Here is a 61,258-nt window from a genome sequence, read left to right as displayed (position 1 = left end):
CTCTTTAATAGAGCAAACCAGTTTGTAAATGTTTTTCACCTGAAACACATCGTGTTCACTTCACCGTTAACGGGGGTGTCTTCTGGGACATGGCTCAATTCTTTGTTGCAATCCGCTGTAATGATTCCTCAGCGCATGACAGAAGAAAAATAAATCATTGCGGCGGTTTCATATGGCTGATGTAGTCATGTTACCGTAAGACGATTCAGCTCATATTAGTTGTTTCGATATCATACACAAGGTTGACCCTTGAGACACTTTTAGTACTTCAAATCCTGGTTTGTGAAACACTTTCTGCAGGGGCACATCAAGAGTTGAGAAGCTTTAAATGTATGATCTCCATACTTACCGCCTACATATGGTGTGGCTTGGAGAACTTTGAAATGTTTTACCACAAAGAATGAAAAGATGAATAAAACATAACTAATACACCAACGAATCTGAAATCAGTAATTGATCATCAAACCAGTATAGCATAAGAAAAAATACCGTAAATCAATTTTCTCAGCATGCAAGATGGATACCAGCTTGTGAGGTGTGCATAACTGTTTGATTTTCTGTGCAAAGAGAGAGAGATGCATATGCATTTCACATCATCAATTTAACACTTAATTATATACATCCTCTTAAAATAATCTTCATATTGAAAGTGGTCGACACTGTTGGATGTTTCTTCTTGTTGGGTTCGGTGCCTGCAGGATGTTCCCCACTATGTATTGAAACCTGGAGGCAATCAACTTGAAAGTACAGTGGACTCCCGTTACAACGAACACAGTTATAACGAAATTTCGTTATAACGAAGTAAAACTTCTGGTCCCAAAATTATCGCCATTTAAGTCTATGGTACAAAATTTGCTTATAACAAACACGGTTATAACGAAGTCTTTTCCGAGCACCACTGACAAAGAAAAACAAAAGAAATGTGCTCCGTTATAACGAACTGAGGATTGCTTTCGAAAATACGTAGCGGAACAAGCATTTATAGCGTCTCTGCATGGGCGAACGCGTCACATCACTGTGTGTGTTCGCTTGGTGTGTCACACACTGTTTTCGAGGGGAACTTGCGTTATGGTAATATAATAATCTGAAATTGAATAACTAGTTTTATTTTCAGTGTATGACAAGTATGCAACAAACAGAATATCATATATGCTCGGCTTCCTTGTTTTCGTTATATATTGTATTTGTTCGGTTATAACGAAATTTCGTTATAACGAAAGAAAACTGCCGGTCCGGAGCATTTCGTTATAATCGGAGTGCACTGTATGATAATATCAATATGATTTCAGTGTCTCTTCTTTGGTTGCTTTGCTTTCCGGATCTCCCACAATTAATTAGATGTGAAAGGAAAAGATTGGGTATAATTCCTGAGGACTGGCAGTTTTCTTTCATTATATCGAAATTTTGTTCCAACCAAACAAATCAACAAAAAACATAAAGCTGATAATGTTGCAGCCTGCATTTTTACTCCGTTGTAACCAGAATTTTGTTTTAACCTTGTTCATCATGACGAGAGTGCACTGTATATCCTGATCTTCATTCGTGATACCATGATTATTGGCTGGTAAAGAAAATTGTTACTTGAAACTGTGTGCCATGTCTTGTTAAATTGGTTTCCAGAGACCTAACTTTCTCAGGACAATTGCACAGTGTAAGTGCAGCTGGCGAGTCATCATCAAAGTCCAAACATGCTTGAGAATTTAAGATGATTTAGTGTATTGTCAAGATGCAGAGGGGTAACTTACACTGACCTGATGAAGTGCCAACATTTTTCCTTTTCCACATTCTTGAAACATCAGCAGTTTGAACACGTATCATTCATTGATTGGAGGTCATTGTATTTAATCAATCAATATCTTTTTTTTTTCAGAGGAAAAGTGGTAAAAATAAATCACAGCTTTTTACTAGAGATAGTGATAAACAAATTAAATAGATACCTCATTCAGCAGTTGAATGTAATGTCATGTTTTTTTTTTTTTTAAAGTAAAAGTTGAATTGAAGTAATGTCAAAAGAAAGGACTGTCACAGTGGTTTATAGACTATCTGTATAGATTCTTTTCTGTAAAACTCAATCTTGCATTTAGTATTTCAACAATGAACCCAGGATACAATTGTGTGGAACAAGAAAAAAAAAAATACTGACACTGCAGATACATTGTATTGACAGTGGTCCAAACCTTTGATTTAAAGCAGTTAAAGGACAAGTTCACCTTCATAAACATAAGGATTGAGAGAATGCAACAATGTTAGTAGAACACATCAGTGAAAGTTTGAGGAAAATTGGACAATCGATGCAAAAGTTATGAATTTTTAAAATTTTTGTGTTTGAACCGCTGGATGAGGAGACTACTACAGCTTGTGAGTCATATGCGTACAACAGTATAAAGAAAATATAAAGAAAATTCAACATATTTTCACTTTTTTTCACATAATAAAAGAGCACTTGACTTGGCTCTTTCTAAAGGCAGGGGGAATAATATTACCCATAACATTTGTCGGTAACGAGTCGGGGGAATGTGAACTTTTTTTCATAAGATGAAATTTTGTGAAATTCTCTTTATATTTTCCTTATATTGTTGTACGCATGTGACATCTAAGTTATTCACACACTGCAGTAGTCTTCTCATCCAGCGGTTACTGCACAAAAACTTCAAAAATTCATAACTTTTGAACGGATTGTCCGATTTTCCTCAAACTTTCAATGATGTGTTCTACTAATATTGCTACATTCTCTCAATCCTTATGTTTATGAAGGTGAACTTGTCCTTTAAGGAGAAATTTCTGTATTGCCAGCAACCATGTCAAACTTGCTGAGAAATTAGCAGCTACAAGGAAAATGTCCAAATTTGCTGATGACCTTTGTCATGTTGTGTTTTGCTTTTAGTCTTATGATTAGTTGTTTTTTTATCAATGGTGCTGAAATCAAGGAGTTTCTTTCAAAGTTAAAAAAAAGAAAACAACAGCAGCTGCTAAATGTCAGACCATGTAGTACCTGAAGGAAAAGACTGGGAACTGGTGTTGTTTGCGTTGCAGTGTTGTCACTGCATGTGCTCAAGATTTAGTTTTCTCTGTTTTGACACGTTTTGGTAATGCTGGTGGAAATGTTAAAACAGGGGCCGAGATTGTCAGTGTCCATGCAATTGGCCAAAATTTTCATATGATCTTATCCCTTGCTGATGAATATTGCAAGAATATGTCAGATGCTTTTTGTTGTTGTTGTTCTGATGATGTCTTTTAATGATGCTACCAAGAGCAGCGTTTCTTGAAACTTGTCAGTCACTTGCAACTTTTTTTAAGCTACTGAAATCCTTGCATGTGATTGGCTGAGAGTAAATTTGTTGGTGAAAATCACTGACCAAACACTTCATGAAATGCCCCCCCCCCAAGTCTACCTGTTGCACAATTCATAAGACAGTGGATGGATACTTTCAAATATCACATTGACATACTCATATTTGCCAAATATAGTTATAGCCATATTTAATATGTGACTTACGTGTTGTTTGGTAATTAAAAAATACTGTTATGGATATATGAACACATTTCCACATTGCCCCCCTGAATTTGCCACTTAACTCATATGCATGGAGACTATGAGTTTCCCAGTTTTGGGTAAATTTTCACTCAGTTCAAATGTTTCTCATGTGGTGAACGTTTGAAAGAAGTCAAGTTCGTTGTTACTTCATAATCTGTCGGTCTCTCTAACCAGGAGTCCATAAATGTACAGTATACTATCGTGAAAAAAAGAGCAATTATGTATCCTTTTTTATACAAGGAAATGGAAATGGAAGAAAAGACAGACATGAAAAAGGGACTACAATTTCAGGAGTATGGTGCAAGTTGTGTCAACTATGCCTTGTTTGTTTTATGTTGTTTTTTTTTTTGTGAAATTCAGGATTATTTTTGCCACAGTGCATGGATGTAAAAGTGGCAATTAAGAGCATGCCAGGTACATTTATCAGTGCCCAAGGCACAGCAATGGCACTGCACAAATTATTGGACACAGCATATTGTACTGGTACACTGTATAGATTGACTGTGGAGTCAGTTGAACATGGATACTACATATTTTAGTCGAAGCCTAGTGTGTAAATGTGATCACTGGTTAATTTATACAACTACCATCACTTGTGACCCTTTTGGGTTTAACCGAGGTTTTGTACAATAAACTTGTTTCAGCAACATCTCTGGAAGAGGAAACAAAAGTTTTCTATCACAATTCGAGTGTGTCTTTGGATGTCTACTTTCATCTTGTGCTTGCTGGCTTTCCCAGTGGTATTTCTTGATTGCTCCATGCTTACGTCAGGAATGTGTGACAAGACGGAGTAGAATTGCTCTCCTCTGAAGTCCTGCGCAACACCGCTTAGAAGTTATGCGCTGAACGACAAGTGGTACCCACATGCTTTGACAAAAGAGTGCACGGTAAGTGCTCTCACAGTACACCTACCCTGCTGCAGTTCACTCCCTCTTTTGAAGGACAAGTCCACCTTCATATACATAGAGTGAGAGAATGCAGTAATATCAGTAGAACACATCAGTGAAAGTTTGAGGAAAATCAGACAATCCATTCAAAAGTTATGAATTTTTAAAGTTCTGCAGTCACTGCTGGATGAGAAGACTACTACAGTGTATGATGTCATATGTGTAGAAATATGTAAGAAACACTGTCATATTATTCCCCTTGTCTTCTGAAAGAGGCAAGTCAAGTGCTCTATCATTATGCAAGAAAAGTGAAAATATATTGAATTTCTTTATACAGTCCTTATACCGTTCTATGCACATGACATCACAAGCTGTAGTAGTCTTCTCTTCCAGCGATGGCGGCACTGAAACTTCAAAAATTTCAACTTTTGAACAGATTGTCCAATTTTCCTCAAACTTTCACTGATGTGCTCTACTGATATTGCTGCAGTCTCTCAATCCTTATGTATATGAAGGTGAACTTGTCCCTTAACGTACTCGCAACAATGAATATGTGTGTTTTGACTTGGAGCAGCAAATCAAGATGCATTGTATAGAACACACTTTAGCGGACAACTTTTATTTGAAAGATAAAAAATGCCAGATTAAGAAATGGGAGACTAACATGTGCAAATTTATGCATCTTGGAAAGTTTTTTAAGGGGAATTTAAAGCATTTCGATTTCAAATAAATGAACAGAAACAGAACTGAAATGCTGGTGTATAACTGAATTCTTTCCTAAACTCTTCTAGAATTGCATTCAAAATTTTACACAGAAATACTGCTTGTAATTTAGTGAAAATGGGAAACTTTCTCCTTGAAATTTTGTCTCAAACTAGATATATCGCTACGGCGACTGATATGCCTCCGCCATAATGCATGGTTCTCCTAATAGGTCTATAGTACAATGTCTTGACAATGTGTGATGACAGTTTCACACAATTGGCAAAATATTAAAATGACATGTTTGACACAAATGTGCTGAATGTTCACTTTCCTAGAACTAGGTTCAATTGGATGAATGATTAAAATGTCAGAGTGCAGGTATTTGGGGAACTGGTGATTTTTACTTGACTTTTGACCCTTTTATAAGTTTATGCATTGAGTAATTTTCAAGGTATTGAGAAAAAGTATAATTTCAGTATCAAATGGGAAAATAGCATTATCTAAACCTGGCCTTTGACCTTTGACCTCACAGTTCCAAAGAGAATCACTGTTAGGTTGAACATGCATAAATATGTAAGTTTCATGATGATACCTTGAACCATTTGCGAGATATGGAGAAAAACATGAGATATGGAGGAAAAAGTGCAATTCAGCACTTTCACTTGACCTTTGACCTTTTGGCAAGAAACTTCCCACAGAATATATATTGGGTAATACATGCATACATCAAGTTAAAAAAAAAACAAAAACTTCAGGCATTGCGTAAATATAAGGAAAGTAGTGATATTCTGAGAAGTTGACCTTGACCTTTGACCCCCCTGACCTTTGAACCATGACCCCCAACTTCCCTAGATAATCACTGCCCATTGGAACAAGCATATACAAGTTGTATACTAAAATCCATGAAGATCCCTTGAACCATTTGCGAGATATGGAGAAAAACATGAATTTTCAACCTTTTTTCACAAAATAACCTGTGACCTTTGACCTTTGACCCCGTGACCCTAAAATCCAAACACAGTATTATCCCCCCAGGATATACCCTCATACCAAGTTTGATGTAAAACCACCACACGGTTCTTGAGATATCAACAAAAACAAAACGGGACGGACGTATGGACGGACGGACAGACGTACGGACGGACGGACGGACGTTCGGACGGACGGACGACCCGAAAACATAATGCCTCCGGCCACTTCGTTGGCGGAGGCATAAAAATATAAAAATGATGAATATGAGGCACATGTCTAGATATTCTTTTGGTGGCAGAAGTGATAATCAGGGTATTACGAAACAATACAAGTCAATAATTATGCATTTGCATAGCATACTCATCCCTGTAATTCATGTGACGACATGTCATTACAGACAGCCATACGATGTCGTGTGACTTAACTGCTTGAGATTTGAATGTATTCAATGACAGAAAGATTAGACAGATAGATAGATGGGTACATGGATGGATGGATAAATGAAGAGAAGTGAGGAAAGGCATTACAGTGTAGTAAGGTTCACTAAGCACTCGTACAAAAATGTAAATACAAAACCGAGGAACTCGTCTGATTATTCCATTATCCTTTCACATTTATTCCAATATGGTTTTACATTACAAAAAGCAGAACTTCACACTGTGCTAAAAATATGACTCGAGTCAGATTCTGTAGCTGAACAAGTATTTTCAGTCACTTTCCATGGAACCCATTTGTTCCAATCATCCTGCCATCCAGTCATTTTTTTACCCTGAGATGTTAAAAAAAATCCCAAATTATAATTTTTCTCTATGAGAAGAAAGCAGTTACATATGACTTGACCAGGCCTGTCAAGCCCTACAGATAAAACAAATACCCCTTCCCCCCACCCCACCTGACAAAAAAAAAAAGGGGGGGTGGCAGGTACGGAACTGCAAAAAATAAAAATATATTTGTTGAGGTTTATTACAGTTGCAGTTTACAGTTTATTAAAGTACAGTTGTTGTTGGCCAGCTACATGATGTCCACAGTGACCTTGCTTAGAATAGTTATATAAAACTGGATCATACAGCATGATGCTACACACCGCGATCACTATCATAATATTAAGCAAATAATCAACGTTGGTGAAGGTGATGGGACAAACTATCACTTCCGAGACGATCTGGATGTAGCTATCTTTCCAAAGCGCAGCTGAGGAAAGATAGCGTACACATTCAGATCGCCGAGGAAGTGATAGTTTGTCTCATTGCCTGAAACTAAAAGTTGATTATTTGCTTTATATTCCACATCTAGGGTCCTAGAAATTCCCATTTTATTCCACATCTGAAACCGTTTTAGCTGTCTTTAGGTATCCCTAAGGCTTAGGCTACGTGTGCGCGTAGATGACAAAACAATGAATTTGCTGCGCGCACCGCGCGGCACCGAAGTGAAAGTGCGTTGCACTGCGTACTATCAAGTGACCTAGGTCACAAGATAGTCCACAGTGCAACGCACTTTTATTTCGCGCGTACTCATCTTGACTGTGTGGAGATCAGCAAAACAAAAGGGACTATCAACATAGAGTGTAACAAACTTTTCTTCTCAGGTGATGTGATGGGCAAAACTACGCTTCATCACGTGATCAGCTCTGGACCAATCCTACGGCAACATTCTTAGTATGTGCGATCATCATGTCATTGTTCATCATTTAACAAGATACCAGTACACTGTATATAAAGTACACAAGTAAATCATGCCATTGCCTTGCTCTTGGTGTAATACATACTGTCAGAATTGACTGTATCTGTAATGCATTCAAATTCAGTGCATGTTTTGTTAACAAAAGATTGCCTTCACAACCACACAGCTTGCCAGAGGCTTGCCCTTCCTAGCAGCAACTCATATATGCTAAGTGAATTCCTGCCATATACATGTATCACTTTCAAATTCCTTTTGAAATAGCATTGACAAACCAGATGAACCCTGATCACTGTATGAGAATGAAATTTATAAAGCAAGCATGGTCAAAGTACAATAATGCTCCTGTAATGTAATATAATTTGTGGATGTTTCTTTTCCTATGGCCCAGTAACAAACCATGTTACAATTTGTATTAACCTGCACCCTCCAATTACATTTCTTGGTATAACACTCCACTGCTGAAGAAGGTGCTTAGTGGAAAAGAAAATTTAGCAGCAGCAAGTATACTTCGTTGAACATGTCCACTGTGTACAGTTACTCTATGATACTACATTGTATTTAATTAAGAAACGAGAGCTCTTTTAGTGAGGCCCAAGAACATGCAGCTTTATTGATCCTGCCAATTTTGGTTTCTTAGATTCCTAGCACATTTACATATGGGTAACATTTGTGATCAGGCAATAAAAATAAGGCAACCATTCTGGATATTCTGGCCTATTAAAAATGACACATTAGAAATTACATAGAAAAGCCCAAACTTGTTCTGATATGCACAGTCAATAAATTTCTGTATTGATGTTTTACCTGTTCATCTTTTGTACCAAACTAAGAATTGAGTAAGTTCAATCCAAATCCAGAATGTATCCAGCAAAGCTCCAGAAAATGACAGAATTTGCACGTTATTTCCATATTTTGCTCAAATATGCAGATGTCATTTCAAATTTTCATTTTCAAGCCTTGCAAAACCACAGTTGAATCAGAATTTTAAACATCTTTTTTCTCATACAGTGCTTTTCTGTGGCCAAACTTGATTGGTTTGTTACAGCAAAGTACACTCAGAGAGAAATACTACACTTATTCCAAAGATACCATTTCGAAGTATTTTGAAGTACTAGATTGGTGCTGAAACCAACCAAGAAAGGAAACTCCTCGGAATGTTCTTTGAAAGCTTTAGATCATTAAATTCAAAGACAGCAAGATCTTTCATCACCTGTATTGCACTATCAGATATGATGTAACAATGATATGCCACACTGGTTTTCCTCACATACAACAGTGCAGTTTAACCTAGGCAAGGCCTCAGACTGTGCGTAATAATTCATGATTACTACCAATGCAGTCTTCAAGTAGTAGAAATCCTTGATGTCCATTTTGCACCCTTTGATCTTTTTTTTTTCTTTTTTTCTTTTTTTTTTTTTGGGGGGGGGGGGGGGGAGTATCCCACAAGATACTGAAAATGAATAATCATATACACAAAATGATGAATTAACCTAGTAACAATTCATAATCATGTGGTAAGACCATTGAGATTTACCCAGAACCAAAATGGAAAAATGAAATGAGTCATTCTTGTATACATATTAAAGAAGAACAACAACAAAGTTATGCAACCTGTTTTACAACTTGACCGCACTCCAGTAAGTCTCAGTGCTGCCAATATTCAACCGTCACATCAGGGAGATTCTAAGGAGTAATAAGGGAGATACTTGTGTGCAACATGCCTCTCAATGCACAAATATAATTTCAAAAAGAGGAAGATTAATGTAATTTCTGTATTTATTTTTTGGCAAGGAATACAGGCAACTCCCATTATAACAAAGTCCTCGGGGTTGGCAATTTTCTTTCATTATATTGAAACTTTGTTGTGGCCAAACAGTAAAGTATATAAAGATATATTAATAGATGATAATTTGGGGACCTGAATTTTGACTGTGTTGTATCCAGAATTTTGTTATAATGGGAGTGCACTGTACTAACAGTCTTATAACTTCCAAAGGCAGAGTAGCCTGGCTGGTCCAGGGTATTGAATATGCCATATTATTGCAGAGTTTTACTTCTGCAAATTTCATGAGTATACTGATAGTCCTTAATTCAGCATCTTGCAAAAATATTGCCTTCCATACCACAATTGCAATGCATGTCTTCTCTAAGGTGGAAAAATGCTCAGCTTTTTTCATGAAAAGGGATAACAGTCATTTCTCATTTTGTCACTGTGGTTCTCAATTTCAATTTCAACCACTGGTGAAAGTGATGTGAAAGTTCCTCTATTCGCAAAATGATGCTCTTACAAAAAATATTTGGCCTGTCCAGTACTTCATTGTTAAAGGTTCCTCTTATTTCAGGGATACACCATGAAGCAGCTGCAACTCTCCACTCGGGTCACTGAGGAGGCAGAGGAGAGAAGTTTTATGTATTGGCACTTTGACGATGCCCAAGCCTACCCATTGCCATGGTGATGACACGCCCACTAGGATGTTTCAAACGGTCTGGCTGCATCGGTGTGCCGATCATACTCCATGGAATCAAGACAAGGCTGCTCATGTTCCCAAACTCTTCACATCACCTCTCTGGTCCTGAAACACCCTGGTGTCAGGCCAGAATGGGAATTGTCCATGATGAATGCATCCTCAATGTTCAAATTAATACAGCTTCAAGTCTCCAGTGACCTCATCTATAAGTTCAGCTGGACCTGTAACACGAGATAAAGAGGCAAAACATTTAGTGTCGACAAGTAAATGAATTCAAGAGTGGATAAATAACACGATATTGCTTGTACTTCATATTCGAATGCATGCATACTGCATTTACAGTATCATCTTAAGTTCTTTTCTTCACATTTCATATTGAGATTAACCTGTCTCTTACACATTGATATGTGTTTGGAAAGTTTGTGAAGTCATGTTTGACCCTAAGTCTTGCGATCTACGAGATTTTTTACTGGACCACCAGACATGTCAGCTGACACAAAGTACAGTTTGATAAAGTTCTCAAAGGTTTATTAATGTATGATGATCATAAACACCAAATATGTAGCCAAAAAATTATTGCAATGCCCTTTGTCACTTACATTAGGCAAACACGAGCACAAACTTTCTTCTGGTATAAACTACGGATGGGTGCACAGAATGATTGTTTTCACCTTTAATCATCTTTTTTCCATCTTCCCAAGTCACAATTTAAAATTTTCATATTTAGTACATGTATGTTCTCAGCTTACAAAGGGGTATAGTTTTCCTATTTCAGGATTCCCATTAAAGTTCTACTTTAATATATCAGAACCAAATTATGTGCCCTTAAATTTAATTTATTTGGACCTGTGTCCCCTACTGATGTGGTATACAGATACCATGATTTGAATCACATTTGACGTGTTGACAATAAATAAACAGGAAAACATTTTCATATACATCATGGTAGATGCCATGATAGAGAAAAATATCTTGTCATATCAGTGGTACCAAATTAAGAGGCAGAAGGACACCTCGGGAATAACTTGACAGAATATCTTGATATGTCGAAGGTGTCTCATCAGCAGATGTTGTTGGACACTGGTCATCCAACAATGATCAGAAAAGGATTCCTACCTGGTCCGATCCCTATGACCGTCTTTGTGCCTGGAGCAATCTGCGTCCTCCCCGCATCCTGGATGACAGAGGTTGGGATGCCTTTCCGGGTGGCCTGACCTGAAAGCACTTGTCTGGATGGCAGAATGGAAGGGGGAAAAGAAAGAAAGGCAGCACAAGGAGATGAAGAAAGGAGAGAGAATAAAGACAAACATATGAAGACTTTGCTCTATGCTGCACTCGTGAAGTAAAATTTCCCTTTATGTCGATGGATTAAATGCGAGCAGAAGGATAATGCATGGATACTGAAACACCCTCTCCCCACAAGAGTATAGAGTGGCAAATCTTATATAAAAGATTCTGGCTGCCATTCCAAATCTTGCCCAGTGTTTACATCTGTGGACTATATCCCACACTTCAAAACTGGATATCTAGCAAGGAAGTGGTAGTGATAACAAGAAAGGCACTCAAACAGCGCAGTCCTTCGCCAAGTTCATTTCCACCCATATACACACTTTTTGCGTTATTTTGAAAACTGACAGACAGACAAACCAATGCCTTTAAAAACGGAACCTCCTTAGCGTAAGAAATAATGGCAGTGCCTTCTGGAAGACCAGTGTTAACAATGAAGGAGTTACCCATACTGTAAATGGCCATATACTGCCTCAATTCATTATCACTTTGTGATACTTACAATGATTGTTCATCCTGCACTTTGAGCACCACCTTAGGTTGACCATCCAGCTCCCAATTCTTCACCCAGTCCGGTTTGATACGCAGACCTTTCTTATAGCAGCCCAGGGTGGCATGGCTACACTGCAGGACAGATTGATAAACAGTGCATGTTGTAAAGCATTATGGTCTCTTCCTCTGGAATACAATGTGCATGCCAAATATTCTGTGAGTAGTATTTTGCAAAATGGGACTTGTATGATTTATGATATTTATGACTTTTGAAGTGTAACAAATTCATGTTCACAAATAATTAAGATTACCAAAAATTCAATCGTTTTGATATTCATTTTGTATTGTTCTCACCTGTGCAGCAACTTTTCCTTTGCCCATTTTGAGGTCATTTCTGACAACCAGCACCATCTTGTACTCTCCATTCTCAGACATCACACTGGATGAACCCTGAAAGAAAACAATGAATAACAACATTTGCTGACATGCCTTTGGGGTAAAATGCTTTCAAATACATTGTGATAGAATTTCTGAGTAATGTCTGTACATCAATTCATTCAAGGCAGACAGAGACAAATAACAAAGTAATTTGAAACAAACAACATATATCAAAGAAAATATGTACTGTTACAAGAATACAACATGCATGTATATTTTTGTTTGATTTTTCCTCTTTTGGTGGTGGGTGGGGGTGCGAAAGAGGCTTGGGGCAAATATCTCTTTGATTGGCTCCTGCAGGCTACTGTACAAGCATACGCAAAATATTCTGCGAGGTTATTAAATTCCGTAAATCGAGATGAGTGCAATTCGTGAATTTAAAAACACACAAAAAATATGAATTCTGCTCCTGACATGAATGTATCTAACATGCACGCATACATTTCTCTGTTTGGTACTGTGGTCCACAATCACGAACTTGTAGTTGTAACCACTCGCAAAACTATCAGGAAGTCCCAATTTGCAAAAAAAAATTAGACTTGCTATTTATCCTGTATACTGTTATACAGTACAGGGTGTCAGACAGTACATAGCATAGGCATGGCCCTACTACGACTTTGTACTAGGGATCTACTCTTAGTACTACTGAAGGTGGGAGAGGAGGAGGAGGAGGAGAAGAAGGAGGAGGAGGAGGAGGAGGAGGAGAAGAAGAAGGAGGAGGAGGAGGGGAGGAGAAGGAGAAGAAGAAAAAAAGAAGAAGAATTGACACTTTTCAACCAGTCAAAAACAAGATCTGATGTTAAAAATTTGAAGGAATGATGTGACAAGATCTGATGTGATAAATTTGAAGGAATGATGATGTGACAAGATCTGCATGATAAATTTGAAGGAATGATGTGACAAACGTTGGATAATATTGCATGCAATTTGAGCAAGCTTGGCCCACCAAGCTTGGTCAAGCACAAGCCCACTAGACCTGTTTTATCTAGCACTACCTGAATAGCAAAATTACAGAACTCCGAACGGGATAAGCACTGCAGACTGGATTAATCTTAATTTAGTGGATAATGACATGTAGTTTATTTGCTTGCAAACAATCTGTAAAGAGTGCATTAAATTAGCATTGAAAACAGCAAACGTAGACTACGTCAGATCTGCAAATATCTGAGACAGTGTACTGTCAATCTTGAAACAACTCTTTGTGGACTTCAAACTTTTGTGTGAATATCAACGCCGGATTTGAATTGAATGCTGACCACACTTCACTTGTAATGACATGTACTAGAATCTAGTAGCAGTGTGGAAGCTGCCTTCAATTGAACACATAAAAACTAGTACGTGGGACCACACATTAACTCACATCTGCAGCACCCGATGATCTTGCCGCCGCCTGAGCGCGCAAAATTTGTTGTCTTCCCACTTTTCCTTTAATGAACCAGCCTAGTAGCACTCCTGCCCCCATACTGAATAAAATGTTCACCGTCATTGGTGTGAAATATTCCGAAAATCGAGGCATTTTGCAAATGAAGACGCCGCTACCTCGTCTACGTAAAGAACTGCAGATGAATGGAGATGATCTGTTACACACACGTGTTTCGTGTAACGGTGTGTGCAGTACAGTGTACAAACGGTACACACAAAGTTAGGTACAGTTCGACAACCTGACGCAATTTTTGCGCTTGGAAGGCAAGAGCGCCCGTGCACCTTTTTCATTTTGGTGGATCATATGGAGGGTCAGCCATTCACTATAAAACTGATGAAAGAGTCCACAAACTAGCAAACAGCCATGTTTATGATACTCTGTCTAATTTTCTCCTTTTAGTACACAAGACCCGTTATAATATATCATTATACTAAGAAGCAGGAGTACAGTGTATATCATCATCTTATATATATTTTTTGGAACATATTATGCTGTAGCTTTTTGGTGTTTATATTGGATACGGCAGCAACAACTGGAGAAAAGAGCTAGATAGATTGACAAATTAAATGACTGTGTCTATCTGTAGGGAAAGAAGCTGAAGTAGCAAAAGAGAACAGTGATGAGAGAAACTTGAAGCACTAGTGGATGCATATGAGATGTGGTCATATAATTATCTCAGTATGATGAATCTCTTATACTACTTGCCTTGAACATAAACACATATCCCCCGGTTATACATCCACTGAAAGAGTGTTCACAGATATTTGGGACAGGTTAGGTTGTAAGGAATCAGTTTCCATGGTGATGAATGGCTATGACATCACACTTTGTTACTCTACTAATATATACGCATGTTGTCATTTTGTGCATGTCTTCTAGCACAAAGGAGGGAAAACACAAACCGCTGTTTGGCAATGAACTCAGTTTATTTACCTGTCCAATACTGTGTAAGTCACCATGCAACTCATCAGCTGGCAATGCGATGTAGATCCTACTTTCATACTGCACCTTCTCTCCGCCGGACAAGGCGTATCGAAGATCCCTGCTCATTGCGTTGCAGTTATGTTTGGTGTATTTGTCTATCTTCAATTGGAGAGCAAAACAAAACAAGAAAAGTAAACAGATGAACACCTATGAGAATAAAGAAAACATTCAAGTACGTTTATAAAATAAATGTGACTGAGGATGAATAAGGCTAGGCATTTAAGATCTGAGTGTGCAGCAGCTCTACAATCTGAGTCTAAGTTCTCTTGACAAACGCATGTATATATATGTATTTCCATGGGAATACCTCAATCACTACGAACACTGCATTCATGTATCTATTACAATATGCATGCATGCATACTCACATTCATGTATCATAACATGTATAGTGGAAACTCAGTATAACAAGATCCTTGGGACCAAGACAATTTGTTCTTTATATCAGATATTTTGTTATATCAGATCTCTTTATATCGAGTTCCACTTTATACTATGTATGTGTGCTATATATGTTAATATCTATGTGTGTGTGTGTGTGTGTGTATGTGTGTGCGCATTGCATGTTTGTATGCTTTGCAATAATATCAACAACAATAATAATGATGATGATGATAATAATAATAATAATAACAACAAGGAAAAGTAGAAATTACGCAGTGCGTAATATATGTCCCCGCCGGAAGTAGCATATAGTAGCAAAATGTACAATATAGGTAAAAAGATCAAGGTCAAATGTCAAAGAAGTCAAAGGTCAAAATTCTATGTAGAAGTTTTGAAGCCCTCACCTAGTGCCATCACATAAAGCAAACGGAATCGAAATCGGGTTAGAAATGGCGAAGGAGTAGCATTTTGTAGCAAAATGTACAATACAGGTCAAAAATCAAGGTCAAAGGTCAAAGAAGTCAAAGGTCAAAATTCTGTGTAGAAGTGTTGAAGCCCTCACCTAGTGCCATCACATAAAGCAAACGGAATCAAAATCGGGTTAGAAATGGCGAAGGAGTAGCATTTTGTAGCAAAATGTACAATATAGGTCAAAAAATCAAGGTCAAAGGTCAAAGAAGTCAAAGGTCAAAATTCTGTGTAGAAGTTTTGAAGCCCTCACCTAGTGCCATCACATAAAGCAAACGGAATCAAAATCGGGTTAGAAATGGCGAAGGAGTAGCATTTTGTAGCAAAATGTACAATATAGGTCAAACAATCAAGGTCAAAGGTCAAAGAAGTCAAAGGTCAAAATTCTGTGTAGAAGTTTTGAAGCCCTCACCTAGTGCCATCACATAAAGCAAACGGAATCGAAATCGGGTTAGAAATGGCGAAGGAGTAGCATTTTGTAGCAAAATGTACAATACAGGTCAAAAATCAAGGTCAAAGGTCAAAGAAGTCAAAGGTCAAAATTCTGTGTAGAAGTTTTGAAGCCCTCACCTAGTGCCATCACATAAAGCAAACGGAATCGAAATCGGGTTAGAAATGGCGAAGGAGTAGCATTTTGTAGCAAAATGTACAATATAGGTCAAAGGTCAAGGTCAAAGGTCACGACTGAAATTCTGTGTAGAAGTTTCAAAGCTCCCATGTAGTGCTATCATATAAAGCAAACAGAATCAAAATTGGCTCATAAATGACAGAGAAGTAGCAAATTGAAGATTTTGATCACACACGGACGCACACACGGACGGACACACGGACACACGGACGGACGGACACACACACGTACGGAGCCCGTTTCATAGTCCCCTGCTCGAACTCGTTCGGCGGGGACAATAATAATAATAATAATAATGATAGTAATTATTATGATAATAATAATAAATATTATCTATAAAATGCTAATTACTAAAGTTTCTAAGCGCTAAGAACTCTTCTATATGCAATCATCATTGAAAGCATATTACCTTAAACTCTGGAAACCTCAGGACCTCCTTCATTATCATACGGGCCCGACATCCCTTTTTCTTTGACTGCCGTACTTTCCTCCTTTTCTTGGTTGGTTGATCATCCTTTCAGGGAAGGTATTAAAGCAGAGGGAAACTTGTCATGCAGCACTTGACTTAAAAAGTTTGGGACAATATTTCAAAGAAGAATGAAAAAGAAGCATAGCTAAATGTGAATCAATGGGAAAGCTCTTTACTAAAACAAACTGATATACAATTCATAACCATTCACCAAAATGTAGGATATTCAGTACTGAGTAATTGACCTGCAGGTTTACAAGATAATGGAACATTTAGCAGATTCTTATGAGTCACTTAAATGTGAAACTTGAAATAAATGTTTGAATAATGGCAATGTGTGTAAGCATGGCAACAGAAATTTAAATCGAGGGTGGTCTCTTTACATTTCCTTGTGGTTTACTCTAGAGTTCTATATTACTACATACATGTACTGTTATGAACTATCCGTATTAAAACAAGATACAATATTTAATCACAGTACGAGAAAAACGCTTTCAATACGCTTAAAATCTTATAATACTTTTACCTCCACTTGTATGCCTTTCTCCACTGCTTTCCTCTTGGCTGCGGTTTGGCTTTTGTCACGTCCAAACATGCAGGTCATTGCGAATTTCGACATAACCATGAAAGCAACCCCATCTCCTGGAACGTTCTTGTCTTTGAATCTGATGAAAGCTTTAAATGTTGAAAAATAAAACGATGAATAACAAAATTAGCCAAAAAGGCTCAACTTGTTTACCGGTACATTTGTCTAAACCATGTAGTATCTAGTGTAAATGCCCTCTCTTTTTTCTAAGCATCTGTTAAAAACGAGCACAGATATCATGAAATTTTGTTACATTGAAGTACATTAAAGGACAAGTTCACCTTCATAAACATAAGGATTGAGAGAATGCAACAATATTAGTAGAACACATCAGTGAAAGTTTGAGGAAAATTGAACAATCGATGCAAAAGTTATGAATTTTTAAAATTTTTATGTTGGAACCGCTGGATGAGGAGACTGCTACAGCTTGTGAGTCATATGCGTACAACAGTATAAAGAAAATGTAAAAGAAAATTCAACATATTTTCACTTTTTTCGCATAATAAAAGAGCACTTGACTTGCCTCTTTCTAAAGGCAGGGGGAATAATATTACCCACAACATTTGTCGGTAACGAGTGAGGGGAATGTGTACTTTTTTCATAAGATGGAATTTTGTGAAATTCTCTTTATATTTTCCTTTTATTGTTGTACGCATGTGACATCTAAGTTATTTATACACTGCAGTAGTCTTCTCATCCAGCGGTTACTGCACAAAAACTTCAAAAATTCATAACTTTCGAACGGATTGTCTGATTTTCCTCAAACTTTCAATGATGTGTTCTACTAATATTGCTACATTCTCTCAATCCTTACGGTCCCAAAATTATTATCCATGTTTAACTATAAAATATATTCCATTTCTTCATCTTTCACAAAATTTCGCTTTTATGAAAGGAAACTGCCGGTTGCGAGGACTTCATTATCAATTAATGTAACACTTTACAAGGGTAACAGTTAAAACTCAAAACTATAACAGAAATTGCCAGTGTACTAGAACTTCTACTAAAAAGTATTACTACTAGAGTCTACTAGGTAGGCCTATGGCCTACTGCTACTGTATACTCTTAAAAGTGATGACATTACTTAATTGTCAGTATACATCATCTCTATGGTGCATCATATATCAACTTGAATTGCAAAATCCATAACATAGACGTCTAACTGATACAAATCATAATTAGGAATCCTATGGTGGAAACTATAGGATATCTTTTTATTCTCACCATTTTTCATTGTGCCAGTAACAGTGGTGGACTGGTTGAATAATACAGTGCTTGCTTCACCAATGGCATTGTCAGGCCCAGTGGGGCACGAAGAGGAAGAGGAGGAGGAGGAGGAGGAGGAAGGGTTCAGCGATGATGACGTCTCGGTTGAAGTCTTTGGAGTTTGTGGAGGGATGCGACCCGGAGTGGGCGTGACAATCGCAGTGCAAGTTACATTTTTCCCGACAGCCGCTGGCTTCGTGAAGCTACCGAAATTCCCTCTTTTCTTCTCGCCTATAAACCGTATCTCTTTGGCGACTTCGAAGAGTGATCGCACTCGTTTGGCCTCCTCTAGTGTCGAAACCCAACCTAGTAATCCATCGTCTGATACCGACGTCCATACCCTGGTCCACGGAAACGACGTTGGCGCGGATGGGAGAATCTCCATTCTCCTAGAGACAGACGAATGCAGTGTTGATTTGATTTTCCCGGTATCTCGCTCGCGAGTTTCCCCAACACAGGCACAGCTGACAGGATCGTGATCAGGTAGGACTGACGCCAATATTGTGCAAGCAAGCCGTTGAAACTACCTGTACAATGTACACTGTAAGCATGGACCCTAGGATGTAGATTCCTGGGTGTAAACAAATCTGGTCATAAGTATCGATATACCAATATCGAGTTGTTGGTGTCTTGCAAGTCGTGCGTAAAATACCATGGAGTAAGAACTCACCTTGTCGTAATTTTGTTCGATCATGTAATATCGATAGTTGAAAACTCTCCCTCCATACTGAATGACATGATGAATGGGACGTTGTCAAGCGACTGCCACAAACGATCGCATCTAGCAGCTCCAACCGAAATTCTGACTCGGCATAAACTTCACCTTAACTTCCTATTTTGTGATCGACGAAAAACATTTGGAAATACACTCGTGGACAGGTAGGACGAAGTAGTGTTCTAAATAATGTTGTTCTTTCAGAGTCTAAAGGAGATGTTTTAGTTACTAACCACACCACTCTCCCCAGAGTCAGCCTGCATATGATATAAGCCCCTGCGCGGCGATCACCGACAGTGGCGCGTACCGTACCGGGGACTGTGCCCGTCTGCTGTGCTGTCCCGACAGGCAAAGCTAAGGTCGTGGCTGTGCCGTCTGTAGATACGTGTAATGAATGGCTGGGCAGTTATCACTTTATCAGGCACATTATAGGTTTCAAAATTGCACAAGATCGGTCAAATCGATGTAGATCTACAGCAGATTCCCGAAATTATAGCTTGTAGAAGCAAAGTCTAATTAGATCTAACATTAGATGGTTTATGAAAGTTTGTTTGCAAGTTCCTCAGGAAAAGTCTTTTTGACAGAAGATGGATTAAAGAAAAACATGTCATCATGGAAATATTTTGTGTACAAGTATGCAGCGGAACACATTCAGAAGATCAGTGGAAGAGAATCACACAAATACAATTTGAATCTGCAAATTATATAAATCTATAGACAAAGGGCTCTAAGCTTGTAGAAAAGTTGTCTTGGTTTTATAACTGTTCTAGACCGTCTAGATCTAGTCAATGTCTGTAGTATTAGTAGTGGTAGGCCTAATGACTCTTGGAAAAAAAAAACACTTTTAGTTTTAGTTGTGTGTAGGGGATCAGTAATCCATTTATAAAACTCTTCCCAGATACGAGAATCTAGAAGATACTAATGTTATAACTAATTTTCTTGGACAAGTGATATTGATTCCTAATTCTGCAATTTAGGAAGTCCTAGCGTTACTACGGTACCAGCCAGGGTTAGGGGTACCACCTATCGTCACCCTAAGGATCTGTAGCTTGTTTATTCTAAAAATATAACACAAATCCGCATAATTCTTACCTCAAATATGCCATAAATACTGCAGTTTTGAATGTCGTGACCGTCTCGTTGATTATGAATCTCCGTTTTAAAATAGCGCAATTTTAGTGCGTGCGTTCCGTTTTCTTCGCGCAACTAAAAAGGGTACCTTGCGATCGGCACCCCCTCCCCTCCATAGGTAATACACGTGAATTTCACAGCATAGGTAATACACGTGAATTTCACAGGCCATAGGTAATACACGTGAATTTCACAGCCATGCGTCGTTACTAAGCGGATGTGTAATTTTTAGCTTGGTTTGTTTGAGTTTGATTTTCATTTCTTCGTTTTTATTGTCTTTATAGCTAATGACACTTAATCCCGCGTGTACCTTTTCGTTCTATACGCAAACAGCCATGATACGCAGGGTGCCGATGGGAAGGTGCCCTGCCGATAGGTGGTGCCCCAGGGTCTTGATATGCACAAGAACATGAGGACTTCTATATTGAGCATTGTCATCTTTGCATGACCAAAACAACTTTCTTTCAGATTGTTCACAGGTCTCCAGAATATGACTTCCTGACACTTGGGAAGTATTGCAGACCCTTTCTAAATCATATCATCACTTTTCTTTTAATTTTTCTGCTGATGAGGGGCTGTAGGCCTACTGTGTACTGTTATTTCCAGATTTCTGTCTAGTATTTAAAACAGCTTTCTCATGGAAGTGAAATTAGAGAATTGGATGATGACTTTTATATACGGTACACTGTATATATGTAAAGGCATCTAACTCTGTACTGGAGTTACTCCTGCATTTAGATTGAGTATCTGTTATCAATCCTCCACTTGATTTTGACATGAAATGTGAGCATAACTTGGGGTAAAGAGTGTGCAGTATAGCATTGCTTGCATATTTCACGCATGTGTCCTTGCATCAATCTCGAGTTTGAGCATAACACATGCATACTATGTACATAAGGCTTAGCATACTATGAGCTATAGTATAAACATATTCATGTATATCTGTTATTCATTTCTATTTGAGTATAAAGTAGTGTCACATGTTTGCATGTTCTGTGATGCAATGAAATATGTATGTAATGAGAAGTTTTAAGTATAAGCTCATCAACCACAAAAATGCAGTAGTGATTGTCTATTTAGATCATCAGAAAGATTTAGCATTTCTTACCATGTACATTGTACAAGTGTGTGTGGATTTTAATCTCTTTTAGTGAGGCTGCTTGGTAGGGCTGAATCTCAATAGGTGAAAAATATCACGAGACAAAGTTAGCAATTTTTCTTTTTTTTTCATTTAAGAAATCAATTCCATAGAAAATGATCAGAATCGGTTGCCAGTGTATGAGACTACCATAGATTGGATTGATACCAAGTAACACTAACAGCCCCGCTCCAGTCCCTGTCACAATGTTTGCTGTCCCTCTTGCGTTCGTGTCTGCCCCAAGAGGAGGCTTGTGGACTGCCACTGGGTCTTCTTCCGGTATTTCTCGACAGGCGTGTACTCGCCACACGTAATCAATAATCAAAGTTCAAGAGGATCTCTGGATTCTTACATAGTGACGTGTGTTGTTTGCAATATCACGGGGGGGGGGGGGGGGGGGGATGCTCATAGCCTCCAGCTCCCATGAACATGGAAACAGTTGTGACATTTACTGAATGGGAAGAGAATAGAAAGTCCTATTGTTTTTCTGTAAAATTATTAGGGTAACATGATTAATGGCATTCTGTGTGATGCATGTGCACATTTATAAACAGTCTACAAATTGTGTACTACTTGATCTATGTTCTATCTAGTGAGTCAAGGCACTTTTACTGTGCACTCATCAAATTTAAGTGTTCTACAAGCTGTACATGGGGGGGGGGGGGGAAGATCCATGTAAGGTTCTTACAGACACAAATCCTTAGTCCTGTCTACTCTTCACTACAATATTCTTCTGTAGTTCAATTGAAATGACAGGTTTGTTGTTGTTTAAGTATGAAGGGTATTATAAATCAGTGCTCATAGCAAGTTTGGATATTCAATGAAGAAATATTTGAAGTGTCTTTTATTATCCTTTGCATGATCGTAAGATGTGTTTGTGCACTGTGTTTCACATGTTTTATGGAAGGACTTTGTTATGGATTAGCCACTGTAAAATTGGAAATTTTTGCACAAGTAGTTCATTGCTTTCAGTCTGGTGAGATTAATGTCACAGATATTTTTGATTCTGTAGAATCAAAATAACATTTATAAAAAAGTAATATATTAGCACACTGAAAAATATTGCATGCTTTTTTATCTTCTTGCTAGTTTCATGTTGTGCGAAATGTGCAAGAATTTCCACTTTGACAGTAAGGTAGTAGTTTCAGCAGTATAGATTAAGAAATTAATTAGACAGCCTTGCCACATGAAACATAATACAATTATATAACTCCTTCCTGTGGCTAACACAATAGGAAGTGATTACCGTATGCTGCGGGTACCCAGCAACAGTGTGTGACAGTATTCTATAGTCTACTCTTCGTAAGCATGCATGACTGCTTTTTTTTTCTTTTTTTTTCGCAGTTTACATACCAGTATCCATATTTGTATGGAATACAATAGACTAGTTTACTAAAATATTCAAATTAATGGATGTTTCTTCCATTCTGATGTAGTCACAAGCTACAGTAGTACCTGTATCTCAAAAACACTTTTCATAACTTGGAATCCAGTGTCCATAGTACATTACTTGATGCTATGTTGGGTAAAGGGGGTACAGAGACTCCAACCCCAAGCACTTTCTGATCTGGAGATTCTCCCGCCTGAAGCCCCTAGCAAATGGGAGACTCCAACTTACACGAGCACGAACTGCGATGTTCCTTTGCAGCTGGGGTCCAGGGCCCTTAAAGCGGGGTTTTGGCGCCACGATTGAAATCGTGGTCTTAATCGTGAAGCAATCGTAGTGATCTTATCAGATTGTATCAGGTCTTGAGGTCAATCATAGCAATCGCGTTAATCGTAGAAAATTTTTGGACGGTACAAAAATTTTCTACGATTAACATGATTCATTTTGGATCGTGATCATCGCATCAGATTGTCTTGGATTGTATCAAAACGCAGCAAATCTTAACTTATCGTGCTTCTTAATCGTGTTAATCGGGATGGACTTTTTTACTTTCCTTGTGCTTATTTTTCTTTTTTGCACATATATTTTGCCCCTTATTTTACCTGCAAATCGTTTATATTTTGTATTCCTCGAGGTTGAATAAGGGAGGGGTGGGACAATGAAATATAAAAAAACGACATCACTGAAACATCCACAAGAAGTAGAATGTTTCACATACAAATGTACCCCACAAAGGTGGGGCATGGTGCCCATTTGATGGGAATTAGATTCTTTCCCCCTAGGGATGCTACCTGCCAACTTTTGTAAAAATTCATAATGGCATTTTCAAGAAAAACATGAAAATGTACAATTTGGGCCCTATAAGGACCCCTCCCCTGGGTCCCAAGGGGGCACCCCTGATTCCGCCATGAACAAACTTGAAACTACAGTCATCAATGTACTTATTCATAGTATTAACTTAGCTCTTTCACTTCTGGTTCTAAAGAAGAATTTTTTTAAGATTCCTTAATTTTGGGGGGTTTTGGCCCCTCTTGGGGCCCCCAGGTGGGGTATGGTGCCCACTTGAACAAATTGAGATCCTATATCCCTAGGGATGCTACCTGCCAAGTTTGGTGAAAATCGGTCAAGGGGTTCTCAAGAAGAAGATGAAAATGTAAAAGCTTACGCACGACGGACGCCGGACGCCGGACGAAGAGCGATCGCAATAGCTCACTTGAGCCTTCGGCTCAGGTGAGCTAAAAATGCATACGATACATACTATGAGAATATGAAATCAGACACACAAGTAATACTATCAGTTCGGCCAACTTTCTTATATTTAGCATATATAACACATATGATATATCATATTTTCTTCATGTATTTCAAAGGAAGGTAAAAACATTTTGTCTAGATCTTTCTTTTTTTCAGGGAAAGAGGGGGCAATGTTCTGATCTTGTGTAATCTTTTTTATTTTATGGGGTTTTTTTTTTTGGGGGGGGGGGGGAAGGGGAGGGGAAGGGGAGGGGAAGGGTGACCAGGTCGATTCAATAATTAGAATTTCTTCAGGTTAAATTAGAGGAGGGACTATCTGAGGTTGTGGCTGGCCTATCCCAATAGGTGATGCTTTCTCTCTGATAACATCGTAATTGTCATTCACAATACTGCAAAGGTCACGTTGTCATCATTATCAACCTGTCAACCATTACCATCATCAATGATTGTGGATAGTAGGCCTAATCACTCTGCAGAAGTTAAGAAAACGATGAAATCCATTGTCAGCCGGACTGTAATTTCCCATTCGGGTCCAATCGCACCTCAAATGGGGGTCATTTTTATCCCGATCATGAAAAATATCGTATCTTATCTCAACAGCCCGCCTTGTTTCGCGGTATTCGTATTGGAACGCACCAAGTCGGGGATACCGATCGTAATGATCGTGGTAGATCGGAACCAATCATGGACTCAATCGGGACAATCATATCGAATCATATCTGAACGGGAGATCAGATCGTGACAGATCATATTGCTTGAAACAGACCAATCGTGACCATATCGCATCTAAGCGAACCAACACATATTGACTCGCATAACCTCGTATCCAAACGTGAAATTTCAAATGAGTTCAATGAATCTTCCACGATCAGTTACGAATGTCCAATCGTGGCGTTCGCAATAGATCGCACGATAGTGGGAACCCCGCTTTAGGCAGGCCCTGGAAGCTCTAGGGTTCTAGATGCTCTCTCGTGCTACAAATGTATCTACATTGTAAGGCTTATTTTTCCTTATACGATGACACTAAGGAAGAAATCATTTCAAGCAGGAGACACAGAGCCAGGGCGGGAGAAATTAAATCTCAAGTGGGAGAACGAGAGATTTTGCAAAAATGGGCGTTCGGCGGGAAATCTCCTGTCAAAAGTTGGAGAGTTGGAGTCTTTGGGAGTAGGAAGCAACACTGCTGATGACTAAAAAGGAACAGGATACCGTGCTCAGAATGGCTATTCATAATTATGGTGAACAAGCAATGATGATGAGTTTAATGCTGGTGCATGAATGCTTTTTTTTAATGATTTTCACAGTAACCAAGGCAATTGCTCAGATGCATTCTACTGGTAACTTATACAAATGTGACAATAGTTATAATGATGATGACGATGATAGTGATAATACCGGTAGTTGTAATGGTATCTAATTAAACTGTTCAAAATAGGTATGACAGCAGTATACAAGAGGTGGTTATGACATATTAAATGCAATGCTTAGAAAATTACAGAACTACACTTTGAATTACAGGTCTTTAAAGATACTATATTACAATATTACTATTCTACTATTATATTGTTATACCATTGTATTATTGTGATACATTACAATTTATAGAATCGATTATATGATTTCTGTTGATTTTTAAATGATGTGAGTGTAAAGGATTTTCTTATTGATTGAGAAAGTGAAATGTTCCATACTTTGGGAACATAAAATCCAAAAACATTTTAAATACCTGGTACCAGAATAGGATAGATTAAATCTGGGAACTACAAGATGAGTTGCATCATAGACTACAAAGTAGAAGGGAAATTAGATATCTCCCTTCTCCCTTATAGAATGTCAATTACATGCTGTGTTACAAGATTATGTGTGACTTTAATTTCATGGTATGCAAAGTCAGTGTCATCTTGAGATTGTTGAATTGAAAAGATAAGACCCCATTCTACCTGCAGGCACATTCTGTTTTGTAAGAAGTCTTTATGTTCAGCCTATGCATACATGCACTGGATATATGATACTACCATGATACATTGCCCTCAACTCCGGGCATTTGAAACTGCAGTGTTATCCCATATAGCACTGTCTATGAAAGTAAATACCAAATTATCAAACATATTGCACCATACTGTGTTGGTATGCAGGCAGTTGTGTAAAGACATCAAAAGTTTGTCAGACTCAGTGTCATGGCATGGTTATCATCACAGGTTCGTACAAAGTTGGTGCCTGTTTACAAATTATAGCAACTGTCACTTGTATTGTGTCTCTATAGTGTTTTATGTGCAAGAATGAGCACTTTTAATTCTGCTGAATGCAGATGCATAATCGTAAATGTTGGTTGGTTCCAGTGCTGAGTGGGGTAAGTTTTGTGGCACACAGTGTGTTTAAAGTGTGGATTTTTGTTTAAGGAGTGATAAACAAAAATGTTACTCTAATTGTCAGTGACTATGGGTGCCGTGGAGTGTAGAAATTCCAAGTGTTCACTTTTACAATTGTAGCTAGCGTCAGCACTGAAAGGCGTACACTGGGAGTTTCAAAGCAATGTATAGTGTATGCATTCTTGTGTTTGAAAATGTTGGCCTTATCAAATGGCAAGCAGGTGCATCCTGTAAAGTTCCTTTTATCATCTGTAACAAGTGATCCAACAGTGTAATGAACAGGCACAATCACCTATAACAGGCTCAATACTTAGATTTTTCTTTAGTGGTTCATTCGGGCTAGCCACTAAAATCTTTGAATATGAAATTTTGGTGGCCCTCCAAAAAATGCTGTGGTCGGAAATGATAGGAAATATAAAATTTCATTTTAAATTTTAATTGCCTAATCAAGCCACCAAAATGTGAAAAATTTGGTGACCCAACATAATTTTTTTTAGTGAACCTGGACCTCAGGACCACCTCTAATATCGAGCCCTGCCTATGATATCCTGTGCATTTAGTTCTTTTTTTAATAGATTTTATTCAGAGCAATAATTTAGATCCACCTTTTCACGGGGGTGCTGTCTGTCATGGATATTAAAATAAAATGGTCGGTATTTTCTGTACTCTCTCTCACCCTCTTCTTTATGTTTGATCTCTGTAGTTATTAGGACTCTGTCTCCATCTCCTATTCACTACACGTTGTACCTTCTAAACAATCAAATATATATATTTTTAATTCTTTTATTTCTTTTTTTTGGGGGGGTGGGATGTGAAATTGTTTGACACAATGACAGAGTACAGTCACGTGTCACTGTTACTCATGATCTACATGTGCATTGTATTTATACATTTGTACAAACATGTAAAATTGTGGGGTTTTTTCTGTGCAGTTGAAGTGTTCAGTCTGAGAGAATTTATCACTATATTAGCATAATATGACAGACAGTATATGAACCCTAAAATTTACTGATCCCCCCCCCCCTTTCTCTCCATAATTTAATTATCAAGCATGTTAGATTGTTCTGTGCTGTGGACATTTCATTACGAAGCAATTACAAAGTTATTGCAGCTAGCCTGGGGATGAGACCCTGATGTTGTCACAATTTCAGTCGCCATACATTGTTAATGGCAATTAGCAGACCAATAGATACTGATGAATCAGTACTGCATATAGATTGGCCATGCATGCACAAGCAGTCGGCAGCATTTACTGGCATAGTGTGCTAAGTTTGTGTTCATTAGGTCAACATGACTGTGCCATGGCATGATGCATTTTCCTTTCATTGGTTGTTGTGTAGTTTGTTGTCCTTTTTTCTGTGTGAGATGTTAAAAGTTCTGAACTCTTTATAGATAGATAGATGGATAGATAGATAGATAGACAGATACTGTAAAAGTTGAAATCTTTGCATGAATAATTTTTTATGCTCTTAACAAAATATGAAGTAGGGTGTTACAAGCAAAAAAAAAATTGAGTGTTTTTGTTTTTGCACTAGTTTCATGTCACATGAAATTTGTGAAAATTTCCACATTTACAGTAGATAAATAGATCTGATTAAAGGTACAGTCTCTAGGATCACGTGGAATGCTTCATACCCTTGCTGATTTTACAATTAGTTCAGATCACATATTTGCTCAGCAAGATACTTCTGTTTTACACATATGCTGTGAGGTTTCAGGCTGAATGAATGTCTGTCAAGTATGATGGATTTAATCTATTCACAGTTGACGTGCTATAATGAAAGGCTTATGAACGTACTGTATGGACTGGGGAAACCCCCATTATTTCAACTACTGCCTATGGCCCTAATTATTGATTCCAATACTGTAGACTTCATTCTAATGCCATCCTTCTAACAGCACACATTGGGTGTGTTCACATCAGCACACCAGAATACACATTTTCCATCAGCAAAAGTATTATTGAGGCAGGTGGATTCAAAAGAAAAGTATTCCGTCGTAGCTTTACACTGTAGGTGTACTTGCATGTTGATTTTCAATGGGTTAGAAGGCTTGAAACCAATATCATTGTGTGGTGGATTGAAAATCAATAATTTACGGAGTGTTAAACCTAGATATGTAGGTACTCTTGGCTGCCAGTAGTTTATCATTTGTTGTTCAGTATTGATTGCCTTGTTTTGCAGCTGTATAGTGAAGTCGTTTTTGCTTTTGGAAATAAGTTTCTTCTTCTACCCCATGAACATATTCAAAAGAACATTTCTACAAAATTACAATCATTTGAACCCACACGTATTATTGTTATTCATCTCTCTCTCTCTCTCTCTTTCTCTGCCTCCCTCTCCCTCATTTATTCCCCCCTTCTCTTTCCTTTCTTTTCTTTACGTAAGTAAATTTTAAGAATTGTGGATTATTAGCTTTGTGACTGCAATACCTTGTATGATCCACTCATTTGCAGCTAGACATATACTTACACAAATAAGTTTTGAGAGACCACAGACACCAGACCATTGTGTAAACCAGTGGAATAGTATGCTGCCAGCAGTATTGATATCTCTTGAAAGTCACAGGTGTGAGGTGAAGTGTGTATTGTTGCTGGATGAAGTGCTGTGGGAAGAAGGCTGAAGATTTCATCATTTCATTGTTACAAAGGGATAAACAAGAAGATGTGTGACAGAATTGTACAGGTGTTCCAATTGTAGCTCCACTTTAAAGTGTGTGTGTGTGTGTGTGTGTGTGTGTGTGTATGCATATTCATGTGTCTACATCATTCTTCAACATACAGTATAGTTCAGAGAAGGGGGGGGGGGGTAGTGGAATTGCAAATATTTAAACTGGATGAGAAAACATGTGCAGTAATCAGAATACACATTAAAACCCTTAACTAATCAGATTTAAAGGTGAGAGTACACTGTACGTGTCATTTTCTGTTAAAAAGAACTGTATAAATGTGCAGTCACATGATGTTATGTTCATATGAGTGGATTTCAGAACATATTTGATTTCCTGCCATAAATAAATGATGTGCTATGATACGGTCTGGCTTGCTGCTGGTCATGTTAATGGGATCAATTGTGAATCTGACATGCATGCATCACAGACATACTATTTCAGAGTTGTTATGATTTAGTTCTAATTATGGATTTTATGGGAACATCACTTTGGGTTTATTTAATCTGTGTCACATTCTCCCTATGCAAACTCTCTGGTAATTTTGTCTTTTGAGTGACATCACCATACATTTTAAAGGCTATATATTTTATACAAGAACCTGAAATAGTCTTAATATTGTCATTGACTTTAAGTTTTACCTAGATTTCCATTGATCACTGCCCTCGTATCACTGCTCCCACTCAAACAGTTTTTCTCTACAAGGTAAACTCTGTGGTCTTTTCTTCTAAATTACAAACTTTAAGAATTGAAATGCCCATGGTGAATCAGTTTGATTGTGAAATTACTCCACAGAGTTGATTGAATGAAAACAATTATATGTCACTACAAGACACTTTGCAGGTTATTGTTATCTTTTCTCTCTCTTTTTTTTTTCAATGTCATTCATATTTTCATAGTTGACTGAAAGTATCAAGCAGTGGTGTTTGTTTAGAAAGGTGACTGAAATGTCTGACCTGGATTTCTTGAGTAAATAAATGTACAGAGTCAAAGTCCACCAGTGCTCAAATCAAAATCATGCACATGGAATTCTAAATGGTACTGCCTCTCTGGCACGTCAAAATTTGCTGACCAATAGTTTGGAAGGAATCTGTAAAAACGAGGTACGTTGTCACTTGTTTACTGTGCATCCAACCAGCTCAGTTGTCAATAGACCTGAATGATTCGGCAGTTTGATAGAAAGCATTTTGTGTGAAGCTATGAATCAGCATTAACTCAAATATATAATTTTGATATGCAGTTATTAAACAAATATATGTCTGTGTGCATTTTGCATTTGCATCTTAGAGGCTTACCAAGTGCAGGTGGGTTTGTGCTAATTGTGGAAAAGGGTTGGTGATTTACTCTGCATATTTTGTGCTGGTGATTGTATTCCTGATGTTTCATCATTTACAAGCAACAACAGATAGGAAGAAAACAGTGCTGAGTGACTGCTTGATTATTTTCAGTTGTGGTGATTTGTTTCCATGCAACAGATGTCACTGAGGAAGTTGCCATGACAGTGGGCTGAAGGAGTTTGCGAGAGTGCCCTGAATTCATCCATTATATGAGTGGAAACATAATATCGAAGACCAGCTGAAGTTAGTATCTGCCGACACAACAAGCCATGGGAGGGTGCTCATCAAAAGACCAGACAGTCAGCCAAGGTAAGACCAGGGAAATAGAAGAGAGACACCTCCCTGGTAAGACAGAAAACCAAGACAATTCTAACATGCAAGACCATGAAGATCAGCTTTCACTCCCAGCACACTACCAGTATAAACTTTGGTACCACCATGGTACCACCATCATATTGAAGTGAGAAGATTGTAATGTGATAAACTGACCCTTAAGTTTCCAGCCATGCAGTTTTCCTCTTCTGTGATAAATGGCTTCCAACTACAATGTATTCTTTACAAACTCTCCAACTTCATTGCTATGCAATGAGAAGATTTTTTTTTTTTGTCAATAAAATGTGCAGCATTCTATCTCAATGTATGTCTCTGCCTATGTATCTATCAATCTATCTATCTTTTTTATCTTTCCATCCATCTGTCCCTCTATCTTTTTATCTTCCTTTCTATCTGTCTATCTATATCTATAGCTGTCTGTCTGCCCTTCAATTTCCGTTCCAGCAGAATGCAAGTCTCTGATGACATAATTTATTTTGTTATAGTTGAGCAACACAATAGACATATAGTACCTGCATTCCTTAAATTGGTTGTACAAAAGTGACACACACATTTAAGTGTCGATGTTCAAAAAAGCGAAAGCATATGTTTATGATAGAACACGTATTGTACCAATCGTTCATTGTTGATCAGCTCTTGGCAATTCCTTGTAAGTGTTTGATTCTTAGGCTTCATCTTTGAATGAAAAAAATATTTACAGTTTTCTTTCTCCTTTTCTCCCACCACTTCTTTATTTATCTTTCCATCATTCGGATATATATACCCTGACATTGTTACATCACTGTTATTGGCAATTTGTGTTATTGTGTCTGTAAATATGATTTGTCATACCTTCTGTTTATTATTTTCATGGATATTTATTACATTCTGCCATTTTTGTGTTGCCATTCTATATGATTTGCATTCTAAATTAAATGTTTTGTATTCAATCACTATAATATTTTGGGGTCTGTATTTGTATCTGTTATTGTAATTTCATATTTCTTTTCATTTCACACATGCTCATTGTTTTTCATGATGCAATATATGCACTACATTTCCACTTGTGTGGAGTGCATTCCTTTACACTACTGTGCAATGTTCCTTTTGTAATTCTACACTTGAGTTGATATATTATTCTTCATTATACCTTTTGTCATGAATGTGCATGATTCAATGCGTGAACACGCCCATTTCTCTGAATATATTACATGTGCACAAATTGTAGTCAGTCCATTGTCTGTTCCTACCAAAACTGACCCTTCCATACCCACCGCATCTGCCACGCCCTCTAACTCCCCTCCTGCCCCACCCGGTGGCACCCCTAATCTCGCAGCAGATGGGACAGGAAGTACCGGTAAGCAGGCCCCTAAGAAGGGACAGGTGAAGAATGGCACCCACACACCTGGCCTGGAGGCCATAGTCTGCAAAGTGGATGACATGAAAGATGGAGAGTAAGATATCTGTCACTCTGTTTCATCCTTTTCAAGGTTTCATACTGTAAAACCAAACATTTTTGGGGTGCATGAAACTTTTGTAAATTTCACGATGAGCCAAGATTCCTCGAAGTAAAATGCATGCAAAAGTGTTTGTCTACACAAGGCATTAAATATCATTGGCAATTCACAAAAATTTCATGCTGCACGAAAGGCTGTCAGCTCCAATTCACAAAGGTTTCTTGCCACTAATGTTTCTGATGTTACAGTACTCAGTTTGTCTGATATATGATCTATGTATCAGTTTCACGTGTATGTACCTTGTGGCATGCACATCCAAAAGGTTAGGTTTGCAATCTGATTACTGGCCAGTCCTGAAAAAATTGAAAGCATGGCATTGATGTCTTTGTGTCTCATCCCATAAAAAGTTATCATCAGTCAGGAGAGACCAGTAGACATCAAAAGGGAATTAATTACTAGTAACAAGCGCGAAGGCCGTAGAATTAAAATCCTTCTGCGTCCAAACTGAGATTGAACTCCCTCTGAGTTGAATGTGTCAGTCTAATCATTTGGTCTGGTGAGCACACTGAAGAAAACTTCAAATTTTGATCCATTCTTTTGATATAACTATTTCAGTTGTGATCTGATAACTTTTCCATACCTTATGACTTTACGGTAGGACTTTGAAAATCATCATGTTCTTAACATTGTGCAGTCACCTAATTAATGTGTCGTAATTGGGGAGAGGAAGAGCAAACACTTGATATGGTTTTGCCTATTATTTTACCAGAATGCGAGAAGTGGACATTGGCACTGGCAAGGCACTTCTGGTGAAGGAGCTCGGTGAGTTCAGCGCCATCGGACACAAGTGTTCTCACTATGGAGCACCTCTAGTTAAAGGTAAGATTTACTGTCATAGTAAATGCAACAGCTATTGTTGCATAAAAACATAATTGAATAACTGTATGCATGTACTGGTAGGTTTATTTCAGTAAGTTCAGACAAGTGCCATGTAAATTGAAGGAAAAGTGTATGTCTGTGTGTTATATTTCTATTGTCTGTAATTCTGTCATAGTCATGCTTGGCAGAATTATGGGGTTGTAGGCATGGAAAGAGTGTAAACCCTAATTTTCTTTTTTCCACTTCCATAGGGAGCCAAGCTAATAGAGTCTCAATTGTGAATACTTTGTCACAGCTTATGGATTACACTATTTTGTAATGTTAACCCGTTGAGGACGAGTCCCGAGTATACTCAAGCAAACATCTATGGGAAATGCGTGTTGTAGCAAAATCAAACCGTCCTCAACGGGTCAAAGGTCACATAAATGTACTAATATCGGATTGACATCTGATTTCACCAAAGAAGCTTGTAGGAATGGACCCCGTAAATCAATAAGCTGGGATATTACAGTGTAGGTTCAAGAGGTGATTGGTGATGAAAGCCAGTTTGTTTTCTGAGATTTTTTCTTCTTAATCTTGTAAGTTTTACCTGGTGTGGCTTAAGCATGTGTATGTGTATGAGTTCATTCTTAACATGCATATCACCTTTGAGATCTGAGGAGCTTTTTTCCAGACACGACATATCTGCTCTATAAAGATACATACATTTAGGAAAGTACATGATGTGTGCAATGACAATGTGAATATAAGAAGAATTATCTGAATGTTAAATGCCCTCTCTGAACCTACTTTCTTGACTGTCTTGTAAGTTTTCTTAGATGTCTCAATGAAGCACACTTCTTGCATGGCATTTCATGTACACACAGGTGCTCTGTGTAATGGGCGTGTCCGCTGTCCCTGGCACGGAGCTTGCTTTAACACTAAGACGGGTGACATTGAAGACTTTCCAGGGCTGGACAGTGTACCCAAATTTGAGGTCAGTCAAAGGCATTTTATAAGCTAATGCCATGTGTCATTTTTGTGTTCATACGGCATTTGGTTTTAGATGGTATTCAAGTTTTAATTGTTGTAATTGTCTTTTGTTGTAGGTGTTTGAGTTGAAATTTTAGTGTTCTGTTTTGATGACAAAAGGCGTATGTGTGTAGAGAGATAAGAATAGACAATAAAGATAGTCTAATCACAATTAGTCCAAAGGCAAGCTGCTTTTGAAAGTGTGAGCCTTTTAAAATTTGTGTCTCCTTATCTTGGTACGGCACTTGTATGGGTGATTATTCCTGCCCCCCTTTCCTTCCTGGAGTATCTATGAAGGCACCTTCATCATTATACCCCCGCCAAACGAAGTTTGAAGGGGGTATATAGGAATCATTTACTTCTAGTTTTCAAGAGCAATTTGAAGGGATGATGTGAGGGGCATTATATGTTTTGACATTTGTTTGTTCAGTGCAAATCATCCCCCAGGAATTCTTGCCCAGCACTGTTCATGCTTTGTTGTTCTTTTTTATTTTCTCTCAGGTCAGAATAAGTGGAGATGATGTCATTGTCCAGGCCAATCCAGAGGTGAGCTTGGTATACCTCCAAGTTGATCTTGAACACGAGACAGTTATGTCTACATGTTGAAAGAATTAATCACACCGTTGAACATTTGTACATATTTAGGCATGATTTTTGAAGAAGCTAGATTTTAGAGTCTTACTTTGTTTTTAAAATAGATTCATAGATATATATGTTTGATAAATAATGGTAATGGGTCTGTCATATAATGAACTGAAATCATGAAATGATGATTAAAAGTTGTAAAATTATCTAAGATGAAGGAATTTGGAAATCATGTGTGAATAAAGCAAGATGCCTTAGTATGTATTTTGATTATAAATATATTCTTATTTTGCTATTGTCTTGTTTTTTCATTGGGTTTTTATAACAGACCACTGTAGAAATGTTCTTATTCCACGCATATGAGGATTGCTCTTCCCTCTGGTTTTTTTCCCCATAGGATTTCCTGTCTCATAAACGAGTGAAGAAGATGGTAACCTGCTCACCAGATGAGGAGAAGACAGTACTCATCATTGGTGGAGGTGAGTTGTGTGGTTCAAAATGTTGCACCCTCAATCCTACTAGGTTTTACAGGGTCAAGTCCTCATCTCATATTGGCATTGAATGCATACATGTTCTGTTCTCAATGGTGAACACATGTTGATAACTTCATTACTATTCCAAACTCCTTGTCATCATCATTGTTGTTGCCCCTGTCCTCTTCATCATCATCACCACCATCATCATTGTCATCATCATCATCATCATCATCATCTCCTTCATTAGTGTCATCAATCAATGGGGGCGCTGCACAATATGTAGCATAGTGAATAAGACTCCTGACTCCCGATCAGAGGACCTGAGTTCAAATCCCGCTAAGTGCTTATGTCCTTGGACAAGATGTTTTACCCACCATGTCCTTCTTGACCCAGGTGTATAAATGGGTACCTGGCAACGCTAGGGCCCTGTGGTAGAGCAGTGGCTACACTGAAGAGGTTACCCTGGGTAAATAAGACCTTATTATCATTATCAACAACATCAATATCAGTGTTACTAATAAAAACAACATCATCATAAAACAACATCGACATATCATCATTGATGGTAGTAGCTACAGCAGGAGCAGTCATCAGTTTCACCCGAGATTACTATGTGACATATGACCATGTGCCTTCCTCTGCTTTTAATAGGCGCATATTTTTTCTGTCCCATAGTATCTTGCTCAAAGGTTTTCTACTGTTCCATGACTATCAATGTTGATAATGGAAAGAAGAGTAAACAAATTAACATCTTGTCATGTACCTAATTCCACACTCACTAGGCGCGGCATCCGTCACCTGTGCAGAAACATTACGTCAGGAGAGGTTCAAAGGTCAGCTGATTGTGGCAACCAAAGAGAAGCACCTTCCATATGACAGACCAAAGCTGAGCAAGGTGAGACATCTATATCAAAGATTTTGTCTAAATCAACCCATTCTTTCAGACCTGATGCAGTCATATGGTTTTAAACTATCTTTTGACTGCAGTCATTATTAAGCCAGTCACTGCCAAAGTCGAGACTGTGCTGTATTATGGGAACAAAAATTTTGGCAGTAGACCTTAGGAGTGTATCCTAATCTGTTTTATTATATCTAAACAGATTCTGTAAGGGCATACAAAGATAGTGGTATGATATTGCTAGCAGAGGGGTTGCTGATACTTTCTGAGTAGAAACACACACACATACACATACACACATGCAGATAGTTCACTGTTACCTGAATAGACTTGAAATTTGTGTAGATATCTGTGAACAGATGTGATATTTACTCCAAAAATTATGTGCTTGCTCCTTGCAATGTCTGGAAGAAAAGACTACCTATATAAGAAAGAAAGACAGAGGCAAGGGGTATGATATGTATTTGATACAGAATGGAGATATACACTCATAGGTTTGAATAATGATCTGTCATAATAGGATGTCAAAGAGAGCTGGGAATAAAAGAAAGAAAGACATTGTAACTTATTAATAGTTGAAAACAGAACATACATTTTCATGGCAGAGAGTTTATTCACTGCGTATGCCATATATTTAGCGAGTCAAATTTTTGGCAAGTCAGAACTTCCTAACAATTTTGCGAGTGGTTTTAAAATTTGCGATCATAGAATACGGCAGTGGATGGAGAAATGTACAAGTACATTTTACATTCTGTTTTAAAATTCTCAAATGGCATCAGACTTGCAAAATTCACGAAAATAGAAACCCTGCAAAATGTATGGCCTATGCAGTGCATGTTTTGTATGCATTCCACTTCGTAATATAAAGTTCTATGATTTCTTTCCCAGGCACTGAGTTCTACAGCAGACTCAATTTCCCTCAGGAATGCAGACTTCTTCTCCATCTATGACATCAACATTAAGACTGAGCAGGAGGCCACTTCCATTGACACCGTGCTCAACTCGGTGTCTTTCTCCAACGGGGACAGCATCTCCTTTGACAACCTTGTTGTGGCCACTGGTGGAAGGTATGGGTTGTCCTCTTTCCTCCCACTCTTCATCTTTCTACACCCCCCCCCCCCCCCACCCCCATCTCTATCCATCCATCTATCCATCTATCTATCTATCAACAGTTTACATTCCCAATGTCAAAATGGCAGGAGTCAAATTCAAATCTGTTTAACCACAGGAAATTACAAAGTCTCCAAATGTGCTAGATGTATGCTAATTCAGTCATACAAGTTGAATTCTGCCTTTGTTGAAACTTTGTTGTTGTTGCTGTTGTTGGGTCCTGTTAGATCCGACTTAGGCAGAGTTGACTTCATCTATCTGTCTATTTGTCTATCCATTTATCTATCTTTCTGTGTGGTTATGTATCTATCTATCTATCTGTGTTTTTTGCTTCTTCTATCCTCTTTGTCATCCTTCTGTTATTTATGTTTCCTGCCTTCTCTCTCATTTAGTTTCATCACATCGAAGAGAAGGTGTATCTGTAGAGGCTGTCACTTATGCAGTATACCATCAAATTTACACAAACTTGCATAAATGTCTCAGAGTGTGTGTAACATGTGTTTTCTGTATTAACAGCAAGGACAAGGTATCCAACTTAAGTCTGTGAAAACAATTACCCAGGACACTGAAATTTATTGGAAATGGTCTTCAAGGTATTTGTTACCTCCTTCATGAGGTATATTTTATTCCCCCTGAGAGGTAGTACGTGGCATGCCCAGATCCTGTTGCCATATGTTGAAGTGTCGTCAGTGCACCCAAGATGATCTGGTTGCCCTCGGCAACACGGTCAGAAGATGCATTCATCACTGGAGGGGTGTGGTGTATATTGGCAAATCACCTGTGAAGAAGATGATGGGATATCGTGTGACATAAATTAAACTATGTGCTTCTAGATTGATGTGCAGTACAGTGCACAGTTCTAATGAAATTTCTGTTACAACAGAGTAAACATTTTAGATCCCCAAATTATCATCTATATATCCTTAGATACTTTATTTGTTTGGTAATAGCGAAATTTTGACACGAGGAAAAAAAAAAAAACTGGCTGTACCGAGGACCTCGTTATAATGGGAGTCACTTGTAATTGGAAATATTCAATACTTACATGGCTTTTTTGTCGTGTCGTCCCATCTGAGTGCAATTTATTTTTCCTGACAGGCCTAGATCACTGGGTATCCCAGGCAGTGATCTGACAGGTGTATGTCTGCTTCGCAGTCCAGAAGACGGCAATAGGATAGCGGAGCTGGCTCAGGGCAAGAATGCAGTAGTGGTGGGGACCTCCTTCATTGGTGAGATATACATATGATTCCTTCAATCCGTATCAGGTACATATGTGAGATGTGAAAAAGGAGAAGATATTGCGTAGGAAGATGTTGCGTAGCTTGGAATTATTATTCCTCTTACTGTTCCTCCTTTTTAGGAAAAGAGCATAAGTTGGAAAATTGGTCTCCGCCGGGAATCGAACCATGGTCTTTGGCTTGGAACACCATATCATTTATATATTCATTGAAGAAAAAAAAAGAATAGAAAGAAAGATGACAAAGACATTCATATTGGGCAAAATTGCATTTGTTATGCCACCCGAATTGTTATAAAACTTTCTTTCTCTTTTTGTAAATACCACACAGACTTGAATTGGCAAAGGTAGTCTGGTCTGGTCCATTTTCAGAGATGGTTTCAGCTGCCTTTTAATCAGTATATTAAACATATAGCATTTCCAAGCATGCAAAGACTATTTCTGTAATTGATATGTGCTGCATAAGAAATGTGTGTTATTCCAGGTATTATTATCATATCTGCCCACAGGAATGGAGGTAGCAGCTTACCTGGCAGACAAGGCGGCCAATGTTACTGTCATTGGCAGAGGGTCAACCCCATACCAGGCAACTCTCGGGAAGAAGATAGGTGCTGCTCTGCAAAAGGTAAACTATTGAGGAAAGATGGAAGAGGTAAATTAGCTATACTTCCCCAATGTAACACAGCTTCCAACTGATATGGTTTCACAATAGTTTTGAAAATATTCCATCAGCTATAATAGTAGTAGATAACCTTGTCTCCAAAAATGACAAATATGGTTTTTTTTTTCTGAATTTGGTTTAGAATGCTTTGTATGCGCAATTTTCCCTTTTCAAACAGATATATGATTCATGCTCCAAAATATACAAATCTGTTTATTTCACTGTGCATCAGAATGTTATTTGATCTGCAGAGGTTGTCAGTCCTGGTAAAGGAAGAACTCAAACTAAGTGCTTTCATTACATTCTCTTTGTCAATATTAAACATGTGATGAGATTGCCATTTTCATTTTTAAAAATAAAGTTTAAAAAGCAAAAGTCTAAGGTTAATGCCAGTCTGTGCTTTCCAGTACCAACATAATCGATTGTGGAATGCCAAACTCATATGAATAAGTCATATTACCCTTTTTAACCCCTAATAATTTTTGTCGTGGTTGCAATATTGATAGATGAAAACATACTAACTAAAGGCAAAATATATTTAACCTGAGCAAACTCAATAAAGATGACAAAATATCAAACTCATTGAAAGTGTGATGAACTTATGATGTGGCAACTTACAATTCTAATATCAAAAGTTTATACAATGAGTGTCCACAAGTTTTTATTTCTGTTATCTCCATGTACAAATATCAATCTGTCATTAGTGTGGGAGGATATCTCGCAGCTTGTTTTTGTTATTCTGAAAAAGAAACCTATTGTTCATGGGGTATAATTCCTAAATATAAAAATGTATAGACGTCAAGAGAAAATTTAGTGCACTGAATGCATTGAAAGATGAGACTAAACAGTAAGAGATAGAAAAAATTAGCCAGGAAGAATAAAGGTACAGAGGTAAAAACTGATGAACAAAGAACATTTTTATTCCTTGAAACAAAGGAAATCCCTTGAACAAAGAACATTTTATTCCTTGATTTGCCAAGGGACTTAGGAAAGGAAAATTCCCACTGTTATTTTGCCCAATGAGTTGTGGAGGCACACACAGTAAATAAACACTTGAAATCAATATGGCATTGTAAGTCTGTCTCTTTTGTGAATGTTTTCTTGTCTTTGCTGAATTTCTTCCCAAGATGACTGTGCCATGAAAGTCAAAATTCGTTGTCAGTATCGCTCATGTTCATCATTCTGTTCTCTTTGATTTCTATCAAACCATCGTAAATAATTTGATGCCAGCTGAGTGAATCCAAGGGTGTCAGGTTCATCATGGAGAGTGGTGTGTCAGAGTTCAACGGTGAAGATGGCATCCTCAGGGAGGTCATACTCACAGACGGTCAGTCGGTCATCGCCGATGTCTGCATTCTGGGGGTTGGCGTCACCCCGGCAACTGACTTCCTTCGCGACAGCGGTATCAACATGACCAGTGGTGGCGCAGTGGTAGTGGACAAGGTGTTTATTTTCTCCTTGAAAAATTTGTGTGTTTCCCCCGGACAAATAGCTATGATTTCATGTTTATCATTGTTTGAGAAGCAAGGCGTTCTCTCTTTTAGTGTTAGCACGTCATTTTATTTCTTTGTAGAGCAAATAATAGTTTGTATGCACCTTTACCACTCTACAGAGTGGATTTGGCGCAATATAAATCACATCTATATCATTATTATTATTATTAAAATCAATCATCACAACAAGAGCATTAATTGTCAAACATTTATGCAAGTCTTTTTGTTAATGTTATTATTATTTTTTTTAGATGTTTTTTTTTTCTTTTTCTTTTTTCCCCCCTTTTGGGGGGGTTTGTTTGCTTTTGGTTGAGGAGGGAAAAGTGTACTCTGCACTTCTGGCACTTTCAATGATTGTCACTAAAACTGAATCCTGAAGAATGTTGGGTGTGTGTGTGTCTGTCTCTCTGACTGTCTGTGCCTGAGAAAGCATATTGCTATTACAATCTATCCTTGCATGTGTCATATTGTATGCGAAACTCCAGGTACTCAAAATTGTTTCACTTTTTTTTCAGTGTATTCCTGCATTTAGAAGAATCTAATCATTTTCTCTTGTTTTGTTTATTCAGTACACCAATTTACTGGTTTACATTTTTAAGCATGTTCAATAGGTACAGTGACTTCAGCGATCAGGTTTAATAGTAGCACACTAAATGCGGCATATGAGATAGCCATGAAAGAATTAGAATATTTGGCATATGAAGATTGCAAGATCAAAATGCTGATGAGTCATTTTTTCGGTGCAGTTACTTTCTTCTATTCAAAGACTGTTTCATCATTGTACTCAGATACAAAACTATTTACTTGTGTAAGATGCACTACACAAGCATGCATTTACATGCAGAACTGACCAATTCCTAATAGCACCTGCTTTACATTATGTTGACAAACACTATGTCATCAGTTGTCATGCTGTGATGGTTATCTTTCTTCCAGTACCTGAAGACCAACAAACCCAACATTTATGCCGCTGGGGACATTGCCTCCTTTCCTCTGGCCATGGCAGACAGTAAGGAGGTCAGCATCGGTCATTGGCAGATTGCACACGCACACGGTAAGCCACAGAGAATGTGGACAACACTGGCATGTCATTCATTCTCTAGTCTTCTCTTTATATCTCTGCTTGAGTGTGTCTCTCTATCCTCCTATGTCTCTCCTTCTTTATCTGCACCTTTCACATACAAACAGACAGACAGACACACACACACACATACACACAAATACACACACGTACATGCATGCTAATAGTTTTCTCCATACAGTCAACCTTGCCTAAGTCGAATCTAGATGTATTTGGACTGAAGAAATAGCTTTGACTTAAACCAGAGAAAACTTGACTTATGAGGGATTAAGATAAATAGAATATAGAGAGAAGAGGACGGGAAAAGACCTTTGACTTGGGTGATCATGTGAGGTCGACTTAAGCGAGGTTGACTGTATTTATTTGGATTTCATTCAGTGATACTGGAAAAAAAAACAATGTTTGGACAGTGCATGGTATACAAGGAGTGAACATGCAAGTAGCATGTGTTGATAGAACTGTCTGAAGTTTATGTACAGATGACTTCTTCAGGTGCACACAAACACACACACATACAATTATTGTGCACACTAGCAATTACACTTGGGCATGTGAATACACACAACATTATCTTTTATCTTTTTATCTTTTTTTTTTGCAGTTAAGGTTAACATGTTAGCAATTTGTAATATGATAGTATTTTCAGGGTAAAATATCTTTCATAGTGTGTTACGTGGCTTGGAATGGTTGTTTGTGTGTATATTGTCAATCCCTATCCCTTGTAGACTATCTAACTGATAAACAGTAATATGTCCAATTTCTCAAGACTATTTGCACTGGAAAATACCAATGTAATGTGTGTAGTATACGGAACATTATTTTCTGACAAGGTTATTGTCCTCCTGATTGTCTGTTGTTTTTTTTTCTCTATAAGAACCAGCACATATACGTAGTGTTTTCTGTCACATTGATGTGAAGATGAACTTTTGCAGTTTTGTTTTGTTTTTGTTTTTATACTAATATGATGATAAGGGTTTTAGTGCTTCCTTCCTAGGGGTACCAGTACATGTAGTTAGCCCTCATAATAATGTCTGTCTGTACTGGTCATATGGCGTGAGAATGGTTAGAGATATTTTCAGATCATGTATCTTCCTGACAAGGTATTCCTTGCTATTTTTTTTTAAAATCATACTATCTTTTCCTTTTCTTTCTTTCTTTTTGATGGCTGGTCTTTGGTGCCCATCTTTTTTTGCATATTAATAAAATCATGAAGCTTTTTTCTTTTTTAATTCAAGTAGTTATTATCATTTCACTATCTGAGTTCGATAATCATCTTTTCTGGCATATTCAATTCAATATTCAGTTGTTTTTTTTCTTCAAAGTGGTTTATTTGTATATGATTTGTGTGAACAGCAATAAATGATGAGCAATTTGCCATTCATACATGGTACATGATGTGGGCATTTGTATGTACCTTTTCTGGTGTACAGTTTGTTTATGGAGATTTATGAAGTGGTAGCAGATGAGCAGAACTTGCAACATTACTATTGATTATCTGCAGAATCATTCATTATGATGATCACTGATGTCCCTGCAATAGATTACAAGCATTTCTGTCGTAAACACAGTGCAGGCACTTTCATTTGTTCATTGTTGATGTTTGTCTAATACATTAACATTGCAGTTGGTCTGCTAGAAGGGATAGAGAGAAATAGAGAGTGAGGCAAAGATAGTGTGAAATATTTGATATGTTGACTGCTCACAAAATTGGGCAGCTTTTCTGTACGGATGTACTAAAGAATGTGCCTTTTTATTTCTCGCATAGTCTTTCATTCTCTCCCACACACTCTCTCCTCTATCTCTCTATTACTCTTTCACATATACCATTTTACAACACATACATGCATGCACAACCACTCTCTCATTTTAGACACAAACATACAAATGCACTATGCATCAACTCATACGTTTCTATAATGTGTATGATCTGCTTTCTCTAAAAACCCATGGATTTCAAGGTACAGGTTACTCCCATTTTAACGAAGTCCTCGGGACTGGCATTTTTTTTTTTTTAATCATTTCAGTGTAACTGAACAGCTCAGTAGGCCTACAGTATATGGAATTGGTATTGATAATTTGGGGACCTGATTATTTACATTGTTTTATTAAAATTTTCATTATTACAGGCAGAAATTTGATAAGTCCATTGTCTTTATGAATTTGATGTTACCCATAGACCTTAAAGGAATGTATAGTTTTGGTTGAGATAGGGGATTCAGATTTTAACTTTATGCAAGATGATAAGAAACCACTCATATGAAATATTAAAAGAGTGTACAATTCTAGGAGGAATTAAAAGTTTATTTAATGAAAATTGGTTTTGAATTGGCTAAGTTATATATAAAAAAAAAAAAACCAGAGGTCCTAATTATAGGTGGCACCCATCTTTTATTATGACCACTTTGTTTAACTTTGTTTTTGATATCTCAGCCATTTCGAAACCAATTTTCATCAAATCAGCTTTTAATTCCTCTTAGAATTCTATGCTCTTTAATATTTCGTAGATGTTTCTGATTTTCTCTCAAAAAGTTTAACTTTAAGTCCCTTGTCTCAAGCAAAATTATACTATCCCTTTAACCCATAAAATTGTAATGTAAAGAATTGTAGCTTGCATCATCAAGAGTCCAATTACAAATTTCTAGGTGTTTTGTGTATATGTGTGTGTGTGTGCTTCCCCAGTTTGTACATTTACCAGTGTACAGTATAATGTATCATGGAATACAATGGAATACTGAATCTATTGTGATTTGGTTCACACAGCAATTAATTCCATGTACATGTACAACACACACACACACACACACACACACACACACAAACATTAATTTAAAAAAAAAAGAAATGCTCACACTCAAACACCCAGCCAAACAAAAACGTATTCAGCCATATGCACTGCACATCTCATCTGTTATGGCAGACAAATATGTATTTTAACTCTGCATCTTTAGCACAGCAACATTCATCTCATCATCAAATTGATTAGAACTTTCATCTGAACAGACAGACAAATGAATTCAACCATCCCAATTAGGAGGAGGAGAAGAAGAAAAAAAAAGAAATGAAAGAACAATTTTCACTCAGTGCTTCTTCAAAGGTAAGTAAAAAGAGTTTATTACCAAAACTCTACAAAGGCAAGAATGTACAAATGTATCAAGGCATAAAGTATTCTCAGTAATATCAGACAAACTTTACTAAGCAGCTGCTCTAATAGAAGTATCAGGAAAACGCTTGGTTTGGATTACAAACATGTAATCGAACACACACCATGTACAGTACAGCTTTACATTTTCTCCTGTTTTTCTGTGCTTTGTTAACAGGTTCATGGAGGTAGATTGTAGTTATTGCATGAAAACAATTTGACATTGTGTGCTTTCATGTGTTGTATTTACAGGGAAAGTTCACCATAAATTTGATAGGACAGCTGTTAAATTTATGGACATACATGTTTGTAATACCTGGAAGCAATTGTCACAGTACAGTATGACAATTAATTTCATGTCATATTAATGCTTGTTGTAGTATAACACTTCATCATGTTTCAACATCACAAACAATGGTTATCAGTTTAATGTGCATTAGCATAGTACTTGAATGTTTGTACACAAAGTCTTGCACAAAATGATAGGCATGTTTAAATGTAAGAAGTACAGCTGTACACTTTGCCTACCATCACACACATAATCCTCATTTCATTCACTTGGAATGAATGCTTCAAGTTTCAAGATGAGCTGCATGTCACTGGAATGATAAACATGATGCACATTTATACGAAATCAATACATGACAAGCTGATATGTGAAGTAATCTTCAGTCTAAATCAAGGTTATGCATTCAAGGTGATACTATATTAGTACTTCTGCTGTACATACAACTGCAAATGCGAGTACTTCTTTGGGGAATGCAGTGTGTGTTTTTTTCACAACAAATGAGTGGCAAGAGCTTAATAGATTTCTGTACACAACAATCTGGCAAGAACAGGAACACTAACAGCTGATGAAAGGTGAGTATCAAAATTTGATTTTGAAGACTGTATGCAGCAACTTGCAACATGTATCTGAACATTGTACACTTTTGAATACAGGTGCGTGCCAGGAGGCTACTATTTGTGCCTAATACTGAAAATGCTTCTCAGCAAGCATTGTTATTCGTAAGAAACAATGAATCCATATTGATTTCTTCTTCATGTTTCCATTTCTGATGGGTGCATTTTCAACTTTAATGACTTCCATCTCAATAGAATCCAGAACCCATGATCATGATGAAGCACACACATTAATTAGTTGGCAAGTAATTCAGAAAGGGTACTCCAAAATATTACAACTAGTGTCTATGTAGATCTTGAACATTGTCAAAAACTCTATGTTGTTTGTTTTGTATCTTCAAGTGTGACAATGGATCCAACAAAGAAAAAAAGAGGAATTTGATCACAAAGACAATACATTGAGCATGTTTGCGATTACTTCACCAATACATGTATCAACAGTTGCAAGAGCTCAAGGTCTGGACCTCCAACAGCAGTATCTATTGTAGGACTTTAAAATACAGAGATACATGTATGAAGAAACTGCTTTATAGCATATTACAGTGTACTGGCATTCATGTCCCATGTAAGAAAGTGCTACTGACAGTGAGCAGTACAAGGGAATCAATCCATGATATAATATCCATTCCTAAGAAATCTCAGAAATCATTACTGGGTAGACATCCGCTCATCATAATCCAATGTGTGGCACTCTCTAGACTCGAGTGCATCTTTTTTTTCTTTTCTTTTTTTGAGGGGGGGGGGGGGGGGTCACAACAGAGCTCTGTTCCTTATAAACTTTACACAAGAGCAAGAATGCTCGAAACATTTCACTGATGATTACATTTAAGCCAGTGGTTTCAGAGAGTACTGTGAAGCTGTACCTCCCAAACTCATACTCTGAACAAAAAAACATTACTGATTGAGCGAACTGAACTGGGACTGCAAATGCTTTACTGATGAATACAATTGAGCCAGTAGTTTACAAAGAATATTGTACCATCATGACCATAAGTGTCTAAAACTCATACCTGGTAGTGGTACTCGGAACCCAATATATTTCACTATTTAAATGATATAACTCTAACTCAGGACACAAAAACATTTTACTGATGAATACAATGTAGTCAAAAGATCACAAAGATTTTATGTGTAGCTGTTTCTCTAAAACTGAAGTTCAGAAGTCACAATCCAAAACGTTTCACTGACGACTACAGTTCATAATCAAGCAGTCATAGTTTACAGAGAGGAATGCGGAATGTGAAACGTTGACACACCAGCTGTCTGATCCATCCTCAGAATATGTGCATAATATTATCCACTTTCAATCTCATCCAACCATGCCATGGCAAAGTCCTACTGGGGCACAGGCTCAAAGGGTTTGCAAGTTTTGAAACCGTGATAGCCATTAACACACAATGTACAAGGCAGGGATCATGAACTACAATTCATAATGGAAAGCCCTTTGCCTTCCCAACAAAGTCAACACAGCGATTTGTCCCAACTGTAAAACGCCATGTCCAAGCTACAGACTGCGGTCTACAGACTGCCTCTTCCACCGACGATGTCGAGCAGGTCGCAAACTATCGCCCACGACTTCTCGTCCTGCAGTGAAGACTTGATGACGACGGTGGTGAGGGGATGCAACAGCCGTGACACGCTGGTAGTGCTGATTCCACGCTCCGCCAGACCAGGCACCAGTCGAATCAGAGTACGCCTCAGATTTGGAATAGTTACTTCCTTGAGACAATCTCGAGCCACCTCGCGCTCCTCGCCTTCGCCGAATCTGGCTGCTCTGATGACGTTGGCCAGGTAGCTCACGAGGATAGCTCGCATCTCTGGGAACTCCTTCTTCAATGGCTGCTGCGGGGCTGATTTGGCGAGGAGCATGTCCGGGGACCAACGCTTTTTGGCTGACCTGCGGATGGAGCGAGATTTCTTGAAGCCATCCTCACGAGTGCTGGTATTACGATGAGTAGATTCAGTGGAATTCGAAGTAGGATCCTGTGTGGTGGAATCATGCTCTGATGCCAATGGTTTGCAGGCTGGACAATCCACAGTGTCGTTGGATGGGCCTTCAGCATCAACATGGCACAGCTTCGAAGTTTCCATGTCAGCCCTGACGCCCCTGTCAGTCATCTCGGATATCTCTCCATCCTTACTACCCTCCTTGCGTTCCATACCCACATCATTGTTGTTGTCATCTGAGCTACTGACGGGTTCGCTGGGCTTATCCGAATACATCGGTGTTCTGGAAGGATTTAGGAAGCACGAGAATGGAGGCAGAATTCCCGTGCTCCTAGCATCCTGGTCAGCGGTACTCAGGAACTGATCCGGAAGTCTGGGGGGAGCGACCGGCGCTATGGAGTAGTCAAATGATTCGCTGCTGCTCACACACATGGGAAGCGGAAGCTGCGGGGCAGGCGGCGGTGGGCAAGGTGTGCGTGGGCGTGGATCGGTGTGCTGCTGCGGAGACAACCACGGGCACGATGGACCGAATTGAGCACTAAAGGTGGCGAACCCAGGATGGTGGGTATCAGGTCCCGACCTCCACACAAGATCAGCTGATGGCAAGCTCGTAGACTTCTGAACAGCTACAGGAAACGGGGAGGTAGAGGTCATTTGACTGGTGCAATTCGCTGGATTAGCAAGCGTGGTGGTAGTGAACGGGTCGAAGTGGGCCGCGCGCTCCCACATCCACTCGGGCTGCGTCTCAGAGACACCATCCCAGAAGCTCTCGATCTCCCGGAAAAAGTTGAAGCCTTCCGCCGTCTGGCGTGATGAGGGAGAATACCAGTTGCTTCTGCTGTACGTAGATGACATCCTGACACTTGAATTCGTACAAATTAACTTTCGTTATGCTCTGGTTAGGTAGCCAGAAATTGTTTTAACTGTGAGTGTCAATTGCACACAGTAATTGACGGAGCAATGCGTACACTGAATAATCGCAAGCAAAGATTTCCTCTGACATGTGTTTCGGCGAGATCGCAGATTACTTTCGTAAATCTCTGTACGTAGCTTGCGTAACACCCTGTCAACACTGAAAAGATATTAGCGATTGGTCGAAAGCTAGTTAAATTTGTCGCGTATTGGTCACATTGTGTCACGTGATACATTAGGCCCCTCCCTCTCCCCTCCCCCCCCCCCTTCCGTACAAATTGATTCCACACCTGTCAATTTCCCAGATAGCATTCCTTTCGGTAACCTCTTACGCAATCTCGAGAAAAAAAAGGAGGGGTGAGAAGAATGTGACACCGACTAACACGATTACTCACTTCAAAATGACCGCGACTGCCCCTTTCCCGCCCTTCATTGCTCATGCATGCGGCGATCAACAATCAGGGGCGGTGATAAACAATCATAGACATCGCCTGGCTAAAATCTCGCGTTAATCTACTATAACCTCCTTTGTTTTGACAATAATAGTGTCCGTTTTTCCTTCCGTTGTTGTTGTTTTTCTTTACTGACCGCAGGGTCCGACTAAGCCCCACTATCGCTGAACTATCCCAACGTAAACAAAGAAGGCCAGAGTAGTCTCAATAATCCTCTAAACTCTTTTATTGTTGCAATTAGCCTGTCATGTTACCGAAGTCATTGTTATGTCTTTTATTGGAAGCGGTCAGCGTGGGAACTTTTATCAAAGTTGTCGTCCGAACAGAGAGCGGCGTCGCGGTGATTTGCAAATAAACAAAGGAAAGGAGTCATGTCTCCGTGTGCTTCTCGCTCGCTCGCCCCTTGCTGTCAATCAAGGAGTGTTCCTGTCTTCCATCTCTCTTCCCTTCGCCTCTTCTATACCTGTGTACGATCTATATCGTCGAATATTTAGACTGATACAATAATTCTGCATCGTTCTGTTTGTTTGTACTGGGGTCTGAAGTCCTTTACAGTGTTGTATACGAATTGAATAATGGCAAAATAAACATTGTACTTGTAGTACAAAGAATGCAATATGGAACAGGGAGGTGGAAAGAGTTGTCTTATGATTGTTGGGGGGGGGGATGTTATTCGTGTGTTTTTTTTTTCTTACTCTGATCCTTGTGTTTTCCTTTTGAAAGCTTGAATACAAAAATGAATGAATATAAGCAAAATAGACTAGTTATCATGCAGCCGGCGGGGAAAAAAGGCACTTCATCTTTGCGTGTAGCCCCTCCGTCTCGGGTAACGTGCTGTCGTCAGTGGCCGCGTAAATTACGTCCATACACAAACACAATTTGAGACGATTATTATATATCCCTCGCGGAAAATTACTATAACATATAATAATATTGCGTGATTTGTTTGTAATATCGTCTGCTTTTATATTCTTAATTAGTACTAACTGGGGCGAATTAATTCCATTAGCGCCCCATTTTTCCATAAACGACAATAACAAACAGTTTTATTATACGTGAACGCCTCCCTGTATCGATGTATGTACGAAGTGTTACCCGTTTTCAGACAACGTCAGAAGGTTGCATTTATAATCAATAGTGCAGGATATACATGAGATCTGTATTTCCATGCTTCATGGTATTTCGTATTGGTTTGGAGGGAGAAAACTCAGAATTCTGCACTGCACTGTACACGGAGGCCATGTCACCTCATCACCGCTTTTTTTTTTTTTCTTCCTTTTTTTTGGGTGGGGGGGGGGGGGGGGCTGGGGGCTTGGAGGGGTGGAAGGACGGGAGGGATTAGTATCTGTGGAGTTTGTGATGACAGACAGCTCGGACAGGAGTTTCGAAATAAGTGTTTCAAGGGCGGCATAATTTCCGTTTTCAGAACGTGGGCGAAAAAGAAACTGCTTGTTGTTCCAGAAATAAAAAAAGAACAAGAAACGTAATGAAAGGTAATCGACTCGTGGAATCATGGTTTATCATATTTCGCGCTGCAGTGATGTTGGGCACGCAGTCGCGTATTCAAAGAAATAAGGCTAGGCGATGGTGTCATTCCTGTCGAAACTCTGATATGGCATGGTTGAGTGTTTGTTTGTTTTTTTTTTTTCTCATCAAAATATCGTTTCATCATAGCTTATATCGATCTCTTGAGGGATTGATTTTAAATCGTAGGATGTCAATTTACGGCAATGTATTGAATGAATTTCGTTCTAAGCGAATGGAAAACGATGCGACACTGCAACTAGTAAAGTAGTATGATATTATATCTCATGCGATTCTTATCATGCATGATAATTGATATCTCTGAAAACTTGATGGGGAAATCAAAAATCCCGCACTTTTTCATTTTACGTCCGATTCCCGAGACTCCTTCAATTTCGTTTGTTGAATTTAACATTGCAGGTTTTGCTATGATGTCAGACGAAATGAGCATACTTGCGCATCATGTAAATTCCACGCATCGAACGTGTCGCTGAAACGAGCATGCTGCGTGGAAGGAGCAAGTGTCACAGAGCAGATTACAATACCGGTACTCTACAGGAAAAACAAATGCTTGATGACTGGAAATTACCGACATAATAAACTACTTCGGTATACGAGCTCTGCACATGCAAGAGTTGGCGCAATACTAGTAAATCGTTAAATCAGGCCTACATACATTCAGGGAGGTGAGGAAAAAAAATCCTCTCTCCTCCCTGATACATTGTAGTAGTTCCTTCTTCAACGTGTAGGCCTATACAGACACGTGGGGGGGGGGGGGGGGCGTAACTGCATGAAAAACCCTCCGACTATAATGGAGCTCCATGATCAAAGCTGCGGGGTCCCTTTCAATGGTCTGAAACAAAACGGGAATTAAGGCGGATTAGGGTCAGTGAACAACAAGCGAATCGGGAAAGGTGAACTTGTCGTCATGAAAGGGCGATACAATAACAGACTAAAATCCGTCCAGATAGCAGATAATAGTAGGCCTACCAAGGCCTCCTTGGTACTACTGAGCAATGACACTCTCAAAATACGACAGAACTAAAACAAACAAACAAACAAGCAAGCAAGCCAACAATGCCCTAACAACAAACGGGTGTGAAGCACTCCATAGTTTGGAGTCTTTGGGTAAACCACGAACGCACCGAACCAGTCGTCATGCAGCGTACTTATAAGATGCAGTTTTGTTACGAATATTGATATCAAAGCAGAAAACCACTGATAAACTCTCAGAATGCAGAACATACATGTTGTACATGAAAACCACTTGCCCTCCGCAACGAATTCTCGTGGGGCTATGTTTACATTCCACGCGTGCTAATCGTTCCTTCAAGTTAACACTTTCAAGGAATTCTCCTAAGCTGCCTCCGTCCCAAAATATTGGGATTTTTGACATACAGTGTACTAGTAACTCTCATGCTGTAGCTGATCTTAAAGTACCGAGTAAGGCACATTCCAAGACAACTGGGTTTCCGCGCTATAGCCTAAATCTCTAATAAAGTACACATTGAATACCCAAGAACAACTACCCCAGCAGCTCTTTGATATTACTTACACATTCTGTATATTCTGAACATTCCTCGAATTACATCGTTTCGAATATTTTGTATTTAGGCCCTAATAGTCCGATGAAGAATTATTTGGTTTATCCTTCTGTGTGTCAAGGTGTGCATACAAATATTTTGTTTCATATAGCTTTCTCAAAATTTGAATCGTCTGAATACTTTTGTGAATTTATAAATACCGATTGCCACTACGAAGCGAGGAAGTTTTGGAAGAGTTTTCCGAGTATTCTAGAAGTGAGTTTGATTGAAGTCTTCATATTGTGCAGCTAGACTAGTGAAGATACAAGTTTGCTCGAAACAACTCATGCCGACCATGTGTTTAATGGAAATTATCTGCCAATAAACTACAGTTCGCCCGTATACGCTCTTCCACTTTAACTCCGTGTTGATACTATACCTAATCGTGATGGCGAATTGCGTGAATTTGCTTGCACTTTATAACGAACTCCCTTCCATTGCAAACAATCAAACAAACAAACAAACGAACAAACAAACAAAACAAAACGAAAGAAATCTGCCTATTGGGGGAATAATTCCCGCTCGGCCAACATCCTGCAAACCCCCAGTATAGTCATCTAGTATTTTCCCGCAACAATACTAAGTGCTCTCTAAATTGCATTGAGCGCGATTAACTCTAGCTGTTGATTGTTTCTTAATGTGTTTTTGTACTACTCTCGTGCTCCTAAAAGCAGTCTTATTTGTTGTTCCCATTTCTTGTGTGATGTTCTATTACACAGATGTATGCGGCGAAAATTCGAAATAAAACTAATCGTAAGACCGACTTGACGAGACAGATCTTGAATTATTGTCCTATGAAACGAATTGAAAAAAAAAAATCTTCAACCCTTCTTTAGAATCACGATTATAGGGAACGATTTTATCGTATTATTGGAGTGACGCTTTTGTATTCAAGACATCAACGTGGTGAGGATCGCCGCGCACTGAACATTATGTAATACAGGTGTTTGGTTTTGTTTTGTTTTGCCGCGGGGAGTGATGTTCGGATCAGTGTGGCAAACTTCATCAGATCTTACATACGCAGGGGCACTTACATTTGTTACAGTTTGTTTTGCCAGAGGTTCGTAATTCCTCAAGTGAAAATAATAGGCTGTACGTAGCGGGAACGCACAGTGCGGCTTTCCCGATGTTTTGCGATATTGCGGGAATGAAAGCAACCAACGACCGACATGCTGGATGAGGCAAGGCACAAATCTGCTACGATTCTCCCAGAGATGTCTTCTCACCTCCCCGATTCTCCCTTGCTAGGCATTGGAAACTGTTTTCATATACATGTACCATAAGTACCGGTTTCATAACCCGTTTCAAAGCGACTTCAAAGCTATGGCTCAGCGTAGCTCACCTTTTTTTATAACAAAAATCATGTTCGAACGAGAACGAGTTGAACTTTCCAGTGCGCAAAGGAAAAGAGAATGATTAAACGCGGAAAAAAATACGACTCCCAAAGGACGAACAAATGTAAAAAGGGAAGGGAAAGCGCAACTACTGAATAAGTTTTTTTTTTTTTAATTCTCTTCGTCGTCGTCGTATTATTCGCGTTCATTGTTCTTTAATTATTATTATTAGTAGTAGTTATACATCGTGTATTCTCATTTTCATTGTATGTTTCGCAGCGTAAAAGCGTCATCGTCATTGTCTAGAGTAATAATGATTACCGTTTGGTACGCAGTAGGATGCTGTGAAAGGCGTGCCTCAATCATTTCTAGCGTATGTATCAGTCCTAACGTTCTTCACATTGTCATGATGGGGGGTGGGGGTGGGCGTCTGCACAGCTATCTTTCCACACGTGAAGTATATGACCTTTTCTCTCTCTCTCTCTCTCTCTCTCTCTCTCCCCTCTCTCTCTTAGTTACCTTTTGTTGATGATTACATTATGTTTTAAGATACATCACACATTCTTGGTATGGAAAGAAAAATATATTCATTTATCATGAAAAGGATAGAGAGGAAAATCCTAGTCGAATATGAGATTGACATCTCAATTTCTCAACTATATTCCATAATTCACCCCCCCCCCACACACACACATGCACACACTTTCTCTCTCTCTCACTCTCTCTTACTGTCTCTTTATTTCTGTGAAACGTGCCTTGTGACTTTTTAAGTTGTTGACGTTGCTTTAGTATTTCATTCTTTTCTTTTTCTTTTTTTTTCTTCTTCCAATCCAGGTCGTGTGGCAGCACTAAACATTCTCGGTCAGAAGGTGGAAATGGACTCCATACCTTTCTTCTGGACTCAGATCTTTGGCAAAAGTGTCAGATATGCAGGTAAGTGCTGGCATCTGGTAAGCAAAATGGACAATACATCTGTTGTGTCTACTCCAGCGCTCGTAACAGTATGTAAGCATACATGTATTTCTCTTCACATATCGACTGGCAACAGATCTCCATGCACGGACTTGGCCTTGCTGTCGTTGCAGGGCAGATAACCAAATCAAATGAAGAAGCTTCAGTTTAAATGGAAACTGTACTCTTAAAGTTAAATTTTAATGTAGAAATTATGTCACTACCTAAATAGTTAAGTTTTGATGGGATAGGACAAAACTGAGAAAGTTTTTACAAAGGGAGTATGAAATGAATTTTGTTTAAAAATGTATCTACTATAAACTACCCCATTTAAGATTAAACAGTTATCATAACTAAATCTTTTAAACTGTTTAATGATGTGGTGAAAAATTATAGTATTATTATTTTTTATAAATTCTGGAAGGAGAAAAGTCATGAAGATTTGTTAGCATGTCGATGGTGATCCTGTTTTGTCTGAAATTTTGAGTCTCTCTTTCTGTCTAATATTCAAGCGCAGTCATCAAAATCAGCAGGTGCACATTCATCTACACTTTCCTTTGTTCCCATTTCAGGCTACAATGAGGGCTACAACGACATTGTCATCGTCGGAGACCCAGATGAACTCAAGTTTGTGGCTTATTACCTCAAGTAAGTTAACTACTTGTGGTCCTGAGATTAAACGGGCTTACCTAATTCAATTTTTACCACATCAAAACAGCAAATCTTTCCACAGATGATTTGATGTTTGGTTACCCATTTTCCTTTATGTGCATTCATGTTTAAATCTAACAATTTTAGTAGGGGTAGGGAGAGGGCTGTGGTTTCCTCCAGACTTGCACAACTTTTTTTTTTAAAGTATTGTTTTTTGTCCTTTATTCCACTCTGCATCCACAGAACTATCTAAGCTACCTAAATGCTGGAATAGAAATATGATTGAATATCATGCGTGGATAGGAGAGAGTGCCAATACGTGTGATATAATATCATCCTTGTGTGTTTTTGTTAGGATAGCTTTAGTTGTTAGCTCAAATTGTTGGGTTTTGGAGTTTTGTGTGTGGGGTGATTTTTTCTTTTTTTGGGGGGGGGGTGGGGATTTGGGTTTTTTAAGGAAGAATAGCATGTACTCTTTTTTTTCTTCTTTCTTGATCCTTCATAAGTGAGAGTATAGGCAGTCAGAAATATGGAATCGTTTCTGTGCTACAATTTGTTTTGTTTTGTGTTTCCACAATGCTAGTGTTCTCCCAAAACTAATGTAGGGTCTTGAAGTCACTCATATGTGATGCACTGCTAATCTACTAGTATATCATTCTTTTCACTAGGGATGAGGTTGTTACGGCTGTAGCCAGCATGAACTCTGACCCAGTGGTGTCCCAGTTTGCCGAGCTCTTGGCGAGTGGACAGGAACTCACCAAATCAGAGATCCAGTAAGTACATCCTCAAGATCAACAAAGTTTAATTGAGGAGTTTTCTTCAGCTTTTTGGTTTTAGCAGATACAGTTGCACCAACCTCAACACTGAAGAATAAGACTGCTTGAAACACAATAAACTTCACCTATAAGGAATATCAGTATAAGCAGAATTGCATGTGTTCATACCTTCTCTCTTACTTACAATTTCAAAGAATGCAATTTTTTAGACATCAATTTTGTTGAGTTTTTTTATGCCTCCGCCAACGAAGTGGCCAGAGGCATTATGTTTTCGGGTCGTCCGTCCGTCCGTCCGTCCTGTTTTGTTTTTGTCGATATCTCAAGAACCGTGAGGTGGTTTTGCATCAAACTTGGTATGAGGGTATGTCCTTGGGGGATGATACTTTGTTTGGATTTTAGGGTCACAGGGTCGAAGGTCAAATGTCACAGAATATTTTGTGAAAAAAAGGTTGAAATTTCATGTTTTTCTCCATATCTCGCAAATGGTTCAAGGTATCTTCATGGAACTTAGTATATATGCATGTACCGATGGGCAGTGATTATCTAGGGAAGTTGGGGGTTGTGGGTCAAAGGTCAAGGTCAACTCCTCAAAATATCACTACTTTCCTTATATTTATGCAATGCCTGAAGGATTTTTTTAAAACTTGATGTATGCATGTATAACCCAATATATATTCTGTGGGAAGTTTCTTGCCAAAAGGTCAAAGGTCAAAAGGTCAAAGGTCAAGTGAAAGTGCTAAATTGCACTTTTTCCTCCATATCTCAAAAGTAACTCAAGGTATTATCCTGAAACTTACATATTTATGCATGTTCTACCTAACAGTGATTCTCTTTGGAACTGTGAGGTCAAAGGTCAAAGGCCAGGTTTAGATAATACTATTTTACCATTTGATACTGAAATTATACTTTTTCTCAATACCTTGAAAATTACTCAATGCATAAACTTATAAAAATGTCAAAAGTCAAGTAAAAATCATTAGTTCCCCCAAATACCTGCACTCTGACGTTTTAATCATTCATCCAATTGAACCTAGTTCTAGGAAAGTGAACATTCAGCACATTTGTGGCAAACCTGTCACTTTAATATTTTGCCAATTGTGTGAAACTGTCATCACACATTGTCAAGACATTGTACTATAGACCTATTAGGAGAACCATGCATTATGGCGGAGGCATACACCAGTCGCTGTAGCGACATTTCTAGTTTCTTAATCAAATTGATATGTGACACTTCCATATTTTTACATTTATTCATGCCCTGGTTGTTTCAGTAGATGGTATGAATGCCATTATTTCTTTCATCATGTTGATTCAGAAATAAAAACAGCAAGCAAGCAGATATACCTGACAGTGATTTGCTATTGCTGTCTTTTTTTTTAAATTTATTTCTTGCGTTTTCACAAACATCACAATCACTGGTGCAGTACTGTTCAGATGGATATTGTGTATAACACTAAACTGCTTGACCACATTGAAAATCCGGTGTCATGTCGCAAGAACAATCTCAAGTTCCAGAGATGTTCACTTCTGAATGATTTTTCCTCACATCTGTCTTTCTTTTTGTTTCCATGCACAGGGGGGACCCGTCACAATGGCAGAGCAAGTTATGAGACAAGCAAATTCTGATGACTATGTCAGCTTGCTTAAAATTTTGTTTTTTATTCTCCAGCAATCTGGGCAACCACTCCCAATAAGTGACATCTCCCTCACAGTCTTCTTTTGGCCATGGACGTTTTCACAGGCTTGGCCTGTAGAAGAGAAGTCAGGTACCTGTGTTAAAAGAGTGGCAAGAAACTAATATGGAATGCCATTATTCATATAATCACTATTCCAGGCTGTTTCAGGACTAGTATCATTCAAAGAGGTTCTTAGTCCTTTGCATTAAAATATCATCTCTCGTTTTATGCACAAGTAAATACATTTTTGTAAGCTGAGAGCAGCTAATTGTTTTCATGTTTTATTTCTTAGCAGTACCAGATCTATGTATTCAATAGATTTTCTGTATGTTTTGATCTTTCTTTCTTTCTTTCTTTCTTTTTTTTTTTGGGGGGGGGGGGAGGGGGTGTATTTAATGAAAATGGCAGCCACATTTACTTTGACATGAACATATGTAATGTGTGTTCTTGTGTTTGGGCTAGAGTTTGAAAAAAAAAATGCTTCTCAGAAGTACTCAACACTATACATGCAGGCCCATTATGATCCTTTACAACGAAAAAAAAAAAATATGTTGATTTTTCATGGCATATTTAAAAGTTTAGCCTTGGAATTGTGCCCGTATATGATGGCAACTCAATAGATTTCATCGCAACTCTCAGGAGAAATGTGCTTCCTTCTGCATACAGAAATACATGTATCTTTTATGATGCACTTATAATAATCAATTGAGGAGGAAAAACAAGCTTGTGTTACTGTGCACTGATTTAATGTGGTCTTTCTGAGAGCATTGATGAAACACAATTGAAATATTTGAGTTACTCGGTTACATGATTGGCCAACTAATTCGTTTTCCCTTTTCAAGGTCCTTTTGTAAATTTAGTGTCATAGTCATCTGTGTTTCATGAATAGCTTCTCACCATCGTTAGCTTGATAAATCCATAGAATAATGTCAAGCATGGCACTGTTTCTGAAATGTGTATCGTACAATCAGGGCTTACCGTAAGAGGTCAATAACCATCCCGTCCAGATTTTATAAAGGAATATATGTTTTGTACGGTATTTGCATGGATCAATTCCTGGTAAATGTCTTCTTTTCAGCACGAGTGCCTTATGTTCAGTTGTTGTCATATTTTGGATATTTCTCTCTTTTTTTTAAAGACATACAGTACAAGTGTCACATCATGCTCTTTGTACTCATTGTGGATATAATTGATGCAAATAAGTTCCATCTCCCCCTTGATGTCACAATGGGCTTGTTCATGCAACTGTGGTTTGAATTTTGTTATTTTTATCTACAGAGATTTCAAACACTAAAACAAGATACTGGAAGATGCTGTTGCAAACCACCATGCTAATTTAGCATGGGCTTTGTGAATACAGTACTAATACAGGTTTCCACAGATCTTTAATAGAGCATATAATGCTTCAGAAATTGAGATTAGAGTACAATTTGTAGTACAGTGCACTCCCGTTACAACGAACACGGTTATAACGAAATTTCGTTATAACGAAGTAAATCTTCTGGTCCCAAAATTATCACCATTAAAGTTTATGGTATAAAATTCGCTTATAACGAACACGGTTATAGCGAAATTTCCGTTATAACGAAGTCTTTTCCGAGCGCCACAGACAAAGAAAAACAAAAGAAATGTGCTCCGTTATAACGAAATGCGAATTGCTTTCGAAAATACGTAGCGGAACAAGCATTTATAGCGTCTCTGCACGGGTGAACGCTTCACACCACTGTGTGTTTGCTCCTTGTGTCACGCACAAATCTGAGGAGAACATGCGTTTATTATTGTAATACAGTTATCCCATCACATTTCACATCGCTTTCCAGTGTATGATGAGTATTCAGCAAACATACTATGATATATATACGTGGTTCCTTGTTTTCGTTATATATTGTATTTGTTCGGTTATAACGAAATTTCGTTATAACGAAAGAAAACTGCCGGTCCCGAGCATTTCGTTATAACGGGAGTGCACTGTAATATTCATTGTGTCAAGTGTATTTATAATGAGTTTGCTTATTAGTTAATCAAGTCTACAGGAGTTTGAGGCTGTTCTCTCCACAAACAGTGATTGCTCTGTACTAGTAAGGAACATTAAAGAATCCAGATGTGATACCCTATGTCAGCTGGTTGGTCACTTGTAATCATAAATACAAAGATATTTATTTGTAGTGCATTGCGGTTTACTGGTACTAGTGGTAGCAATTGTTCATCATCTCTAGTACAAGTGTATCATAAAAGAGGTATCTTGATAGTTTGTACAATGATGGACAATGTGTCATAGTCTCTACAATGAGAAATGAGTGTAGATCATGTATTGGTATTCAGAAATCCTACATGCATTATATCATCTTTCCTATCAAGTTTTTGATTGCTGGTTAAGTAATGGAATATGTCGGTATGTTCATTGGTCTTAGTCATGTTGTGCACCCCCTTCTTGCAGCCTGTTGAAGCATGGGGGAGGGGGTCAACAGCCATTTTCATAGAGAAGAAACGTCTCCCTAGTCAGTTGAACAGGGTGGTATCACTGCCAGCAACTTAATGGTGCATGGTATAGTAACCCCGACTCTCAATCAATTTGGCATGGATGTCACAGTTATGATAGCAACTCTTGCTGCAATGGCAAGTGTCATGGTCATGACAAGAATCATGCTACCTGATTGGTTGTTGCTACAAGAAGCTGCTATAGTGTTCTAGTAAGAGTTGCCATCCCAACATCTTTTATAAGAGGGACCCTGATCTGCCTTGAAATAAGGGGTCATTGTGGAGGCACATGTAGGGATGCCAGTTGACACTCATTTAACCATGGGGACATTTCATAAAGCATTTTGTCCGACCAATTTTATTGGACAGATTTTCTCTCAGTCAATCAGATGCAAGGATTTCAGTAGCTTATAACAGTTTGTCAGAAAAATATCTGACCAAAATGCTTCATGAAATGCCCCCAGATCTACATTGACCTCCCAAAGGCATCATCAGCCTTTGTTATTAGATTATGAGGGCACTGTGGTATACTGGATTAGACTCTTGAGTTTGAAGCAGAAATTTCTAGTTCAAGTCCCACTAAGTGGCTACATCCTCGGACTGAGATGTCTTTACTCACAATGTCCCTCTCTCAACCCAGGTGTAGCGAATGGGTACCTCACAATACTGGACTGATGGCGGGGCCCTCTATGCTAACACTGAAGAGGTTAAATAATGGTTACATAAGACAGCATCATTAATTCTGTGTTCATTCTGGAGCAGTACAAGGGATTCTAAGGCTGTTTTGCCCTACGTACTACATGTATCGGTATACGAGTCCATAGTCACAAGTGCTACATGTCTTAATGTGAATTTCAAACCTGCCTGCATTCTACATGTACATTACATCTTTGTGAATCATGACATGTGCAAATACTAGCATATTTATCATGTGTTTCCAGACAATGTACATGTTAATATATATGCTGTACTAGATGATGCTGTCTTGACCAGTACTGCACCAGTACTAGAGAAGAGCACTTTTTCAGTCATCGCATACCTGTGGCATTGTCAATGGGGAAA

General features: G+C 38.3%; 2 protein-coding genes across 2 annotated transcripts; one reads left to right on the top strand and one right to left on the bottom strand.

Moving 5' to 3' along the window:
* Window positions 1-10,373: 10,373 nt before the first annotated feature.
* On the bottom strand, window positions 10,374-14,030 carry LOC139739343 (peptidyl-tRNA hydrolase 2, mitochondrial-like). The gene is made up of 5 exons (XM_071649958.1): window positions 13,825-14,030; window positions 12,381-12,476; window positions 12,037-12,158; window positions 11,364-11,476; window positions 10,374-10,468 (listed from the first exon to the last, which is right to left on the bottom strand). The coding sequence occupies exons 1-5, from the start codon at window positions 13,978-13,980 to the stop codon at window positions 10,419-10,421; spliced, it is 537 nt and encodes a 178-aa protein (XP_071506059.1). The 5' UTR covers window positions 13,981-14,030; the 3' UTR covers window positions 10,374-10,418.
* A 16,909-nt stretch (window positions 14,031-30,939) lies between these two features.
* On the top strand, window positions 30,940-57,711 carry LOC139739335 (apoptosis-inducing factor 3-like). Its single transcript, XM_071649952.1, has 16 exons — window positions 30,940-30,979; window positions 32,211-32,436; window positions 33,209-33,318; window positions 34,185-34,294; window positions 34,831-34,875; window positions 35,312-35,393; window positions 36,173-36,285; window positions 37,177-37,355; window positions 38,497-38,627; window positions 39,145-39,260; window positions 40,527-40,739; window positions 41,726-41,843; window positions 54,499-54,597; window positions 55,188-55,263; window positions 55,935-56,039; window positions 57,619-57,711. The coding sequence occupies exons 1-16, from the start codon at window positions 30,940-30,942 to the stop codon at window positions 57,650-57,652; spliced, it is 1,797 nt and encodes a 598-aa protein (XP_071506053.1). The 3' UTR covers window positions 57,653-57,711.
* The last annotated feature ends 3,547 nt before the right edge of the window (window positions 57,712-61,258 follow it).

Source organism: Diadema antillarum, unplaced genomic scaffold, assembly GCF_040938485.1.
Source record: "Diadema antillarum isolate AM-2024a unplaced genomic scaffold, OU_Dant_1.0 seq00000796_RagTag, whole genome shotgun sequence".
Classification (NCBI taxonomy): Eukaryota; Metazoa; Echinodermata; class Echinoidea; order Diadematoida; family Diadematidae; genus Diadema; species Diadema antillarum.
This window is presented reverse-complemented; position numbering and strand designations above follow the sequence as displayed.

Excerpts from the sequence above, each read along its gene's own strand:
- LOC139739343 (XM_071649958.1), bottom strand. The coding sequence starts at position 13,980 with ATGCCTCGATTTTCGGAATATTTCACACCAATGACGGTGAACATTTTA. Across the intron at positions 12,477-13,824 it reads GATCATCGGGTGCTGCAGAT|GGTTCATCCAGTGTGATGTC; the intron begins GTGAGTTAATGT and ends GTTTTCTTTCAG. Across the intron at positions 10,469-11,363 it reads GGTCATAGGGATCGGACCAG|GTCCAGCTGAACTTATAGAT; the intron begins GTAGGAATCCTT and ends CTCGTGTTACAG.
- LOC139739335 (XM_071649952.1), top strand. The coding sequence starts at position 30,940 with ATGGGAGGGTGCTCATCAAAAGACCAGACAGTCAGCCAAG. Across the intron at positions 33,319-34,184 it reads TGGAGCACCTCTAGTTAAAG|GTGCTCTGTGTAATGGGCGT; the intron begins GTAAGATTTACT and ends ATGTACACACAG. Across the intron at positions 38,628-39,144 it reads GGTGGGGACCTCCTTCATTG|GAATGGAGGTAGCAGCTTAC; the intron begins GTGAGATATACA and ends ATCTGCCCACAG.